Source organism: Taudactylus pleione, unplaced genomic scaffold (assembly GCF_031769625.1).
Source record: "Taudactylus pleione unplaced genomic scaffold, aTauple2 ptg000225l, whole genome shotgun sequence".
Classification (NCBI taxonomy): domain Eukaryota; kingdom Metazoa; phylum Chordata; class Amphibia; order Anura; family Myobatrachidae; genus Taudactylus; species Taudactylus pleione.
In genome coordinates this window covers 20150-92238 of record NW_028284627.1, presented here as the reverse complement: position 1 = coordinate 92238, position 72089 = coordinate 20150, and the positions used below count along the sequence as shown (strand labels likewise).

At 45.8% G+C, this 72089-nt stretch overlaps 1 protein-coding gene across 1 annotated transcript; it reads right to left on the bottom strand.

The window, feature by feature from the left end:
- Window positions 1–28088: 28088 nt before the first annotated feature.
- LOC148517195 (pre-mRNA splicing factor cwf19l1-like) lies at window positions 28089–58687 on the bottom strand. Its single transcript, XM_088478972.1, has 14 exons — window positions 58469–58687; window positions 56962–57046; window positions 52763–52847; window positions 51250–51351; window positions 50191–50405; window positions 40406–40524; window positions 39613–39697; window positions 38108–38254; window positions 34500–34611; window positions 33017–33096; window positions 31498–31707; window positions 30487–30606; window positions 29906–30003; window positions 28089–29289 (listed from the first exon to the last, which is right to left on the bottom strand). Exons 1-14 carry the CDS (start codon window positions 58489–58491, stop codon window positions 29145–29147), a joined length of 1626 nt encoding a protein of 541 aa, XP_088335098.1. The 5' UTR covers window positions 58492–58687; the 3' UTR covers window positions 28089–29144.
- Window positions 58688–72089: the final 13402 nt, after the last annotated feature.

The following is a 72089-nucleotide window of genomic DNA, read 5'->3' as shown; positions in this document are numbered from 1 at the left end:
AGTTATTTATTTTATGTCAGCAGACTCCAGCAGTTATGACTTGCGGCTTCTGAGGGTACAACGACTAAACACAGTGGCTCTTAGTGACCCCCAACAGCAAACATGCCTACCCTCCCGGTTTTCGTGGGAGGGTAGGCATGTAAACATGTGTAAAAAAAAAAACAGAGGCCCCCCCCCACCCCATCCCAAAAGAGCAACCAGCACTGGGAATGTTGTGCTTAATACGGGGGACTCCTACGTCGTTTGTCCTCCGTATTTTCACAACCAGGATCGGCGGTGAAAAGCCCAGGGCTGGTTGTGTTTGGGGGGAGGTATGTTCTTTTTTAATATTTTTAAAAAATTTACATTTTAACACAGATGCATAGTTGGATCTCACTCATGCATGCCCAGCGCCAGTGAGCACATCTGTTGCCCGCTGATGCCCCTGGGCACTGGTCCACACCCCACTGCCCCGCACTCCTGCAGCCATCTCTCCCTGTGCATCCCCAAAACACCTCCTGTGTGCTGGCCTTCCTACACCTGTGCTAATGTACCATTTTGTTGCCCTTCTCCCCTGCAGGTGGCCCAATTTGCTCCTCCAAACCCTGACAGTTAAATTTTTTTTAAAAAGCAATGAAATTCCATAGACATAAAACCAGTGGCGTATCTATAATGGGTGCTGTGTGTGCGGGGCCCCGCACCGCACACTCTGCACCCATATTATTTTAGACTTACCAGTCCGTGGTCCCACGTCGGGTGTCTGCCCTGCTCAGAACACCGGAAAATGGGCGTCGCCGCCATTTTTCTGGTTTGTAGACTCCGGGCATTAGAATGCCCGGAGTCTACTGCGCATGTGCAGAACGCCAGAAAAATGGCCGCCGTGGCCATTTTCCCGCGTTCTGCGCATGTGCAGTAGACTCCAGGCACACTCTAGTGCCCGGAGTCTACTAAGGCTCCGGTGACTGACTAGCCACGTCAGTCGGCTGCCGGCCACCGGGTAGAGAGGAGGGGGCCCCGCACGGGGAGTGCACACGGGCCCCCTCCTCCCTTAAGAAGCCCTTGCATCAAACCTTACCTTGAAAATTCACAAAACCAATTGAATTTCTGCCACTCAAACTACAAAAAGCAATGAAATTACGATCATTAAGGATGACGCCTTAATGGACGTGCTCCTTGCGTAATACAGATATGGTATGCCATGACACCATATGGTTAACTGCAGATTCAGCGCTCTCACAGAGTGAGATTGCTGTCACTCACAAAATGGTGGAGCTGCTAGTTCATCAAAATTGTGTGCTCATTGGAATACACACATGCAGTCTATGCAACTGAGGTCTGAGCAGTTGTGTGGCCTCCACTTCAAACTCAGTGTCCACATTCTTCCCATTCACTCACCACAATAATCCCACTGGGTTCCAACATCCTTCTTACTCAATAATTACATCTCATTCATTATACACATTCAGCTCCCTAATTGCTAAAAATATCATACTCTGTCTACACATGTACACTATCTTCACCTCCATGCTGCTATAACTTCACCAATCCCTACAGCTGTGTGTTCTCCCAACTGTGCTAGTCTGCATGTCCTCATCCACACCAATATGTCTTTCCCCATGTGCACCGCCCTGTCTTCCTGCATCCATGCCACTGTGTTTCCTTCTATCTGCACCACTGCCCAGGGGCGCTGAGAGGGGGGGGGGAGCGGGTACAATTTACCCGGGCCCGGGCTTCCAGAGGGGCCGGGTCCAGCGCCGCCCCCCCCCACCCTTCCTCCCTTGCAGCAGCCGAGCACACAGCGTTGGAGACTGCTCGTGGCTGCTAAGCAGCAGCCACAGCAATCTCCTATGCCTGAGGGGGGGTGCGATCACACTGATCGCGCCATGGCCCCTTGAAAAAAAACTACATACTTTTGCAGCGCCGCATACGTGCGCGCCGGGGAGGGGGCGCTGAGAGCCACCCAGCCCGGTGCGCAGCATACGCGGAGCAGAAAAAGTATGTTGTTGTCTTTTTCAAGGGGCCGTGGCCACGCCTCCTGCGATTAGGCCATGCCCCCTCTTTACCGGGGTTTGGCGGTGCTCTCTACGCCCCTGCCACTGCCTTGCCCCCAGCCATGTCACTCTGGGACAACTCCCTTGACACCTTATTGTTGCAGCCTCTCTTACTTAAGGGAGCTATTTCTTCATATTATAGATTCCTCAGAACCTCTTTGGAACACTTCTCCTTACAAAAGTTTTCCTCATTGACTACTGATGATCTTCTTGCTATGTTATTATTCAGACATCAGAGTCCCCGGAGATGTTAGGAAATTACTATTAACAATTTCATCGGCTGCTCGGGAAACTCTTTTGCATCTATGGATTCAGAGCTCTCCACCAACCCTTCTTTATTTTCCGCATGGATTGGTTGGAGGCGTCTCTCCAGAAAGAAGCTCACGTTAAAAAATTTTTTTGCTGCATGGGAGAGTTTCATAGAGGTTCTTCCCCCTTCCACTAAAGAGGCTGTTTCTCATTGTTTTAGTAACACTTTGTGGTACAAAACTATTTATTTGGGCAACTCTCCAGTCTCCCCTCAATCAGGGCCGGATTAAGGGGGCCGGCTGTAATGGGGTAGAGCCAATATGGCAAGCCCTGCCCCCGTATCACCCACAAATCGCTGCATTATGACGCAAGGGTGCTGGGCCTAATGATGTGAGAGGACCGCCCCCATTAGCAATCTGCAGCTGCTGCATACAAATGTAAGTGTGTCTGTGTAATGTTTTATTGTGTATATATGTGTATGTGCTATTGTATAGTGTGTGTATACTGTGTATGTGTTAGTGTGTATATATGTGTTAGTGTGTGTATACTGTGTATGTATGTGTATTGTATATTTGTGTGTTAGTATGTTATATATAATATATACATTTGCTACATATATATTATATATATGTGTGTGTGTGTCTCACACGTGGGGGGCGGGGGTAGGGGTAGGCTCCGTGTGGCTTGGTGGGGTGAGTAGGCTCCGTGTGGCTTGGTGGTGGCACCCACAACTTATTTTCCCCAGGGCCCCCACAAGCCTTAATCCGGCCCTGCCCTCAATGATTATGTATTGCTCGGCTAGGTTCCAAATTTTTCCTAATATATGTATGATTTGAGAATGAGAATTTGCTATTACTATGGTCTCAAATGGATATTGAAATTCCCATTTACATATTGTCTTGTTTATCATTGGATTATACTATTGTATTGTTCTTCAATAAATAAAAAGTATTTAAAATGTCTGTATTATTCATGGTCAGGAAACCGACTTTTTTATCCACCCTTGCAAAAAAACAACAACATATACATATATATATGGCATACTAATCCAGCCTACTTTGGTGTTGGTTCCGCCCACAGTTGATTTGATGCCGCACACATGAGGCCACTTCTGGAAATTTTTCCAGGACCACTATTAGATCCCCGTCCATTCCTGACAAAGGGGCTGATTCAGGGGTGCGTGCAGTTATGTCTGCATCTTTATCCTGGTGCTGCTACAATGCCCTTCCCTGGTGTACATCCGTGTGTCCGAATGTGCTAGGACTGAGATGCCCACTCGCAGCGCCTTAAGATGCTGCATTTCCATCTGGTGCATCTTTAGCACCAGGCCTATGGCTGGTGCAGTTTCTCCGTCTGACTGTGGCCTCCTGTGTGACTGTACGTCTCTGTATGTGGCCGGTTTCAGTGACACTTCCATGAGACATAATGGGCTAAATGTAATAGACTGCCAGCCAGCGCCACTGCAGTAATACATGCAAGTATGCCCGTATTTTTAAAGCAGCAAGCATGTTAAAGGATAAACCAAGCTGGTTTAGCCTTTAACATGCTTGCATGCAGTGGCGCCGGCTCACAGTCTATTACATTTAGCCCAACATATCCAATCGCCTTTTTAACCCCTATGTTACCTCCCCCTCAGCGTCCAGAAACGCATCTTGTATTTCTGCTACCAAATTTGTTCTGCGAATCTGTAACTCCGCCTTTACAGTCCAGGTTTTACGAGTATCCATGCTTGAGTCCAGATGGTTAAACCAAATTGACTGAGGTACTAATTAAGTCAATTGTGCCTAAGCATGGATATCCTTAAAACCTGGACTGTAATGGCGGAGTTTTGAACTTCTGAACTGGAGAATGAGCCTTTTTCACCGTTCTTACCCATGGTGAAAGCATGATGGATTCCTCATGGGCCTGAAATATTTCTACTAAGGCGCTATGGCCACTGCTGGGACATTACAGCACATTTGCTAACATTGCATTTAGGTGCAAAGTTTACGGAAGCCCATAGCCATGGAAACACTCATTTGTGATCATTGTCTAACATGCACTAGACCAGAGGTTCCCAAACTCCGCCATTAGTGTGCAGGTTTTTCTAGAGGTGGTATTAATTATTTCTGAGAGTACCTTGAAAATACACAGTTACGGTCCCATGAGGCTCGGTGGATCCTGAGAGTGAGTTGGGTCCTGGAGCCCACACCCACCATGCCTCACATGTCATCTTTCATCAAACAGCTGCTAAAGTACAACTTTTGTACTTTTCAATGTCATGGAGGGTGTTGTAGAATTTAGTGAATAATTTTATATTTCACCAGAACAACAACATTGTTTAAGTGTCAGTTTACTTTCCTGCCTTCTACGTAGCCTGACATCAATAAACACTCCAAGATAAACACATTTCTATAACTTCCTCCCCTGGTCTCTACAACTTCCTCACACACCATTGTCTCGGCAGTGACCATGAAGCATCGCCAGAAATTCCAAATTCTCTTAAAATGTACGACAACAATATGAGAAGTAAACCGGAGTTTTAGCACTCGTAAACATATCTCGTAAACCAGATAATCATTCTCCGTGCAATCTCTCCTGCTCCAGGATTAACGGTTCATTTCCTTAGTTCACAAGAAAAATCTGAGGCCAGCATTCACAAACTAATCACACATCCCGCACGCAACCACTAAAAACAAGAAGATAAACAGTCAGGAAACGAGGATCTGGCCTGTCTACACTCACAGAATTTCAGACCTGTTATCTCCTCGTTAAACCATGTTGTGTCTTCAGAACACAATACTGACTTCTTTAGATGACCATTAAAAACAAAAATTACTGTCTATGAACATGAGAAGAGCCAAATCTTTGGAGAAAATGTCTATTCATCTGCAGATTTATCATTTTGTGCTAATTATTATGTGGCTCTCAATGGAGAAATCTTAACTACGTAACGTTGTCCCCATTTTACGATATGGGGATAGTTGCTTGATGCAATTACACCAAGCAAGGAATAATGAAATATTTCTTTCTCTGGATAGAAAACCTAAAGCATTGCAGGATGATGTTAGGCAGTGACTGTAGCCTACAGAATAATGCCATTACTGATCCTTCCCTTCGCCTACAGAGTAATGCCATTACTGATCCTTCCCCGGCATACAGAGTAATGCCATCACTGATCCTTCCCCGGCCTACAGATTAATGCCATCACTGATCCTTCCCTGGCCTACAGAGTAATACCATCACTGATCCTTCCCCGGCCTACAGAGTAATATCATCACTGATCCTTTCCCCGGGCCTACAGAGTAATACCATCACTGATCCTTCCCCGCCCTACAGAGTAATACCATCACTGATCCTTCCCCGGCCTACAGAGTAAAGTGGCCATACATATGAGGAGCATTTCACCAATCCAATGATCAGAAATGCTGATCAGCAACCATCGATGATCTGTGATCCTTCGGGGAATCAAGAATTTTCGTCAGAATGGGAAATTGCCCCAATCCATTATATTCTGGGTTATTTTAAATAAACTTGACTTTGAATGGAGGCAGTAACATGTATTTTCCTGTGCAAATTTGATTAAATAGGGGTTATTAAGTATGCAGTATAATGTGGATTTAGTGTGCAGTTTCATGTGACCATGCATGGACCTGTATCTGTACTCAATACAAACTGCAGGAAGGATCCACAGAGAAACATCTCCATGGCACATTTAAGTGGCAGCGAGAGAATAAAATATATCTACAAGCAGGGGCACCAGGAGGGAAGAGGGGGAGTGGGTGCCAATTACCGAGGACCAAACCAGTTTCTGAAAGCATCAAATGTTCCCCAGTGCAGCACAATTTCCTGGCATTATGCATACAAATTTCCTTTTTTTTTCTTTCGAGGGAGTGTAGCCATGCCTCCCAGATTTGGCCACACCCCCTTCAGTACCAGGGCGTCACAGCTGTTTTAATGGCCCAGGCCCTCAAGGATTGGGCATATGGGGCGGTATACAAAGTTTTGCACCTGCGGAAAAGTTTTGCCTGCCCAACTTTTTGCCGACATCGCGTGTTTTGGACTTGGAAACTTATCGTGCGTGTCCCAGCTATTCGTGGCAAGAGGCGAATTCAGAACAGGCGGATATTGCTGTCAGAATTGGGGAAATCATCCTGAACCCCCAAGATGCAGTAACAGTGGGGATCAATGTAGATGTGTCCGAATAGGCATAATAAAACTGTTTGGGGTTTGTTTCAATTGCTTCTAATTAGCATCTTTGCACAAGTGGTGAAGAATGGTATTAAGCAGTATTTTTTGGGGGAAATAAGTAGTCCTGTCAAATTTGGGGTACTTGAAAACGGGTACTAGCATATTTTTATGTCTCTAAAGTGAACTTTAAAATAACGTGAAAAACCATCCTCATACATGCACCTGCAATCCCAAAAACACTTGGCCCCTCCTTACAGCACCCCAAGAAGTTTATTTTGCTAGTTTTTATGCTTGTCCCCCCACTTTGTACTTTTTCAAACAGGGAATATAAAAGATAGAATTGTGTTAATAGAAATGAAATAATGTGAATTAAAAATTAAATTAAATTTTTAATTCACATTATTTCATTTCTATTAACACAATTCTATCTTTTATATTCACTGTTTCAACATTTAATATTGATGTATTTTACATGTATATAATAAAGGTTATGTTTTAATTTTAGTGCATCACCTAACGACATATCTTTCCTTTCTTCCTATTTGAGCATATGAACTATGTCAAACCACAGAGAGAAGTGTGAGCAGTAATCTATGTGGGGATAGTAATAATGTTGGGGAAGCAATTGATGAATATATTGAACCCAACCATTTTACTTCTTTCATTTAAAGAGGTTTGTGATAGTTGTGACAAAACTTAATATGACATTCAAAGCAAGGTTAATAAACCCAGTACTCACTGACATGGAAAGCTAGTGAGATTGAGTAATTCCAGAACTATTTTATGTGACCCAAAGTATTTTGTACAAAACTGTTGAAAAATTGTAATGATGTATATCTGGACTTGGAATGAGTAGCATAGAGGATGTGTTACAAGTCCAGTCCAGGACTTGTCTCCTACCAGTATTCCTCCTGCTCCTGACAATGCTTCTAGGCTACCAGTTGCTAGGAGACCCAGACGTCAGAGGATTTCACGTTTCCTCCTAGTGTTGCCTGATTGGCAGCTGATCCTATTTGAACTTCCTGGACTGTCGCCGCCCTGTCGGCTATAGAGTTTTCATGTGGAACTTTTGGTTATGCAAGCTGCTCTCTGTGCATCCAGACTTCCAGCTATATTTTCTACATGCTGCGTGTATTCTGCTCACCGGCTTTTAAGTGACCCAAGTACCCTGGGTCCAAGCAACGCTGTCTCCAGGGCTCTCCAGGCCATACAGCTATCCTGCTTCTATACCACGTTTCAAGTAACGCTGTCTGCAGGCCCCTCCAGGCCATACGGCTATCCTGGTTCTATACCACGGTTCAAGCATCGCTGTCTACAGAACCTCCAGGCCATACAGCGATCCTGCTTCTATACCATGGTTCAAGCATCGCTGTCTACAGAACCTCCAGACCATACAGCTATCCTGCTTCTATACCACGGTTCAAGCATCGCTGTCTACTGAGCCCTCCAGGCCATACAGCTAGCCTGCTTCTATACCACGGTTCAAGCATCACTGTCTACAGAGCCTCTAGGCCATACAGCTATCCTGCTTCTAAACCACGGTTCAAGCATCGCTGTCTACAGAGCCCTCCAGGCCATACAGCTATCCTGCTTCTATACCACGGTTCAAGCATCGCTGTCTACAGAGCCTCCAGGTCATACAGCTATCCTGCTTCTATACCACGGTTCAAGCATCGCTGTCTACTAGGCACTCCTGGCCATACAGCAATCCTGCTTCTACATCAGGTTTCAAGCATCACTGTCTGCTAGGCCCTCCAGGCCATACAGCGATCCTGCTTCAACACCACGTTTCAAGCATCGCTGTCTACAGAGCCTCCAGGCCATACAGCAATCCTGCTTCAACACCACGTTTCAAGCACCGCTGTCTACTAGGCCCTCCTGGCCATACAGCAATCCTGCTTCTACATCAGGTTTCAAGCATCACTGTCTGCTAGGCCCTCCAGGCCATCCAGCAATCCTGCTTCTTCACCACGTTTCAAGCATTGCTGTCTACTAGGCCTCCTGGCCATTTAACAACTTTAGTTTGGACTGTAAACCTACAGTATATTCTATTGGCTGTTCTATGGTTTCAGCTCCTTATTGCACCATTGACATGTTGTGTTTTCACTGGTCCATCATATCATTTATTTAGTAAACTGCCATGAGGATCGTAACAGGATGTCACATGTAGCGAGTAATGAGTGACACATACACCCTACGCAATTTCCCCATGTAAGATGAAAGGGCAAAATAAAGAGGTTTTGTATGCAGCAAGCTTAGCAACAAGTGTTCGGTAACAAAACAAACTGAACTATGTGAAAAGTTAAATAAAAGGTCAGAAAAACACCGTTTTTTTTTGTTTTTTAGGAAATGACGTGTGTGTGTATATGTGTGTGTATATATGTGTGTGTGTATATATGTATATATGTGTGTGTGTGTGTGTATATATATATATATATATATATATATATATTTAAAAATTTCCCTATATAAACAAATTTACGTTTAAAAATTACAAAAAGACACAAACATAGGGTGACATTATAAGAATGGGAGACATATATGTAGAACATGGTAGGTGAGGTTTATGTTAGGGCAGTGCTTCCCAAACTGGGTGCCATGGGGCACTTGCAGGGGTGCCACGGATTGGTGGTCGAGTACCAAATCAAATTATTTATGCTCAATGTGATTGGCAGCCACTATCGCTGGTTTGGCCTATCATAAAATGTGTGGTGGACAAACAGAAGCACAACCATGTCCCCACCACATAACTGACCCTAAGGATGACAGGTAAGCGCAATTTACTTTGTTTTTTTTTTTTTTCAGAATTTCTCAATGAGAAACGTTTGGCCTAGGGCCGGGGTGCCGTAAAAAGAATACTGATTCAGGAAGGTTTGGGAAGCACTGTTTTAGGATATGCCTGCATAAGACATGAGTCAACAGACAGATGCATACGCGCACACAAGGTGGGGGTTCTCTCTCTCTCTCTCTCATATATATATATAATTTATTTATTTGTGGCTAGATGTTTTTTCATTGGTTTCGTAACCAAAGATTTGGAAACCCCCCTTTCAAAATCCTCCGTTTGACACTGATATGTACAGTTAGTGGGCGGTAACTTGCTGTAGGATGTACAGTATTATTCACAAACAAAAATAGAAAGGTCGCACCTAAGGAAATCTAAATAAAAGTTTATGCAAAATACCCTTTATTTATGCATATATTTTTTCAAAATGTCTTGTTGTTGTTGCTCAGGTGTGCTTATCCAGGACTAATAACAGTAATTATCACAAACAGAGAAAAGTAGTCCTTGAAATGGATTGCACTTACATTTGCATAAACATAAAATTATATAAAACCTAACCTGTAATTGGTATTATTTAAATCAGGGGTGGGGAACCTTTTTTCTGCCGAGGGCCATTTTAAGATATATATATATATATATAATATTATTTGCGGGCTCGGTGTAGGTCACGCCCCCTCTGTGATGTCACACTGGGGTGGGGCCACAATCACCAGTGATTACAGCAATACCCGGAGCACTCTGAGGATGCTTTAGAGAGCTGTAAGGGCAGCAGTGTGACCATCTCAAGCATCCTAAGGTTACTCCAGGCAGCACTGCTGCATAGATTCTGGCTAGCAGGGTGCCATTCTAGGCACCCTGCTAGCCAGATGAGGCTAGCAGAAAAAAGCTCTGAGGGCCAGACCAAATAATTCCGGGGGCCTTATATGGCCCCAGGGCTTGAGGTTCCCCATCCCTGATTTAAATAGACAAACAGTTTATTATTACAAATTACTTTTCAGAGATAAGATACAACTGTTTCAAAGTGTACACATAGTTTGGAATATGAAACAGTGTATCTCAATATAGATCTGCTGCTGTAATACAGGTATAAACCACTGATTAAAAAGTCAGTGAGGATATTTCATAGGCAAACGCAGGGGGGAATATCGACTGCCTGGAAACTCCCCTCCCCAGCACACACATGACCACAATAGAAATAGTAATATAATAGAATGTTACTAGTGCTGCATGTTCTTCTAAGTATCACAAATGAAGTGATTAGCACCAACTGTGGATCTTTTAAATGTGTCAGCTAGTAATAAATATACCTGTGCACCAACTAGGAGATGTGGAAAACATGCACTGTTAAGGGTGCACTGCTATTGACCATCAATAGGGTTAATTATTAATACTGTATAATAATACACTATCCAGTACATAAGACCAATATGTACATATACAGTATGTCCAGGGCAGTGCTAGGTTCCTCTGCTGCTCCTCCAGACTCCTGGACTTGCTCCAATGCTCTGGAATAATGCCCACATCTAAAGAAAACCATTCTGCTCAGACAGGAAGGACCTACTGCCGCATATAATGCATACTTGCCTACTTTTGAAAAAGCATGTCAGGGAGATTGTGAAAGCAGCACCTATGATCGTGGCGGTAAAGTGGGCGTGTACTGCTACATCTGAGAGGCGTGTCATAATACTGACTTACATCCACATGTAAATGAGCCCCAAAGCAGTTAGTAAGATCTATTTGTTGATGAAAACACACTGATACTTCTCAGAAAATACATGTAACCATAGGGATCATTGTGCCTTATACCCAATGCAGGGAAATTATAGTAATGATCCCATTTGAATGTACATATCTCTGGTTTTTCTTTTATATAACAATGTCATAATGGGGGTAAGGTGAAATGAGGGAGATTGGCAGACTTTTCAGGGAGACAGGGAGATTGCTGCTGTTTCAGGGAGCCTCCCTGACAATGAGGGAGAGTTGGCAAATATGATATAATGGCTTATTGTGATCGCTGGTCCTGTATATGCTGGAATTATGCCACACAATATACTTTGTATGTAACATATTATAGCTGCATAAGTGCTAATTATGTCCTCTTCATGGACTGGCCACACTCACTCTAAAATCAAGCATTTGGAAACCCCCCTCTAGAAATCCTGCGTTTGCCACTGTATTTGTTTAATATAACTATTCCTATTTAACCAGAAACATATATATTAGTGCCATTTCTGGCAATTTTACTCTACATACGATCTTTGATAAATTACCTGATAATAACTTGTATACATATACTTGATTGTAATTATTATCTTGCACTCTATAAGTGCAGCATTATAGGAGAACGGGACACTGAGACATATCGCAGTCTTATTTGAATTTTTTCCTACTGTTCTTTAATAGTTTTATTCAGCTGAAAATTGTAATAATAAATTGTTTGTCTATGTAAATAATACCAATTAATGGTTAAGCTCTATATAATTCTATGTTTATGCAAATGTAAGTGCAATCCTATTCAAGGACAAATCAGGAGGTTGGGGACCCCCACCGCCGCAGCTGTGCCGGACCCTCGAAGTGTGAATGAATACGTGCGGCATCCGTTCACTGACATGATCGGGCTGGGGGAAGCCCAGCCAGTGATGGAGGGCTGGGCTTTACCCACAGCCTGACATTATTTGGAGGTGTGCCATGCGGCACGCCTCCAAATAATGTCACTTAGGGGGCGTGGCTTATGGTAACGAGGCCATGCCCCTAATTTCGGTCACACGGCGAGGGTGCAGCTATCCAGGCTGGCACAGGGTGCTCAGACTCCTGGAGCCGGCCCTGGCAGAGGTTACTGAACTATACATGAGAGTCGGTGAGGCCAGTGTTTCAGTGGGCTTTTATGAATAACATTCTACTTTTTATGCATAAAGATAAAATAAGAGGTTTCATTGCTATTATATTGTTGTTCTTTTTTTTACAACAATATAAACTTCATTAACAAATGCAAACAGGGACAGGTTGTCAGCATTTTGTCATAATGGAGTTTGTTACAGAACTGAACTAGATATGTAGTTATGAGACTGGCGGACGCATGGCCGCCGGTCTCAATACCAACAATGTAATCCCGGCAAGGGATCTAACATAGGCGTCTTTCGATGCCTATGTTAATTCCGACACCGGAACTCCGACAGGACGCCGGACCGATCGTCCAACGCCGGGGGTAAGTATCCACGTAGCCAGGGATGTGGGGGGTTAGGTTTAGGGACCCCCAGGGGTACTTAGGGTTAGGCCCCCCCCCCCCGGGAAGGGTTGGTCTAGGGGAAGGGGGGTTAGGTTTAGGCACTAAGTGAGGAGGTTAGGGTTAGGCACCCCTAAAAGTGGGTTAGGGGGGGAAGGGTTAGGAATAGTAAACTTACTTCCGCTGTCAGGATTACCTCCATCGGGCTGCCGGCAGGATTTTAACCGCCGGCTCACGTTCAGCGGTCAAACATACTGATTCCCTGAACTAAAGCACTGCATACTGTAAGCCACCTGTCTTGCTGCAGACTCACTTGACAGTTAGCAGCTGTTTCTTGGTGTTCGGTCTTGAATCACATCAAGTTATAATTCAGTATGGACACATAAAGGCCGCATACCACTGGCTTAGGTGATACCACTGGCTTAGGTGATACCACTGGCTTAGGTGAAGCTGCAGGTGAAATGAACTCGGAATCGGTATGTAATACCACCGTCCGCATGGCCGGCAGTTCGATTCCCAGCAGCGGCAGGCCGACAGTGGAACAGATCCCGGCAGCCCGACAGCGCTGGAAATCCCGATCGTCCCTAGGCAAGTATTAACTAACCTAACCTAGCCCCCTAACCCTCCCTTAGGGATGCCTAACCCTAACCCCCCCTTCCCGCTGCCTAAACCTAAATCCCCCAGGGGGTGCCTAACTCTAACCCTCCCTCCCCCTAGCCTAACCCTAAGTTATGGACACACAAAGGCCGCAAACTGATACCACTGGCTTAGGTGAAGCTGCAGGTGACCTGGGGGAAGACAATAGGAACAATGACAAGGGCAGCCTGGTTGCAGAGGCCAATGATAAGCAAGAGGAAACCATAGAATCTGCTCCCAATGAGGATACAGTAGAAGGGCTAAAAGAGTGTAAAAAATACTTAAAAGCTAAAAGAAAAAAAAAAGCAGAGTTGAAAGAACTGAAGGAGCAGAAAGAAAACATCAATGAGAGACTCTGGGAAGCGACTTCTTGCTTTGGGTGGCGCCACATAATCAGAAGAATCAGGGCATCAACAATAAATGTGTTTTGCAGGTATAACAGGGTCATCATGCCTGTTGCATAGAGTGTTAGGGGTGAGCTCCAAAATCTTACAATCAACAGTCAGCCTACAAAACTCACTGCTGTCACCAGGTCCCAGTGCTGCCACTAACACCCAGTGCTGCCTGCAAAACTCATATCTACAGTATCTCCAGCTCCCTGCGCTGCCACCAACACCCAGCGCTGCCTGCAAAACTCATCTGTGTCACCAGCACCCAGCGCTGCCTGCAGAACACAACTGTTTCCAGCTCACTGCGCTGCCACCAGCACCCAGCGCTGCCTGCAGAACTCATCTGTGTCACCAGCACCCAGCGCTGCCTGCAGAACTCATCTGTGTCACCAGCACCCAGCGCTGCCTGCAGAACTCATGTCTACAGTATCTCCAGCTCCCTGCGCTGCCACCAACACCCAGCACTGCCTGCAGAACACAACTCTGTATCCAGCTCCCTGCGCTGCCACCAGCACCCAGCACTGCCTGCAGAACTCATCTGTGTCACCAGCACCCAGCGCCAGGGCCGTAGGGAGGGTGGTGCGGCCGATGCCTCCGCACAGGGCAGAATCCTCCAGCGGCACCAGCCACACACTTCTCTGCGCCGGAGGTCTGCAGGAAGAGTCCTTCGGCAGTGGTGCGCGCCGCACAGTGAATGTCGGTGCAGGATCCCGCCCTCCCTCCTCCCCTCGGAAGTAAGGGTAAGCGCTCAGGGGGGGAGGAGGGGGGCAGAGAGGGAGTGAGAGAGGCGGCAGTGCTGCACAGGGCACACTGCCGTCTAGCTACGGCGCTGCCCAGCGCTGCCTGATGTTTGCAGTCATCCATTTTAATGTAAATAAATAAAAACATAATAAATCAAACTATACCAGTGAATGTTTTGTTAATAAAAATGTATAATCAAATGGCACGCAAAGGGGATGATAATGCGATTCGCTAAGAATCATGGTACTGAGTATTGGGAGTGTGGAGAGAAGGTATAAAAATATTGGCAAGTATGATGTACAGCTGTCAGTGGAAAATACGTACAGTAACCAGATGGGATTAGCTTTGATTGATTTAGGTTCTCAACATGCACCCGATGGAGCAGCTCAAACAGATCTAAGGAGGTGCCTAAATCATACTTCCCTGCTCTCCTGGAATGTCTGAGAGACTCATGAATTTGCTGTGTCCTCATCAAGTTTTATTATGTTGGTAAAGCAATTTGTTATTAAACATACTATATTCATACTTGCCCACTCACCCAGAATCAGTGGCGTAACTAGGGCAGGGCGAGCGGTGTATGTGCCCTGGCCGCCGTGGGATCAACGGCACGGGGTGGCGCCGCCGGCCACGGTACCGGCCCACCCTAGTTAGCCAGTGTAGCGCCGACCGCAGTGTGTGCGGTCAGCGCTACACAGTTACACAGGACCAGCGCTAGGCTTCCAGCGCTGGTCCTGTGCTGCACAGCTGAGTCCCTCACCCCCCCCTGAGCGCTTGCCCAATAGCGCCAGGAGTAGGGTGGCAGGCGGGCTCAGGCTGTGCATAACACACACATCGCCGCCAGCACTGGCAGCGATGTGTGTGTTAATCAGCAGCCAATGAGAGTCAGACAGACTCTCATTGGCTGCTGCTGCTGCACACACATCACCGCCGAGCGGCAGCGATGTGTGTGTGAATCAACAGCCAATAAGAGTCAGATAGACTCTCATTGACTGCTGCGCGCCCACTGCAAGAGCCGGGCTTCCGTCCGGCTCCTGCAGTGGGTAATAGGAGAGACATCATGACATCATGACGTCTCTCCCATAATGCAGAGCGGCTCGGCCCAGGAGGATGGACGGCGGCGGGAGCAGGAGCGTGGATACAGGTAAGTATTTTTCTTTTGTTTAATTTCAGTGTGTATTTCGGGGGGCGCGCTCTTTTACAAAGGATGGGACTACTACTGGGGGGGATACTACTGGGGCACTGCTTCGGGGGGGGAGACCACTACTGGGGACTACTACTGGGGGGGGGACCACTACTGGGGGGATACTACTGTGGGCACTGCATCGTGGGGGACCACTACTGGGGACTACTACTGGGGGGGATACTACTGTGGGCACTGCATCGTGGGGGACCACTACTGGGGACTACCACTGGGGGGGATACTACTAGGGGCACTGCATTGTGGGGGACCACTACAGGGGCACTGCATCAAGGGGGACTCCTACTGGGGGAACTATATAAAGGGCACTGTATAGGAGGGACTACTACTGGGGGCACTATATAAGGGGCTCACTACTGGGGGCACTGCACAGGGGGGACCACTGCAGGGGGCACTGAAAAGGGAGAACCACTACAGGGGGCACTGCATAAGGGGGACAACTACTGGGGGCACTGTATATGGGGGATCACTACTGAGGGCACTGTATAAGGGGAACTAATGGAGGGCTGCATAAGGGGGACCACTACAGGCGGTACAGTATAAGCGGCACTACTGGGGGCCTGCATAAGGGGGACCACTACTAGGGGCACTGCATAGGGAGGACTGTATAAGGGGCACTGCATTAAGGTGCAAATGGCCCGCATACCCCTGGACCCCCTCCCGCATCACTACACACACACCCCACAGGGGGGGTTCGATGACGTGATTCGCGCTGAATCGCGTCATCGTGGCCCCGTCCTCTGCTTCACAAAGCCAGTAATCTTGGCATTGTGAAGCTGGGATGGGACCACAATGACACAATCGCACGGTCATGTCCCCCCTCTCCACCCCCAATGCCACATCATGTCCCCACCTTGCCCCCCTTATGAAATGCCATGCCCCCGCTGGGCTGACCTGGCTTTGTTATACTATATTTTTTCTTCACAACCAGTGCATAATCACACAAGTTGGCCTATTTATTAAGATGAGAAATTAAGAGTTTTGGTAAATATTTATTTTTTATTTATTAACAGTTTATTTTATAGTGCAGCATATTCCGTTGTGCTTTACAATTGGAGACATTAATAGAACAAAATAGGGTAATAACAGACAGATATATAGGTAGGAAGGCCCTGCTAGCAAGCTTACAATCTAAAGGAATTTGTTAACTCTTTTTCTTCGAAGTCCATAGGGTCCACAGGGATACCATGGGGATTATGTGGTTGGAGTGAGCCATGCACCAAGGAGTTAAGCTTTTAGCTCCCAGGATGCCTCAGGTCCTCCTCCACATATACCCCACCCCTGGCCACAGGCATTCAGTTTTGTAAACAAGCCCAAGGCAGGAGAAGGAAAGAGAAGGAAGAACAATCGTACACCAGAAATACTTACAGGAAAAGAGGGAATCCGTCCCCGAAACAAAAATTACCCAATGCAGCCAGGTGCATCAGAGTGGGTGCCCTGTGGGCCCTATGGACTTGGAAGAAAAAGAGTTAAAGGCAAGTCTACCATAACTCTTATTTTCTTCTTCAGGGTCAATAGGGATCCATGGGGAGAATCCTTAGGGTCATACTTTCTGTGGGAACACCATTGACCAAAAGAGTGCCAAACTCTGTAATATATGCGGGCAGAAGAAAGTTTTCGTGCCCTAAGCATCGTTTGAATCGCAGAGCTGGAGAAACCTTTGGCTCTTAAGATGGGTAAGTGCGGATGCAGACAGGGATCCGGTCGTAAAGGAAAAGGGAACTGAGTGTCTATGGATAGATTCCGTATGTCGGTGAACCAATGGTGTCTGGGCCAAACAGGAGCTACTAGTATCATTGTTCTGCCTTCCTGCTTGAATTTCCTGAGGAACCTTAGGAGGAAGGAAATCGGAGGAAAGAGATACGCTAGCTTGAAGTCCCATCTTACTGCCAGTGCGTCCACGAAGGTGACTGAGGGATCTCTGGTCCTGGACCCGTACCTGGGAACCTTGTGATTGTGACGAGAAGTTATGAGGTCTACGTCTGGTAGGACCCATTTGTTCACCAAGAGTTGAAAAACCCCCGGGTGGAGAGCCCACACTGTATGTCCTGACGACTTAGGAAGTCCGCTTCCCAGTTGAAGACTCCTGGGATGAATATTGTTGAGATAGCTGGAAGATGATGTTCTGCCCAGATCAGAATGTTTGTCACTTCCCTCATGGCTGCGTGACTGCGCGTACTTCCTTGATGATTGAGATAGGCTATTGTGGTCGCGTTGTCGAATTGGATCTAGACCGGCCTGCCCTGGAGCAGGTCCTGTGCCATGACAAGTACTTTGTATACTGCTCGAAGCTCCAGAATGTTTATGGGCAGATGACTTTTCTGATTTGTCCATCTTCCCTGAAAAGTGTGACGACCTGTCATCGCCCCCCCATCCGGGAAAGACTGGTGTCCATGGTAAGGAGCACAGAATTTGGAACCCAGATGATCCTTCTGTAGCCACCATGAGAGAGAGAGAGGAACCTCTGGAGGGAAGAGGATCCTCCGGGACCGTATTTGATGATACTGTCCGTTCCAATGGGAGATAATCAATTGCAGCAGAGGCCTGGAGTGGAACTGAGCCTATTACGCCATGTCAAAGGTGGATACCATTTACCCCAAGAGCTGCATTGCTGATAGAATGAATACCCTTCGGTTGCATAGCAATTTGATAGGGTCGCAATCTTGTCCCCTGGCAGAAACACCCTTTGTGCCTGAGAATCCAGAAATGCCCCCAGATGTAACATCCGCTGTGTTGGAGAAAAAGTTTTGATTTCTTCCAATTGATGATCCATCCGTGCGTCTGTAGGCAGGCAATGGTCAGTTGGAGATGGTGTTGTAAAACAGCTTGAGACTGTGCCAATATCAGAAGGTTGTCCAGGTATGGAAGTATTCTGATTCCATGACACCTGAGGTAGGCCGTAATAACAGCCATTGTTTTGGTGCAGGCCTGAGGGGCCGTTGATAGACCAAAGGGCAGTGCCTGAAATTGGTAGCGTTGCTGCTGGACTGCAAATCATAGAAATTGTTGGTGGGATGGCCTAATAGGCACATGCAGGAATGCATCCTGAACGTCCAGGGAAGCCATACAATCCCCAGTTTCCATTGGCAAAATAATTGATTGGGGAGTCTCCATACGGAACTTGGGTATACGGATAAACTTGTTGAGTGTTTTCAGATTTAGAATATGGCGATTAGACCCATTCGGTTTCTGAACCAAAAATAGGTTGGAATAATAACCCTTTCCTTGTTGAACCACAGGAACCGGGATAATCAACCCTGCCTGAAGCAGGGACTAAAAGGCTTCCTGTAGGGCCAAGGCTTTGATAGGCTTCAATGGGAGAGCTGTACTGAAAAACTTCTGGGGAGGATGCCTCTCGAAAGTGAGAGCATACGCCTGAGAGACCACTTCTCAGACCCAAGCATCTGTTGTTGTTTGATGCCTGTAATCTGTGAATAGAAGAAGTCGGCCTCCTACCGTAGGATCCCCCAGGAGGAGGCCCGCCCCATCAAGCAGAGGGTTTGTCGTCCGGCTTAGAAGCGGGATGTCTGGGCGGCCAGGACCTTTGCTGCTCTATGGTCCTGTGAGAACTAGATGGCCTGAAGGAACACTGTCCTTTTGCTCGTCCCTGAGGATGAAAGGACCGAAAAGAAGACTGCCTAGATTTTTATGTAACTGTTGATGGCAGACCTGCAGATTTTGACGTTGCCAGAGTAGCCACTATCTTATCTAACTCTGCTTCAAAAAGTAGATTACCAAAAAAATAGGTAAGGTTTCCAGAGCCTTCTTAGACCCTGTATCTGCTTTCCATGACCTTAACCAAAGGGCTCTACGAGCCACAACTGAAGCTGCCATTGCTTTAGAAGCTAGGAGCCCCGCATCTATTGGAGCTTCTCCCAGATAGGAAGCTGATTCCCATATGTGGGAGATATGTCAGCTGTTCTCTGGAAGCATTTGGTAGAGTATCTTCCAATGTACCTGTCCATTCTTCAACAGCCTTGGATACCCAAGTCCCAGCCATAGCCGGGCGACTAACAGCTCCAGACAATGAAAATACTGCTTTAAGACAAGTTTACATTTATCGATCTTTAGAATCTTTAAGAGAAGATGCTGACGGAATAGGCAACGTAGCACTCCTGACTAAATGCGTCACATGAGCATCCAGAGTAGGAGGGATTTCCCACTTACACTCATTAGCAGGGAAAGGGTACAAATGTGCTAATCTTTTTGTAACATGGAACAGTTTATCCAGGGTACTCCATGCATCCTCCATAAGTTCAGTAAGCAGCTCAGACTTAGGAAACTCAACTTCTACCACCTTCTGGTGTTTAAACACTGGAGCCTTAGGTCTAGGAGCCGGCTCATCATCCTGTATATCTAAGAATGATTTGAACGCCCTCACCAACGAAGGGACATCCACTGTAAAAGGATGGTCCTCCTCTCCCGAGATAGATCCTGGAGAAGAACCTGGCTGATCCCTCCAACGATGCGTCTGAATCTACATGCTGAGCAGACTGATAAAAAGATAACGCCCATTAAGGCGCCTTCATGACTACCGGTCTGTTTGCCATATTCTGACCTGAGTGGGAATAAATATCCTTCCAAGAAGGATGTATAGGGGGAGCAAACATAGCCTGCTGTGGGTATCCCAATAGAGGAGGCTGCATGGGAGTATGCAAACGATCCCCTAGCTGCTTTATCAGCTGAGACAAGGAGGACACCCAAGATGGCTCCTGTACAGGGGCTGGTATATTGGACTGGTGAGATGGTTCTTTATAACAGACAGCACACAAACCATCCTTTATAAAGTCCTGAGGGGACAAGCCCACCAAACAGGAGTTACATGAAACCAGCACAGGGGCCTCCACCTCCTGTTTCCCTTTATTTTTTTACATATCAATTATATAGGTAACAATGCAATGTAATGTAATGTGACAGCCTTCATAAATAACTAGTAAATATGAAGTACAAAGGAAAACCCCAACCCGCCTGTACAGAGGGATGAGGAGAAAAATACAGTGATAGTTATAACTGACAGTTAGAAATAAAAGGCATTATCAACACACCAGCTAGCAAAAAGTCACATACAATACATATGCAATTTAGTTGCAATGGGCTCTGAATCAACTACTCAAATCATGGTAGGATATAGAGCACTATATACCTGACCCACGGGAAAGGTATACGGGGAGACTGATCCAAAACCTCCTGAGACCAAATTGCTTCAGCAGGGTACCGATAGTGAGCTGTGAGCATCTCATACACATGAGAAGGTTAGGAGGAGCGACCCAGACGTGGGATAACCTTGTATCTGCGTCAAGTTGGGGGAGGAGCTGCCGGGGAGAGCCGTACCTCCCCTAAGCTGCGCAAACCGACAGGGTATGTTGGGCTCATGGCAGCAGAAGCGCCTGCTGATGATCCCCGGCGCCAGACGATAAGGCCCAGGTGGTCTAGCGAGGGAGCGGACAACCCAGGGCCCTCACTGCAGCAGCTTCCGATGTATCTCCAGCGTCGGAAGCAAAGACTGCCGCTCGCAATTCCTCCCAAGCGAGGAATCGCCTTACTTGACATTTCCGTGCACCTGTTGCAGTCGGGCCCCGGCGTCACTGCTAGCAAAACTGCCGTGACCTGCCGAAATCACCAGAGACGTTACTGGTGTTGTGGCCCGGTGGAGGTAGACAGAGTCGCAGTCCATGCGTCTTAATACGCTCAGCAGTCCCCTTGTTAAAAAGGTGAATCCTGCGGCACCAATGAACAACTGAATGCTTGTGGCCAGGGGCGGGGTATATATGGAGGAGGGCCTGAGGCATCCTGGGAGCTGAAAGCTTAACTCCTTGGTGCCTGGATCACTCCAACCACATAATCCCCATGGTATCCCTGTGGACCCTGAAGAAGAAAAGCTCTTTTCCTTACATAGGACTTTTCTCACCATTTATTTTCTTATATTTATCTAAAAGGTTCTCATCTACTTAAAAACACTCACCTCTGTCCCCATACAGGGCTGGTGCAAAGTTTCTTTGCGTCCTAGGCAAAGCTTCACATTGCCGCCCCTTCTTCCCCACTACACTCTTTCAATACACTTACATAATACCACACTTGTGTGTGTTTTCCAAAGTCTATGACAACTGGGTGTGTAATTTTTCTGCCGATGGCTGACAGATGCCCCCAGCACAGGATAAATAAACAGTAACCATATTTCAAAGAGTTGAGGGGCTCAATAAAGACAAATATTTTTGGAACCAACATGCTGTATTGGAAATGATTGTTTTACACAGATCTAAAAACTGCAGAGTAACAATATTAATTTACTGTAGCATGAAAAAAACACAAATGTAAATGACTTATGGATGAAGGCTATGTAAGAAGCAGTTTTTCAATTACGTCACTTATAAATCATGATGGGACTTTGGGGTTATCTACATTGCATGCGTCATTTGTGTGTATAACCCCTATTCTGCAGTAAACACCCCCGACTGCCAAGCTCCTCCTAGCAGATGGAGCATGACTGACACACAGTAATTGCTGAAAAGCACAGGAACAAGCCACAAAGACAAATGTCTATTTAGCATCGGGAGAAGAACACTAATATTATATATAATGGCTTCTCCTATTTAACAAATCCCAAGGCCTGCAAAAGCTATTGTTGTTATTACTGGGTAAAACCCTTGCCAGCTGTCTTTATAGCTGCTCCCAATTTCAATAAAATTTTAGCACGTGATATACAGATTCAGATGCAGTCGCAGACAGGTATACAAGTGTTGCACATGAAAATGATCAGTGCAAGCTAGCAATGTACTGGTGTCATTCCCAGTTGTTTTATTTATGTAACTAAGATGCACATTTTGAGCAAAAAAAAAAAAACGCTTGACACGGCCAAGTTTCTCTGGAGCACAGAGGAGGCTGGTTGCAGCGACGAGAGCCTCAGTGTATAAATAGACATCTGTATGGCAATAGTCTCTATTTATGCATTCTGTAATGTCTACAGTAGATCCAAAGTTCTCTTTCCAGCAAAAAAAATTGTTATATGGCTCAAAAATTAAATAGACTGGCAATTCTCCACAGATAACCGTTTTCTGACGATTAACCAAAAGTTTGTAAATAGGGATCGCTAGGATTTAAATCTCAATGCCAGAAGACCGGCACAGTGAAGATGCCGACTGCGCTAAAGTACTAACCTAACCCCCCCTCCCCCCTGACCGTCCTTTAGGGGTGCCTTAACCTATCTCCCTCCCCCCCTTCCTAAACCTAACCTCCCCCCCTGGGGGTGCCTAACCTTAACCCCCCTTTCCCCTGCCCTGGCTTAACCCTGTCTCCCCCCCAGTGGCACGAGACAAGATCTTTGAACGATATGACCGATCTATAGTTATTGTTCAGTGTGTAAGCAATGAACGACCAACAATGCGCGCTCCCGCTGGACGATAACGATATCTTTGGTCATCCGTACATGCAGGCCAATTTGGACGATATCGTCAAGAATTGCCTGTTCAGAGATGTGGCAGGATGACTTCACTTATCAGTGTGTACAGCCAATATCGTTTGTCCTGCAATACAGAAAGTGCAAGGGAAATCTTTCACCAATATCGTTCAAACAGCCCATTGTCTAGTGCAGGCCTGGCCAACCTGTGGCTCTCCAGCTGTTGTGAAACTACAAGTCCCAGCATGCCCTGCAACAGTTATAGCATTCCCTAATCCCAAAACTGTAGCAGGGCATGCTGGGACTTGTAGTTTCACAACAGCTGGAGAGCCACAGGTTGGCCAGGCCTGGTCTAGTGTGTATACGGCTGAAGTTCAGGTCACTTGGTAGAAATGAAAATGATTTGTAACTCATGCACCTAGTCTAATGATTGTGACATTGCCTCAGCCTAGGAGGGTTGCATAATGTTTTTTTAATTCAGTCTGAAAATAGGTTATGTACCAGTAAAGACAGATGGTCGTTCACAGCCAAAATACTTTACACTGGGCGATGAGTTTAGGTGAGATGACTAAAATAGTTTTATCTACTTGTATGTTATCTCTGTGTGTTAGTTAAGGCTTCAGACTTATTACAGAAGCTATAAGCAATATAAATTTCTAATTGGTGCACATAATCACGTAAAGTTAGTTCTTTGGTCTTTTCGTTATACCAGAACAAGTAGAAATATTGTTCTATTTTGTCTATATATTATTTATTACCAGTTATTTATATAGTGCACACATATTCCGCAGCGCTTTACAGAGAATATCTTACCATTCACATCAGTCCCTGCACCAGTGGAGCTTACAATTTATATTCCCTACCACATGCTCAAAAACACACACACTGGAGTTAATTGTTGGGAGCCAATTAACCTACCAGTATATTTTTGTAGTGTGGGAAGAAACCCAAGCAGAGAGAACATACAAACTCCACATAGTAAGGGCCGTAGTGGGAATGAAACCCGTAACCTCGGTGCTGTGAGGCAGTAATGCTAACCATTACACAGTCTGCAGGGTTCGGCTGTGTACTCTTCTGAGACCATTTTATTCCCACCAATTCTGCCTCTTGTAAAATAAGAGCCATGGTTCTGCAGACTGCTAATAGTTCATCTTCAGAGACCACCACTAAGCGGAATTCACAAATGTGACTTCTAAAAAAAACAAAAAAATAACCATGTTATTTACACTGTTCATATTGTGTGCGTATAACACAGGAACTGTAACGTCAATGCAATGGTTTTTGGTATATACTGCGCTGGACACAGATTTTTATTTTCTTCATTAGAACATTGCTCAGCTCAACTTTTGAGAAGATAAAATGACCCAAGTCAAATCAACTTCTCCAAGTCAGAAAGTTCATTTTTATTTTAATGTCACTGAGCCACGCAGAATGCTGAACCTCACAAAGTTGGATGGAGGACACACACCATATGTATATTAGTCCATGCCATGTTGTGACCAACAAAACAATAAGGCTATTCAGAGGTGCAAAGAAAATTCCCTTGAAGGGAAAAAAAAATTATAATAAATTCCAAGGGCCGGCTCTAGGGGGAGCCGCGACCTGTGCAGAACGGGGCTTAGGCGTCAAAAATAGGGGTGTGGCCTAATTCTCATAGGCCACGGCCCCTAAATGATGTTGTTTGGGGGTGTGCCTGTACTACACGCCTCCCTTTTAATGTCAGGCTGTGGGCGAGGCCAGCAGTCAGTAGCCGGGCTGCCCCAAGCCTCCTTCCTGCACTGTATGGATGCCGCACACTTGCACGCGGCATCCATTCTCTTCTCCGGGGTCCAGCTGTATGGCGGTGGAGGTGCCCAACCTCACGACCGCCCGCGGGACACTTCAGCTTGCGGGTGGAACAGCGGGGTAGTGTCTGAAAACTGGGACGGTCCAGCTGAAATCAGGAATGGTTGGGAGGGGTGCGCCCTCTAAGGGGTGGCACCGCACTGGTCGAACGTGCCTCGAGCCGCCCTGTAAATTTCACTCATGGCAGACATTCCTATGTTTTGCAATATTTGAAACTTCAAGCTGTGATGTGGAAACGAGATGGAGGCACAGTCGGGATCAGCCATAATACAATCTAGTCTCCCTCCGGGGCCAAGTGGGAACTGAGAAATCCAGATTATAGTAACTTGTGCCGCATTAATAGGCAAGATGCATGTATTCTTCATCAGTTAGGGTCAGGGCATAGTCTAATGTCTCCCCTGGTCTTCACTGAGGACCTCCCCATGAAGATGCTATGGGCTTGACTGCCGGGAGCCTGCAGGTCGTGGCCCTCTAACTGCCCCCTTAGCATGACTACAGTGCGAAATACGGAATCCAAGGAATGCTCCAACATAGCAAGAGGAAGGTAAGGTGGAAAATATAATAAGACAAATGCAACACAAGACCAGAAAGTAATGCGCTGCAACCTGATTTCTGGTACGGAGTAATATAGGCAAGAAGAAGCCGCTGCAGCATTCCATCAACTCTAACGTCTACTTTGGCCACAAACGGATGACATTCTCAGCACACAGGAAGATTACCGTGTGCACCAACAGGAGCTCCAGGTAGATGGGATTTAGGAATTCTATTAAATGAAAGCTTACTTTATAAATGATAGACATTTGATATAGTTAGGAGGAAAATATAAGCTTATAATACATACCAGCATACACAAGCTCGCAAAATCCATCAGTGTAAATATAAATGAGAGCCATAGAACAGAGGTTCCCAAACTCAATCCTTATGGCACCCTAATAGTCCAGGTTTTAAGGATATCCATGCTTGACCACAGGTGACTTAATTAGTACCTCAGTCAATTAGCACCTGTGCTCAACCATGGATATCTCTAAAACCTAAACGGTTGGGGAACCTCTGCCACAGAAACATTGTATATATTTGCCAGTCACTCCACTTATCCAGCCTCTCAGGCTTCAAAGGTGCCATTTAAATTAATTTTCATATTCTAGTGTACCACCCCTCCTCCAACCTCTGCCCTCTTCTCTCCATGGTGTCCATCCAGATCACATAGAAAGGTAAATTTAATTAGCTGCCCCCCTTGCGGCCCGATTGTGCATTATTTTGCCCTATGGGGTCTGCAAACTAAAAGCAGCGAGTTCAGATTTACCGTAAGTGCAGGTTATAGCCACATTTACTCGCTGGACAAGACCCCTCGCAATTTATTGAGTTGACCCCATAGATTTTAATTTCGGGTGAGCAGGGCCCGGCTCTCCCCTTTGTCTCCTTTCTATAAATATGCCATCACTTCGCTTATTCAGAGATGTACAGAATGCCGATATTTAGGCAGTTGAGCGATTATCTGCCAACTGCACATGCGCTACGGTGGCAGCAAAAACACAGGTGCGTCGCTACAGTTTTCAGCACGTCTCAGCCTGCAACTGCGATCCCGTAGGCAGAACACATGGCGCCAGAGTCAGTTCCCGGAGCCATTCTGCACAACCATAGCGTCACTCAGCTAATCAACCATCGAAGGATCTGTCACCAACGCTACGTGTTTGTACGAACCTGCTTCAAACCGAGAAAGGTGGGCGTCAGAATATATTTCCAGGCGCCTACATCATTAGCATATTTTCACACAGCAGCTGCAAATACATTAGCGTACATCTCTGAATCAGGCTCGAAATACCAGAATTTGAGGTAAAATAGTTCCTACTGAATTTCAATCTCATGACTATCCGCTCAGAGCACAAAATGGCTGCAGCTTCGAGGTGTAGATGACTGAGGTGCCAGACCATCATCAATGCTTGCCACAGAGAACTGTCATTGGCAAGGGAAGACAAATCCCAGTGCCATGTAGCCAGTGTGCCTAGCAAAATGACAGCTGACATTTCTATTGACTTCAATGGATGTACTCCATTGTTTACTCCTGACACCTGGGCTATGGGCTGAGTGACTGCATGCAAAATGCTACGTTATACAATGTCACAGCCACTGACACTGTAACGTAGCATTTCGCATGCAGGCACAGCCACAGTCGTACACAGACTATAGGCATGCTGCATATCGCTTTAATCAGCATAAGCTACTTGTGTGCATCACTTTGTGAATAATACTAATTTTAAAGGGAAAACTTTGCTCAAAAAGATGCAAGTTCCTGCAGAGTCACACGGCGCTCATGCGTTGTGTAACGCGACTTGTAGCGCACGGAGGATAGATGTATGTGGACACATCTGTACTAAAACTGCACGCTCACTTGCAGGGTGTCTATTATTTTCTCTCTCTTTAAAGTGCACAGTCCGGGCAGACATTTTGTGGGCCAAACCAATATTCCTAAGAAAACAATTACACAGGGGACATCACTAAACCATGAGACACTTTCATAGCAATAGGTGAAGAGTTGAACAGCACAAAAAATGGCTTCCTCTCATACCGCGTTTCCCCGATAATAAGACACTGTCTTATTTTTTTATTTTTTTCGAAAAAACACCATAGGGCTTATTTTTGGGGTAGGTCTTATTTTAATTAACATTGACAGCAGTGCCCCTTATGCAGGCCCCCCTTGTAGAAGTGCCCCTTATGCAGGCCCCCCCCTTGCAGGCCCCCTTGTAGAAGTTCCCCTTATGCAGCCCCCTTGTAGAAGTGCCCCTTATGCAGTCCCCCCCCTGTAGCAGTGTCCCTTATGCAGCCTCCCTTATTGCATTGCAAGCCCCCCTGGTATTGATCCCCCACCCACCAGTACTTACCTGACTCGCCGCCGTCCAGGATGTCCCTCTCACTTGCGCGCTGGCTGGATCTAACATGATCCAGCAGGCGCGGCCGCACAGGATCCTCAGTGCTGACGTCATGACGTCACCCGCACACTGCATGACCGGGAACGCTGGGTTCTGAAGCATTCCCAGCTCAAAATGGGATTTTGGTAGGTCTTATTTTCGGGGTAGGGATTAATTTACACGGGGTTACATAACTAAGGGTAGGGCTTATTTTCGGGGAAACACGGTATGAGGCGGCAACCGGTCAACTTCAAGCAAAATGGTCACCCAAATTCAAATCGTAATTTATCAGTTTCCATTCTGTCTACAGTTCTGTTTTTACTGTACAAATGAATTAAGGCAGCAGGGGGGAAAAAAAGTCAATGTGAGCAGGAATTTTTGCAGCTTGGAGGAAGACCATAAAATCCCTCCTGCAGAACAGATGTAGACAGACTGCCAAAAACCATGACACAGGGCTGAATTTAGGACAGGAGAAATTCCCCTCAGATGACAAAACTGTTCATGTCACACAGATGCACCAACAGAGTGTACAAATGGTATTTATTAAAAACATTTACATACATTTACATTGTTTAAACAAAAAAAAAAAATCTAAAATTTACACAAAAGCAGTGTTTTATTTTTTCCTTCCCCTTTTTAGCCATCAAAAGGTGTGTGAGTAATAATAAATGTGTGTGTTCAGGGAAGTTGGATAAAACAAAACTGGTGCACAGGACGAGAGGTGTTGCAATTAAACATCTACTTTGATTTTACAAAATGCAAACTGAACTGACCGAATCCAATTTAGTTACTCTGAGATGACCACATATTTCCTGTGAACCAGATTACATTTGCTCCAGAGCGGTCTCATAGGTAACGTAAGAAGCATACACTATTTTAAAAAAAAGGTGACAAATGGAGGATCTCTCGCATTGAGAATTGCATCATTTATACAATTCCAGCTGCTATGCGCTATACACACCAAGACCAAAGAACTATATACTAAAAAATTTATTTTATTTTTATTTTTTTAAGTGGGGCATTTAAAACAGGCAAATGAGTTTTTAAAAAAAAAAAAAACACAATAAAATCATTTGTTATTAAATTACTGATAAACAGTTAATCTTAATCCAAGCCATTTGGGAGTAGGAGAAAATATTTCACAGAAATATGGCAGTGTGTATTGAAGAACATCTGCTCTGCACATTCAAGTAAAGGTTGGGAAATAAAGTTCACCCTCCTCTATTGTGATTTTTTTTTTTTGGTGTGCGTTATTCCACTTTAAATGAAATGCAGAACACAACGGTGTTGCTTAATACTAGACAGAGGGGGATTTTGCCTTAACGATCTATTTTATCCTTAATGGAAACTGTCGGCTGTCCAGCTACAAATCCATTTCAGATGATTTGTGAAGACAATACGGCACAGTTATTGGCCTATACATGCATGATTTATTTACTTTTTTAACTTTGCCCTTAAGGGATAAAAAATACAATAGGCATTTAAGGCAAACCCTAAATCTACTTCCAACATATCTACCATGACAGCACTAAAATGTAAGAAGAAATAATAGAGCAAAGCAAATTAAAAAACAAACATCTCAGTCTTGTAACGAGAAGTCAAATGGTTCAAATTCTCTTCGGAAAGCCTTGGCCTGATCCTCCTCTTCGTCTTGGCTCAGCTTACAGGCCTTCCAATCAGCTCTAGTTGGTATGTTCAAAATGGCTTCACTTGCCAACACCTCCCTGTATTTGAAAAACAATATGGAAAAACGTCAGACACCCAAAACAGACCTGACCATTGGGGCCTCAGTGTAAAAGATCTATAATTTGCACATTACCCCTTCTGTGGTTTAATTCTATATTCATAAATTATTTTTTTAAAAATGAAACGTTTTATTCAAAATATCATTGAAGAACCCCTTAGTAATCAGATATACAGTGCAATTAGGGCCACCTTATTAGGTATACCTTCCTACTGGGTAGGGCTCCCCTTTGCCCCCAGAAATGCCCAAATTCTGCATGGCAGGGCTTGTGCAAGGTGCTGGAGATTCTGGCCCGTGATGACATTTCAGCATCACGCAGTTGCAGGAGCTTCATGCTGTGAATTCATTCACATTTGAACAGTGTTTCATAGGTATAAACAATAAATGTATTTGCACTCCCTGCATTGTTCCAAATGCCAATTCACTTATTTTTTATTTTTTTTTGCTTTGCCCCCAATTTAGAATGAGCCCCTTTGGGTCATCACTGCTAAAGCTCTCAGACACGTTACTGCAACAGCAGCTTTCCAGTTAGTCTTATTTATCAGTTACAAAAAAATAAGTTACAAAAATATAAATAATTTAAAATAAAATCCTACCTTCCAAACTGCAACGGGAAGTTTTTCTTAATCCTATGAAAGAGTTTTTCCCCGGTATCTAATTCAACATAAAAATATGGTGTCCCAGGCTGTACAATCTGTAAAAAAAAACGAAATATATATAACAAATTTTCACGTCTTCTGTAAATATTAAATGTCTGCATTAACTGTTTAAGGTGCGAGTTACACAGCCAAGCATCACCACCGGTCTTTGAATACGGATCGAAGAAAGTCAAAATGCATACTAGCAGTTGTGTCTCAGATCAGGGTAATAAAATTAATCCCTACATATCTAGCAATTGAGTCCCTACCATATACACAGCGGAGGCTGATATTTTGTAAGACGAGTCAATATTCGGCCTAATCATTTATTGTGAACCAAGGACATCAGTGAAGCACCAGACAGCGTCTTTCATGCCTCTGTGCGGTCATTTGTTTTTGGTTAAGGGTTAAGCTGTACGACCATAAATACTGGGTCGGAACACAATATGGCTCTGTCTTTTGGTGATGTGTCCGCGTCAAATAAAATTGCAGCAGAGAACACAAAATAGAGACTAGAGTTGGTGAGTGTGGGAACGTACTTGTTTGATGTCTGTGTGCTGTGGGATCTCCAACAGTTCTATGTTCTGTTCCTGCGCTTGGATAATAAAGGACTCCTTAATATCTTCTGTGGTGCAGCAGTCTAATGGCAGAGGAACCACCTGGATGCAGCAACATAAGCCAATGTAATATACATGGTTAATTGATGATAAGAGACATATAAAATATATGTCTGCGGTTAAAGGGAAACTGGAAAGAAAACTAATCACGGCTGGTTACCAAACCAAAAAAACCTGTCTCTTATACACAGTGGAGAAATCATGGTACAAACTTATCTTCATGAGATCTGAAAACGTCACAAAAGGTACATAAATAATAAAGCCATCACTGGGACATGTTCATCCCTCAGAACAGGAAAGTCATCATGGGACAGGGTAACCTGTCTCTACAGACTTAAACTAATGAAATGTAATGACTGTGAGCTGACAACAGCCAGAGAGATCAATAGACTTTAAATGATCTCTTAGGAGGCTGGTTGCTCTTATTCTCTATGTGACATTATCAGGCTGACCCGCAATATAGACAGGAGAACCAACAGAGATAATGCCACAATTTCAGGATTTACACTGTAATGGTGCATACACACGGTCAGATTTTTCTTCAGATCTGAATGATAACGATTTAAAAAATCGTTCATATCTGAAGGAAAATCTGACATGTCTGAACGATGAGCGTTTCCGATGGTCAGATAACGATATCCGACATCTGATGTGTTTGCAGTCAGATTTGGACGATTCCATTCATTTTAATGCAGTCAAAAATCGTTCGTAGTTCAAATCGTTGGTCAAATCGTCCACCTGACACATCTGACCATGTGTATGCACCTTCACAGATCTATGGTGGAAATCGGTTTAAAGAACTATTCCAACCAAAACTGCTTAAAGCAACCCGCTGTGGGTAGAAGTATGCACCTTGCTCACTGTACGTAGGCAACAACTGGCCTGATAAAAATGAAATCTCAAAGGCTGGACAATCCCACTTCCCATCCTTACTTGTAACTGCAGATGCTGACTCCTGTAATTCCTCTCAAACATCACATATCTCTTCCCCCTCGCCTTGTAGAACCTCTTCAGGGATGCTTTGTATTTGTCACATTCTTCGACTACCTCAGACGAGAGGTCCACCATGGCCTGGTAGTGCCCAATGGGTAGAATAAGAATGTGGTCGGGAGTCAGACCGCCTTTCGCAAGAGCTACATAGCACTAAAATAAATAAAAGTGGTAAGAACTTTGCTCCACCTCGCTCACCGTTACCGTACAATGTGACACGTACAGAGATCGCTGCCCCTAATATCCACGCACTTAGCCCAGAGTTTATCAGCCAATCGTTTAACTGGAAATACCATGGACAAGCAGGAGACTTACATTTAAATTTTTTTTATTATTTTAAAGCAAGAGCTAATGTACAACAAATCAGGTATCAAGAGGCAACATGACAAATGATTGGGAAGGGATAAATTATTGTCTCCCTGGTAGCAGCAGCAGATAGGGGTTAGCCATAGTAATAAAGACTGCCTTTCGGAGGCGTTACTACTGGGGTGCGTTGAGGACAAGCCATCTGCCGGAACCCTGGCATCGGAATCCCAAACGCCGAGACAACACAGGCTCCGAAATCCCGACAACTCAGGATGCAGACATCGGAATCCTGACGGACGACACCCCGATGGTAAGGACACAGCAGAAAGGAGAGTATCAATTGCTGGGGGGGTGTTGACTGGGACACTTAAGTTTAGGCGCCCCAGAGGGGAGTTAGCGTTAGACTCTGGGCAGGGGGGTGTTTAAGGTTAGGCTTCGGGCATGGGTGGTTTAGGTTCAGGCACCACCAGGGGGGGAGGGTTAGGCACTTAACGGGTGGGTTAGGGTGCGGGGTAGGGAGAGTTAGTATTAGGGTACAGGAAAGTTGGGGTTAGGGGGTAAATAGGACAGGGGAACATTACTTACCGTTCCAGTCAGGAATTGAATCATCTGGATGTCGCTGTCAGTGTACTGACAGCCAGCATCCCGTCCATTGGTATTTCATACCGATTTCTTACTACCATATATGGTTTCTACCATAGAAAACCAATTTGTTTTTAGACAAATGTATCAGATGCTGCAGCCAGTACTTTCAGTAATACGTTTTTTGCATATTCCAAGCATTCTGTACGCCTATAAATGTGCTTTACTATATAAACACTTATCAGTGTTTGTAAATTGTCTGATATCAATGTCTAGTCTTGCTTTCGTGTTTAGGAGTAAGACTAGACATTAATAAAACACTCTTTGCAGAGATTTGCACTCTTTCACTGTACAAAATGATGCAAGATATGGAAAAACACAGTACCAGAAGATAAATATTATTACCAACATGACAATAGAACACAAATGACATAGGAGAAAGCAGAACTGTGACATAGGGGGGAGATGTACTACAGCGAACTTATTTTCGGAATAGTTTACAGTGTAAAGTATTAACAGCGCTATACGTAATGCAATGTAGGTGTTTAGTTGCTTCTTAACGTCTAATACTTACATCTTCCCCAATGCTGACCACCAGGTGCTTCTCCACTTCAGGGCTTGCGAGACAGAACCAGCAAGGTCCCGTTGGCTGAGCTATTTGGCAGAAGAAAATGCTGGTTAATAAAACATGATCACCTACGTACTTCTTCCCTACATACGTTCTTGCACATGTGTCAGTGATGTCACCAGTTCCTAATTAAATGACAAATACAGGTTTTGACAAAATGGCTGCTGTCTCTGAAAAGGCGAACTGTATACTAGGAAAATGTTACAAAGCACTTCCGTATACTTATCAGGGAATCGTCAGAACTGAAGACACAACAGGATTAGTCAGTATACAAAGTGCTTGTTCTCATTTTCCTAATCCACCACCCAAGAAAGGACTCTGCTGGTAGCAGGTCAGCATGTTGGCGGGTAGGTTTGGGGATGTTCTATTTCATTAGAACGCAGAAGTCTTCGCTGCAGACCATTACATAAATAAGATAGTGTATCCACCAGTTAAAGTGCATAACAGGTGGCTGCTAACTCTACTCAGTGATAGTGCCAATATTGGGTTCCTTACATCAATAATTTACATAAACATGTCATTAACTAGCACTTAAAAACTTCTTGTAAGAGTGTGAGAGCAAGCTGTAGCTTTCCCGGCACCCCTATCTCTGATCAAAGCTATTCCACCTGGCATGCCTTTCACCCAAATAACCAGGAGCATGCTCCGTAATTGCCTGGTCTGCAAAGTACTCCTACTGGCTGCCAGTTTACATGGGTCCAATTATGCTAACAGGCAAGAGGCCATGTGCAGTCTTCCCCTACATCGCCCCCTGCTGGTAGAAGGGCTTGTGACATGATTTACACATGATTTGTAGCAGCACACAGGAGTAACACTCAGTCTAAGGCACCCTCTCCGGAATCACAACTAAGTGGCGAGCAAGGCTGGCAGTGACTGTGCTCTCAATAGGACGAGGCCACTATTTTCTACCTAGAAACTAAAGGGTCAACGCTTAAGCGCTTTACGTAATTGTTCAGCAATTGCTTGGCACATATAAGACAAAGCAACAGCGCCCCTAATGACCAAGTTATAGTAGCGCAGTTTTTTGCCAGCTAGAAACCTACATATTATTATTTATTTTATTTACAGTTTCTTATATAGCGCAGCATATTCCGTTGCGCTTTACAATTGTCAACATTGATAGAACAAAACCGGGTAATAACAGACAGATATATAGGTAGGAAGGCCCTGCTCGCAAGCTTACAATCTATAGGATATATTCTATTCAAACTAAGCCTCGTGTCAGTATAAATAAATCTATAATAATGTAATTCTAATCTGTGCTAGAAAACTGGCCGCTCAGATGTAACTAGTGGCAGCACCTTCCTGCACCAGATATTCGTTTCCACCATTTGCTTTGCAGGCAGCCTGCTATAAAAACTCATAGGAGACTCTTGGATACAAGCTCTTTAATTTGACAAACACTGCAGGGAAAAGCTCAGTCACTCACGGTGTTTCCTTGGCTGTTTTCCTTGGGCCCGCGCGCCGCCCCTCCCATCCGACTGACGTTTCTTTCCATGTTGTCTATTCAAGTCAAAGAAAAACTGCTGGGCAGGCTCTTCCTGGTGGGAGATTACAGAGAAAAGACTGTACTTTGCCATCATTTCAAAAATTATCAAGATTTAGAAGTTTGCGTGAAGACTGGTTAGGAGGAGAGTCTCATAAAGACGGATGCTTGCTGTGACATTTTATTGGCTAGCTCAGAATGGAAATCTGAACACAAAACAGACTATGCTGTAATCAAGCGGAGAGAACAGTCTGGGTTTTAGAAAGGGTTAACAAGTTACAGGTTATCAACACTTAGCAAATAATAAAAAGGACCAAGCAGATAAGCTAAATAGGTTATTACATGTGAAGCTCACAGCTGTCTCTCTCCTGGCTCTCCAGCCAACTGACTTTGTCCTAAGAAAACCCACCCTAAACAAAACCGCACGCATTACTGATTTTTGTAATGCTATGTCATTGCGAAACCAAATATATTTAAAAAAAAAAACACACTACGAACAAGGACACACAAGATGCTTAGTAAAAAGTTTCACCTACTCTGTGCCTGCCCTTTAATTAGCATATACTTTAAGTTGCTCTCTCAACGCTGCAATATCCCTCTGAAAGGCTGCCCCCCACTACTCTTGGCAACTATGACTGCTTAGCTGTCCACTGCCACTTCCCTGGGATCTGATTTGATCTATTACTTGGTTATAGTTACTGCATTGTCAATTGTTGGTAATGTTACAGCGCAGACTTTACTCAGCTTGGCTGTTCCAGGTCACTGAAAGGGAGGTTTCATCGCTCCAGATGTCCTGTGTGTATATATAACAGCAAGAGCCACACTAATAATGGAAGCAGAGCAAGTTATGGCTAACTCCTGTCCATAAACACCCCCTATACTCTGCTTCCTCAGCATTATTACAGCATCAACTGTAGGGCAGAGATTGAAGAGATCCCATATAGCAATGTTAGATGCCCATCACGTGCGAAAAGAATGAGGCTGGGGTTCCCTATTAACCATCTCCTGTGACTACAGAAGTCTTCACTATTCCAACACATAAGGAGGGGCATATGGTCTCCATATGCACCACAGCGATGATAGTCTAGACACAACAGACCACCTTGCACCCCCTTCCCCAAATGCCATTTAGCAGCGAAGAAAAAAAACATCAAAATGTTATTATACCAGGATACATTTAAATAATAGGTACCTTCCATCATAAATGATGGTGCATAATTCACATTATTTTATTCTTACTAGAATAACTTCTGCAGGAAATCACCTGATTAAACCACAGAAACACACTGTCGTCATCTGATAAATAACGGACTTCCCTTAGCAACAAGTGTAACCATGAAAACAATACGGACTGCAAACCTTGTTTCCACGATTACAGATTTTAAGGAAGCATCAGTAAACAGCCTATAAATGAGATCTAAAGAAATGGTTAACAATGGCGCTCTCACTGCAGGTCCACGCTTTAGGTCGTATCTGCCGAAAAAAAAAGGATATGTATAATCCTTCAGGACAAAGAAAGAAAACCAATAGGGCTACACAGTCTGAGAAGTACAAATAAAAATTGTATGGAAAAAAAAATATATATATCTATTTGCTGTATATAAATGATAAACTTTCAATAACACATAATCATCACATAAAAACACCCGCACCGCTGCTCCCTTACAGGTGGAGGGCAGCGGCAGTAGCTCTTGAAGCTAGCACACGGTGCAAGCTCTTCATATGCAGCGCTTGAGGTGACAGCGGTTTTCAGTCCCCCCGCACATGACGCTAGAGACGACAGCAGTACCCGGAATCGGTATGAATTACCGCTGTACTCCTGGCCGGCAGTTCAAATCCCAACAGCGGCTGGCCAACAGAGGAGGAAATCCTGATCGTCCCTAGGTAAGTATAAACTAACCTATTTTTCTCCCTAACCCTCCTTTAGGGTGTCTAACCCTAACCCTCCCCCCCCCCTGTGCCTAATCCTAATCCCCCCTCTAAGTGCCTAAACCTAACCCCCCCCTTCCCCGATGCCTAAACCTAAGTCCTCCGGGGGGGGGGTGCCTAACCCTAAGTTCCCCCCGGGAGCCCTAAACCTAACCCCCCGCGGCTGTCCACTGCGGCACCCGCTCGATCGGGATGCCGGGCGCCAGTCTCCCAGCGTCTGTAAAATGACAGGCGTCTAGATTTAGACGCCTGTCATTCGTCCCTCGTCGGGATTAAATTGTCTGGAAGCCGGCGCTCGGCATTCTGTCCGCCGGCTTCCTAAACGTATATCCAGTACCCGTATACTTTGAAGCACAGGTTCTCAAACTCGATCCTCAGGACCCCAAACAGTGCATGTTTTCCAGGTCTCCTCACAGAATCGCAAGTAAAATAATTATCTCCACCTGTGATCTTAAAATGCGTGGGAAATAACGTTCTATTTCTGCTTTCAGACGATTTTACAGAGTGTGGACTATAACTGAGATTCTATATATTGGTTCTCAAGTATGCAGTGCAGACAAGCTTTCTATGAAGTCACTTGTTACTGTTACTGCTTAATGACCAATGTTTTCATGTAACTAGTATCGGTTATTAAACGTTTGTGTCATTTTTATATACCAAATACATCAGTCTTTTTCGTTTTCCATACAAATTTTTATTTTATTGGTTTCCTTATTTATAAATGAGATCTACTGCTATAAAAGCATGTTCTGCTCCAATGAAATTGTCCTAGTCAGCTACTCACAGTGGAAGTAGCCATTTTCTGACAAAGGTGTCGGGAATCGGTTGCGGGCGACACCTACGATACGGTGCATGTGCCGCATTTACGGTATCCCCGTGATCATGCATTTCTCTGCACAGCCCTATGGGGCTGCGTACAATAATATGCAATTTCAGGGCGATTTGGTGCGCCGTTGCGGACGTTCCAATGCCCCAATGTGAGCATCAACAGCAACTGAACCGACCGGAAAGGCTTGAAGGGCGATGTCAGTCTTTGTATAGGGATACACTGCATTCATCTCACAAAATTACTCCCTGCACTTATTGGAGTGGAGAAAAGTCAACTTTATAAACGTAAATAAGAATAATAAGACGGTGTAATGTTAGCGTTACTGCCTAACAGCACTGAAGTCGTGGGTTCGATTCCCACCACAGCCCTACCTGTGTGGAGTTTGTATATTCTCCCTGTGCTTGCGTGGGTTTCCTCCGGGTACTCCAGTTTCCTCCCACACTCCAAAAATATACAGGTAGGGTAATTGTCCCCCAACAAATTACCCCTAGTGTGTATGTGTGTGAGCATGTGATAGGGAATATAGATTGTAAGCTCCACTGGTGCAGGGACGGATGTGAATGGCCAAATATTCACTGTAAAGCGCTGTGTGATATGTGTGCGCTATATAAATAACTGATAATAACAATAATGACGATGGAGGGGGAGAAAGGGTGACGCAGGGATTGTAGCACATAAAACAGCAGAATGTTCCATCACACTTTACCACAGCGCTGCTCAGATACGATCCAGCTAATTGGCATATAGGCGATAACTAGAACCATTTTACATTACTTCATCCGTCATGTTCTACCTCATCCTCTGTGGCTTTAATCACTTGACTCTTCTTTCCATCCTTCCCAGATTTCTTGTATGGGTTCTCAGTGACATCTAGTGGCTGTTTTACAAGCTCTGCCGAATCCATCGAACGCAAGGGAACAATGGTGAATGCATAGATGTACTGCAAGGAGAAACAAAAGGGGTTCTAATGATATCAGGATCTATGCAAAAACACTGCCCTAATGGGGTATAAATAAATGTATACCAAGCAACAACAACACAAAGCGCTTCTGTTCAGCTGCACTGAATGGAGCCGGATGGACAGAGACCTCTAGGGGTGCCAGATGCTGCTGTTGCTTTGAACTATACAGCGAAGAGCGGTTTCCAGCTTCTGTTAATGAGGGGAAAGTACTTTGGGGTTCTGTTGCCCGGGTCACTTTCAGTTCTTCTTGTAGAAGTATTAGAGTGTTGGCTGTGCCATGCTTAGCATGCCATCACCGTATGTCTTACAATGGAAAGCACCCACGAGGGGTCATAACTGCAACTAGTGACTGCAAACATAACCTTCACTGAGGTGGGAGGCACAGGGTCCCTGATCACAGCCTGAATTTCTGGAGATGGTGATCTTAAAGAGAATTAGAAGTGGACATTTCCATCTGTCCTTTATGCACCAATACCCAGTGGGCATCAGGAAATAATGGTGAGATGATCACTGGGGAGGACAGTAGCAGAGTGCATCTCTGGGTTTAGAAACTACAAACAGGCTGTCTGCAGCTGTGCAATATGGACTGCGGACTATGGAGTGCTCTCCATCACTTGGGTGCAGGTGTAATTGCCAACTAGACCATCATGCATTGCGAGAAGCCTCCCGGCTACAGGCCTCACATTGGGAGAAGCCTCCCGGCTACAGGCCTCACATTGGGAGAAGCCTCCCGGCTACAGGCCTCACATTGGGAGAAGCCTCCCGGCTACAGGCCTCACATTGGGAGAAGCCACCAACCCTCACTGGTGCCATTTATTTTCCAAATGATATCTTAGAGATGGAGTTAATGTGATAAAGCTTCTGCCATGAACTAGTAGGAAAACCCTATGAATATATCAGACACTACCTGCCAAATTCATGAGGGGAAGTTTAAAATGGAATATATTACCACAAGAAATCCCTATTACTCCTGAAGAGGACAGAACATAAATAATATATAATTTCACAATGGTACACTAAATAGAGTTTTTCCTGGTATAGCCCATTAATGTGGAATTTGGCATGACTGCTTTACGTTCAAGAACGGCACTAGCAATATAAGGATTAAGCGACCGAGGACTCATGGTTAGTAACCCTGTTCTGCAGGGGTCTTCAGTCCCCTATTCCCATAAATAGGGAGCAGCATACTGTAGGGACCAGATTATATGTAGCTCTTTATAGAAATCTGCTCTTTATTTCATTACATCCAAATAACATTTTCTTCTATTTAATTCAAAATGAAAAGTCTGTAAAGTTAAAAGGACACTCCGACATCTACCATGTTTGGTTTAAATCACCTTTTTCTTATTAGGATTGCCAACACTTGCCAGTGCTATGAACCGACTCACGTGCTGGGCAGCTTCCTGTAAGACCATATGATTTCTGCACAAAAAAAAAAAAAAAATATTATATAATTTATTTATTTATATATATATATATATATATATAATCTATATCTCTATCACATATTAATGGCTAGTACACTAAAAAGGTCATACATATTATATAACTATTACAGCATAATATGGTAATGTACTACGCTGGCATTACTTCCCAGTCCGGGATGTAGTTATAACACGGACAGTCGGGATGCCGGCTCCTAGAATGCCAGCACCGGAATCCCGACACCTATTAGAATCCCGGTGCCGGCATCCTGTCGGTAAGCAGTGGAGTTAGCGGGAGGGTTAGGTTTAGGCAGCGGGGAAGGGTTAGGATACTTACCGACAGTAAGTCAGTATCCTAACCCTGTCTGTATGCCAGCAACGAGATTCTGACCGCTGGGATCCCGAGTGCCGGCATTCCATACCCGTCCCCCTGCCACCCTTCATTCTAGTAGCAGAAACCAAACCTCACAAATAGAACATCTGGAAAAATCCTCCACACATACTATAATGGGCTACAGGTTGATCTAGTCCTCTACACATTGTAATGCTCCAATTGGCTGTAGGTTGATTGAATCCTGTGACTGTTTCAATACACCAACTGCCACAAATGCCCACACCCAATGGAAACCCCTACATAAAAGGCAAATATGTCATTAGCATCCATCAATGAAAGCCAATCTATAGTATCCCAAGGAATCTCACCTACCTGTAAGGAAGCCGTTCATAGTTTTCGCCCTCTAGTGCAGAGAAATGATAGCGGGGCTTTAAGCTGCCAGCAAGATTGGATACGAATGCAGAACCACAACTTTTCAGGTCTACATCAGTCTGTAGGCGAAACACAGTGAGCAAAGCACCTGTTATCTCTGTACAGAAGAGCGTTTCTGCAGACTCCAATATTATAATATAATAGTAATATATTTGTTTGTTTATATGTTATTGCTCTTCTTCAGGAAGTCAAAGAAATATCAAACATTTGACAATAATAACCCCTGATTAATACGGGATCGTGCACATGCATGACACATGAATAATTCTTTGTACTTGTACCAACATTTGGACTGTGCGGATATATAATCTATGACTGGTTTTTCCTTTTTCTTTTTAGCACTGATTAGCTTTTAGTGTAAAAGCTTAAATTAATTATTCAATATAAATATATGTGTCATTAAGATAGCAATTTTTGTCCAAGCATAATATCCTTGATGATAATTATAACAAGAGATATGGTAAGAACTTACCTTTGTTATCTCTGTTTCTACGAAGTCCATAGGGTCCACAGGGTTGACCTTGGGGTATAGCTGGATCTGGATCCACGGGCACCATGCAGTTCAAGCTTTGCTGCTCCCAGGATGCACTTGGGTCCGTCCTCCTCTATACCCCGCCCCCGGCCACAGGCACCTCAGTTGGTAAGCAGCTAAGGCCGGAGGAGGAGACTAAACAGAGAGAAGGAAGACTGGAACACACAAGAAACCATACTCACAGAAATGGGAGACGGAAAACCGGTGACCAGCCACACAGCCCATTTGAAGCCAGGTGCGTCAGGGCGGGCGCCCTGTGGACCCTATGGACTTCGTAGAAACAGAGATAACAAAGGTAAGTTCTTACCATATCTCTTGTTTTCTACTTCAGGGTCCATAGGGGGTCCACAGGGTTGACCTTGGGGATGTCCCAAAGCAGTTCAACTAAGGGCGGGGACGCTCCTTTGCTGAAAGGAGTACCCGGCGCCCAAAGGATGCATCCTGAGAGGCGAAGGTGTCAAACGCATAAAACCTCAAAAACGTCTGAATTGAAGACCAAGTAGCCGCCTTACACAGCTGAACAGCGGAGGCGCCACGTCTAGCAGCCCAAGAGGGACCCACAGAACGAGTGGAATGAGCCTTAACAGAGGCTGGCACAGGTAAACCCCTCCTGTGCATAAGCCTCACAAATAACTGAACGAAGCCAACGGGCTAACGTTTGCTTGTTGGCAGGCCAACCCCTCTTGTGAAAACCGAAGAGGACAAACAAAGAATCCGACTTCCTAACCGAAGCAGTCCGGTCCACGTAGATTCTAAGTGCCCGGACTACATCTAAGGAAGCCTCACCAGCGGAAAGATCATGTGACTGAAAAGCTGGCACAACAAGTTCCTGATTAATGTGGAACTTTGAGACCACTTTGGGCAAAAACTCAGGACGAGTGCAGAGCACCGCCCTGTCCTGGTGAAAAATCAGAAAAGGGGGGCGACAGGAAAGCGCCCCCAATTCTGAAACCCTCCTGGCAGAAGCAATTGCCAGGAGAAAAATGGTCTTAAACGTCAGCCACTTCAGCTCCACCGACTCAAGCGGCTCAAAAGGAGGACCCTGCAAGACCCGCAGTACCACCGCCAAGTCCCACGGAGCCACCGGAGGCACGAAGGGAGGCTGGATCCTGAGAACACCTTGGAAAAAGGTGTGAACATCTGGCAGTGTAGCAATCCGTCGCTGAAACCACACGGACAAAGCAGACACATGAACCTTCAGAGAGGCCAGGCGTAAGCCGAGGTCCAAACTCGATTGAAGGAACTCCAAGATTCTGGAAACCCGGAACACCTGCGGATCATAGTTTCTGGATTCACACCACTGAAAATAAGTGCGCCACACCCTGTGGTAAATCCGCGCGGAAGCAGGCTTGCGTGGCCTAAGCATGGTACCAATGACCGAACTGGAGAAACCCCTAGACCTCAAGACGGCTGTCTCAAGAGCCACGCCGTCAAAGACAGCCGACCCAGATCCGGGTAAAGGCAGCGCCCTTGAGACAACAGGTCCCGACGCTGAGGAAGAAGGTACGGAGCGTCGATGGAGAGGCACCTCAGATCGGAGTACCAAGGACGTCTGGGCCACGCCGGAGCCACCAGCACGAGCGTGCCGCCGTCCTGCTTGAATTTCCACAGAACCCGAGGAAGCAGGGATATCGGAGGAAACAGATACGCCAGGTGAAACGTCCATTTCACCGACAGAGCGTCTACCAGACAGGCGCCTGCGTCTCTTGTCCTTGACCCGTAAACGGGCAACTTGTGATTGTGACAGGAGGCCATCAAGTCCAGCTCCGGCAGCCCCCACCTGTCCACGAGTAGCTGAAACACCTCTGGGTGAAGCGACCATTCCCCGGGATGCACGTCGTGACGGCTGAGGAAGTCCGCCTCCCAATTGAGGACTCCGGGAATGAAGACTGCCGAGATCGCTGGAACGTGACACTCCGCCCAAGCAAGAATGCGAGACACCTCCGACATTGCTGCCCGACTGCGAGTTCCCCCTTGGTGGTTGATGTACGCCACCGTGGTGGCGTTGTCGGACTGCACCTGAACCGCCCTTCCGTGAAGAGCGGGGCCGGACGACTGCAGGGCCCTGTACACAGCCCGCAGTTCCAGGATGTTGATGGGGAGAAGTGCTTCTTCCGCGGACCAACGACCCTGAAGCGATAATGAGCCGGTCACTGCCCCCCAACCCCGGATACTGGCATCCGTCGTGAGCAGGACCTAGTCCGGGATCCAAAAGGGGCGCCCCTCGACCAGATGCGCTGTCTGAAGCCACCAAGCCAAAGACTGCCGAACCTCCGGGGACAACAACAGCATCTGAGAGCGGATCCGGTGAGGTAACCCGTTCCATTCCGATAGAATCAGCCCCTGCAGGGGCCGGGAATGGAACTGGGCAAATTCCACCATGTCGAATGTTGACACCATGGACCCCAGAACTCTCATAGCTGAATGGACCGACAGGCGGCAACTGCTCAGGCAACTATGTATCCGCAGCTGCAGGGAGGAGACCTTCTCCGGAGTCAGGAAAATCCGTTGCCGACGAGAATCCAGCAGGGCTCCCAAATGAACCATCAGCTGTGATGGAATCAGGGAGGACTTCTTCCAATTTATCAACCACCCGTGTGCTTGAAGACAAGCAATGGTCAGGTGGAGATGTCGAAGAAGCACCTCCGGGGAGCTCGCCAGCAGCAGAAGATCGTCCAGGTACGGCAACAGACGTAGACCCTAACCCCGAAGGTGGGCAGCCATAACTGCCATCACCTTGGTGAACACCCTCGGAGCCGTGGAAAGGCCGAAAGGCAACGCCCGAAATTGGTAGTGATGGTTCAGGATAGCAAACCTCAGATACCGCTGATGTGCCGGTGCTATGGGCACATGGAGATAGGCGTCCTGGATATCGAGGGAGACCATATAATCCCCGGGTTCCATCGCCAGAATGATGGAACGTAACGTTTCCATCCTGAACCTGGGAACTCTGAGGTATCTGTTCAGAGACTTCAAATTCAGGATAGGGCGATGAGAACCATTGGGTTTCTGTACCAGAAACAGAGTAGAATAGTACCCCGTCCCGCGCTGAGACTGCGGAACGGGAACAATGACCCCTGCTTGTAGCAAGGATTCTATAGCTACCTGAATCTGACCAGCTTTGGTCTTGTCCAGAGAAGGACTCGTACAGAAAAACTGGTGGGGCGGCCTGAACCGAAAAGACAGGGCGTACCCCTGAGAGACTACTTCTCGAACCCAGGCATCCGTGGTGGTATTGTGCCAACACTGGGCGAATTGGAGAAGTCAGCCTCCCACTCTGGGGTCCCCCAGAGAGAGGCCCGGCCCATCAGGCAGCAGGCTTATCCTCCTGCTTGGAAGAAGGGCGCCGAGCACTCCATGCTTGCTTCTTGGGCTTGGGTGCGGCCTTGGTCGCCGAATGTCTCGGGAAGGACTGGCCCTTGGCCTTACCCTGAACCCAAAAGGACCGAAAGGCAGAGCTCCTCACTTTAGCCGGCGCAGAGGCCGAAGGGAGGAAAGCCGACTTGGACTTAGCCAAAGTATCCACTATTTTGTCCAAATCCGGACCAAATAGTAAATCACCATTAAAAAGCAAGGCCTCCAGACCCTTTTTTGAATCTGCATCAGCCCTCCAGGACCTCAGCCACAGGGAGCGCCGAGCAGACACCGCTGCAGCCGACACCCTAGAAGTGAGCAGGCTGGCATCCAAAGACGCTTCCCCAATATAGGAAGCTGCATCCCGCATCTGTCCCACTAACGCTCTCTGGATATCCGGAGCCTCATCAGGAAAGGTATCCTCCAAGGCATTGGCCCATGCCTCAATGGCTTTAGCCACCCAGGAGATAGCCATGGACGGGCGAGCCACCGCCCCGGAAAGAGAATAAATGGACTTTGAAGGATCCCACGGACAGGAAGGTGGAGACTTGTTTAAAGAGGAGATAGACGGCAATGGCAGCGTCGCGCTTTTGATCAAGCGGGTAACGTGGGAATCCACCGCCGGCGGAGTCTCCCATTTCCTGCAATGAGCTTCAGGAAAAGAATAGTTCGCCGCCAACCTCTTCTGTGGATGGAACCTCTTACTGGGTAATTGCCAGGCCGCCGCCATATGATCCGATAATTGATCAGACAGGGGGAACACAGTTGAAGTCAGTCACCTTGACCTTTTTAAAATTAGGAAACTTCGACCTAGGAGCCGGCGCATCATCCTCAACATGTAGGATAGCCCGCACCGCCCTAACTAAGGCTGGAACATTAATGGAGGACTTAGCTTCCACCTCCTGCCCCATGGCATCAGAGTCAGAGTCCTCATGGATTTCTCCATCATCTGAGGACACTTCCGAGTCCGACAACTGCGCAGCTAGTGAACTCACAACCGGACGTTTAGACGCCCTTGGTGGCACATCACCTTGCAACATGGACTGAAACGCCGAGGATGAAGCCGCCAGACTCTGTACGGAGCTGGAGAGAACATCCACCCAAGGCGGAGGAGCCGTCGGAGCAAAACTCTGCAAAGGCACTACAGACTGACGCGTCACTGGGGAAGACTGCACATACACAGGCAGTCCCGAGTAAGGACCCACAGTCTGGGCCCCGGGGGGAGACCGCAACTTTTGTGGAACACCCGGGGAATGGGGGATGGTGGGCTGCGGCAACGCCCTAGAAGGGACCGCTGATGGGACCGATAACCGGTCCGCAATAGACGCCAGCACCTGTGAAAACATCGCCCAAGGAGGGTCCTGTGATACAGGGGGGTTGGAGGGGCCCGGTACCAGCTGGCACCGCCCGCACAGACCATCCTGAGATAAGTCCTCCCCATCAACTCCAGCAGCACAGCGTCTGCAGGAAAATAGCACAGGAGCCACAGAGCGCTCAGTCTCCTCATCCGACATACCGTAAATTACAAGAAATACGTATCACCAGAGGAATTACGGTATTAACACCCGCGCACTCACCAGTATGCGACACAACAGCCCAGATATGGTACTGTGTAGCACACAACAGTATGTGATTGACCCCACAAATACGTGTTTTATATAAGTGAGGGTCTCAGAAAAAACGCCCTTCCCCCACACACTTGCCGGGCCGTAGGAGAAGGAAAGGGATAGATATAAGCTGACAGCAAGGAGAATAAGTCACAGACAGGCAGCACTAGCAATAGTCACATACAATGCAGAAAAGTTAGTACTCACTGCACCTTCCGCTACAATCAACCGCCCAGATTCAGTGTCTGGGAGGGCTATAGCGCTGTGTACACTGTCCTTTAGCAGGGGAGAGGTACACAGGGGGACCGGTCCACTTGATACCGCCTGGGAGTCTGCGATGCCTGCCAGTAAAGATGGCCGCCGGAGACCTCAGAGGAGGAGTGGCCGTAAGATAAGAGCAGCTCAGCGACGCCAGACTGCTAGTTGAAAGGCGCGCTGAGCTGAGGAGCCGCTAGACAGGGAAGGCTGCCTCCCCTGGCTAGCAATTAACCCCCAGGTTGCCGGTCCCGCTACCAGCCTGTTACCCTGGTGGTCTAGCGGACACGCGGGGTATTCCTCAATAGAGGGGGAGCCCGCCGCCGCTAGCGCCTCCGGTCTGTCCCCAGAGACCGGAGGCTTGTGACTGCATAAAAAGTATCCGCGGGCTGCCACACGCGGCGACCCGCGGCTTACCTGATCCCCGTCGCGTCTGGCAGCAGTCAAGGGAGTCCCCAGAGCCCGGCTAGTACAGGCTCTGGGGTCCCGCCGCGATCCCCAGAGCTGTACTGGCGTCGCGGCGCCAGCGGAGAGAAGGAGCGGCAGCGTGGACGTCCTAAAGGACAGTCTGATGCTGCCGCTCTAAAAGTGTAAAAAGAGTAGAAAAAAAAAAAAAAATTCTCTTTTAAAATAAAGCTACCCACTGCGACAGGGTGACCCGACTCCGGCCGGGCACCAACTAAAACTGAGGTGCCTGTGGCCGGGGGCGGGGTATAGAGGAGGACGGACCCAAGTGCATCCTGGGAGCAGCAAAGCTTTAACTGCGTGGTGCCCGTGGATCCAGATCCAGCTATACCCCAAGGTCAACCCTGTGGACCCCCTATGGACCCTGAAGTAGAAATACTAATACTGTAATGAGCAACTAGTCTGTACCTATAAAATTGGTAAAGGTGTCAGCAGTTTCTTGGTTCTGAGTTAGTGTACCTATACCTGTAAGTGATTAAAATAAACTCTCTCCAAAACATTGATAAATCTCAGTGTAAGTGAAATAGAATTCTATCAGTACCTTCAGCCAGCTTACACTATATTTTTTTTTTTTTAGAAACTCTTAATTGAATACATTATATGTAAGACTTAGGTATAGTTAAAATGAAGTGAGAGCCAGTAACTATTAAAAAAGTAAAATTTTTAACTCATTTTCCAATTTCGCATATAAATCCAACCTTCAAAAACCAAGTGGTTCTCTGTTTTTGTTACAAATGTACCGCTCATTTTTTTAACAAAATTTTTTTTTGAGTATCCATATGTACTGTAGTTAACCCAGGGGAGCACCACCAACCTGAGAGATCTCATAATAATTTTAGAATTTATTGATATAGAAGTTGGTTTTTGCAGTTCATACATTCTGGTTTAACTATTGATTTACATTCTGACTACCATAAGAATCATTCTAAAGTCCTACAACCAATAGGAGACATACAGTACACAGCGCTTCCACAACTTGGAAATTCTTCAATGGTTTTGAATGCCACTGTGTGAGGAGAGGAATACATTGGCACTTCCTCATCACTTGTCTGTAGGTGGCAATGCTGCAATTACCATCTGACCCAATATAGAGAACTCCGCCACATATTATTGTTAGCAATCCCTATCTGACTTCACATCGCATAGACACAGTGCCAAAGTGGGCTAACACCTGGCAAGTGGAGTAGATAGTCAGGATCACAGGCAGCTTTGGCCTGGTCATAGGTGGGAGAGACATAAGTGGGAAAGTCTTTCTCCCTCTGCCCATTATTTACCATGCTGCTCCGGAAAACTTCCAATACACTATCCATGAAAACCTGTATGCACACGCTGACCCGATACAGAAAGATAAAGCCTGCTGAATAGTGCTCTTTAAAACGGGACGTAGTTAGGAAGCCAGCGGTCAAAATGCCAAATGCCAGCTTCCCGACTGTGAACTCCCGGCATGGGACTAATGATAGGCATCTAAATGCCAACGCCTATCAGCCCCACGTCCAGCTTACCGATCGTAGGTAAGCCGGGCGTCGGGGAGTGCTCTTAGCCGCAGGGGGGTGGGGGGGGGGAGGAATTAGGCACCCCCCCTTAAGGTTAGGTTTAGGCTAGGGGAAGGGGGTTAGGTTTTGGCACCCCCCCCCCCCGGGAGAGTTAGGTTTAGGGTGCGGGTGGGGGATTAGCACCCCCCAAGGGAGGGTTAGGGGTGTTACTTACCTTAGTTGGGATCTTCAGCTGCCGGCCTTCCGCCATCAGTATTTCATCCGCCGGGCTTAGGCCCGGCAGTGATTGATATCAATTCCCTTTAAAACCCTTCATACACCATTAAAAGGATTTGGAAAGCTACGCAATAGGAGTGCAAGTTCAACATATAAAAAGCTGTAAGTATGAACTTAGAGGTGCATTTGAATTGATACCCTGCTACTTCTCAGCCTGTGGACTCCCCTGTATCAGGAAACTGCCTATACCATGCAGCACGGGCTCACTCACATATACATGGGCAGGACACTGCCTCAACCAACATCAGCAAACTTCTGAAAATGCTCTGTGCTGCTGGAAGCAGACAGATGGAAATGGCTATTGGTGCTCACCTCAAATATGGGCCCACGGACAAACAGGATGTTAATTGCAAACAAAGTAAATAGCACAGCTCTCAACACAGCAAAATGCTTTATGACTAAGGGCCTGATGTAGCAAGGAACACAGTCGCTTATACGCACGCAGTTGGCCGATTGTTGCGTACTGCACATGCATCGCGCAAACTAGTCACTGCGACCAGGATACAGTGACTACGCAGACCATCGCAGAGTGATTGACAGGTAGTGACGTTTGTGGGTGGTGGTCGGGAAAACGCAGGCGTGCCAGTGCGTTTCAACGCTGTTGCATTGGCGTGTATAAATTATCCACTGCGATGCTGTACGCAGCCTGAGGCCTGATAGTGTGCGTGGAAGTTAGCAATTTCTGAGTAAGGTCAGGGCTTGTGCAAGTGTGTGTGAGGCTGCGATGGTACCAATGGTTTCGCAGTCTTGCTAAACATTACGGATGGGTGTAAGGTAAAGTGGACGTCCATATGTAGTGCAGCAGCAGCATTGCGATCGCAATGGATTAGCATACTATCGCAATTGACCTGCGTGTGTAATCGCTATTGAATTTCGCAGTTGCGTTCCGTAGTGAATCAGGCCCTAAAGGCACAAATTACAAACTTCAACCTCAAATGATGCAACATTCTTTCATGCAGTTATGCCGGCCACACACACTCACTGAGACGTGCTATTGTACATGGCCGCAATGCTATAGTGATGCTCAAAATTCATCCATAGTGATGACCATTGACTGCTCTGCCATCGATGGTCGCTGGTTGTTCAGCATCGGTAACTGATCAATAATGGTTAGACTATGCTCATATGGTGTCTGAACTCGCCATTAGGGATCAGCCACAGAGTTTGACCAATGGGGGCCTCCCACTGATTGTGAAACCACTCCCCGTCGCCAGATCATCAATGGTCAATCCCTAGAACAGCGTTACCATGCACGTTATAAAGAGGTGGTCACTAGGTTACCGTCTGTATCAGCATTGTTTACAGGTCACCTTCCAATCACAATAGCTGGCCCCAGGCACTCAGACCAAGGGGCCCGATTCAGAGATGTACACAATGCACACAGCAGCTTTGTATTTGGACGCAGACACTGCGTGCATTTATACTAATACTGCAGGAGACGTCTGACGGAAGACTGACGCCTGTAGTCAGAATCTCAGATCCGATGCCTGCGTCCTGCATATTGGGAACTAACATTTTCTTAAAGGCCGTCTGACATATATGCCAACCTCCATGTAACATGTTATCAAGCCTGGAGATGATCAGATGGAATGACCTGTGGGTGTGCTGTGTAATGCGGTATGATAAAGCTCATCGTTTACCTCCCCTAGTGACAAATGACAGGAATACGCAGTTTTATTTGTATCGCTTTGCTATTCTGCACATTTGAATGTACAAAGTTATGAGAAATGGAAGAGCACGTACCGGAGCGTTGCCGTAACTCCACACATCTTTGGGCCATGGAGACGTCAGCAATATGTCCACCCCTTTGAACTTTGAGTTTGTGGTTAAGGAGCTTTTCAGTGACAGGACATCCTTCGCACTGAAGCAATAAGCAGGAGCCGGCTCGCTGGAGGACTCTATGCCACTTAAATAAGCAATCTGGAGGCCAGAGGCACCGGTGAATACTCCTTTACGCCCTAGAGATAAACATATAAATGACTATTAAGAAGTGCAATTTCTGCACATACACACACACACACACACACACACACACACACAGGTTGGGTATGGAAGGCCGGCAGTCGGGATGCCAACCGTCAAAACACCAACAGCGGCCTCCCGATGAGAATCCAGACAGGGGCTCCGTAAGTATTGTGACCCACCGCCCTTCACCTTCTAACCCTCCCTTCCCCAGCACCCTAACCCTTCCCTACTGCATCCTAGCCCCCCCCTCCACATCCTAACCCCCCCACCTCCACACCGTAACCCTCCCCATTAGTGCCTAAACCTAACCATCCCTCCTTAGTGCCTATCCCTAACAAAAAAAAAACCACTCCCCAGCTTCCGCAGCCTAAGCCTATCTCCTCCCTCCCTCTGCACAGTATGTCGTTATGCTTTCGCCTAAATCGGGAAAATTGTAACAACATCATCCCTGAGTGTACCTACTCTGTCGCAGTGTGATGCGACTACTACGCACCAGGAAACTGCTGATTACTATGATATACACCTTTTGTATATCTGTGTGTTTCTGAATCTGCAAAGAGCTACCATGCAGCGGCGGCAGCTTTTTTCCACGCCAAGATGCGTTTGCAGACTCCGTTGCACACAGATATAAGGGTCACATGTCAAATTAATCAGCACTATCTCCTGGTACGTTCTAGTCACATCGCATTTTCAGCAAAAGAGACACATGACGTTAGCAGAGTTGCACAGGTCATGGCGGCTCACTCACACCAGGCCTGGGGCGCAGCGTGGTGCATTGAGGATAGATGTAGGAAGACACGTCTGTATGGATTCCTCTCCTGTAAAAAGACCACGTACCAAGGTAAGTAATATTTGTTGCCAATTCACAGCCATCAACATCTTGAAAGTGTTTCACAGTTTGTTGGCTGTTTGACCCTAGGACGTACGTCTGAATTGGAGCTGTAAGGGAACGGAGAGTGTTATTAATGGTGACATGAAGCAGATGTACTTCATGGTCAATTTAAGTTTATCAAATAAAAAAAACTTAGCGAACTCATTACCCCCATCCATTACATAAACATATTTTCACATTCGTGTAATTTCACAATATAGAATTTTAAATGCTTACTGAATACAGTAATTAGCTTAGCAATGAGTGTCCTGAGAAAATGGTAACAATGTACATAAACCAAACTCTATTAAAGCCCAATTGCTCAGCTGGCGCATTATTATACAATTATATATTAATGCCCTACTTGCTCATTATAAAAAAAAAATAATAATAATAATATAATATATATATATATAATCATATTTACAGTGGACTTAACTTTCAAAGTAACCCTAAATAAATACGATGGAGCGATTCGATTGTTGCTCCGTTCGGACGCCTAAAGCCACAGGGGGACACATTTCTTCTCACAGCTTCCTGAGGTGCGAGATGAAATGTGTGCAAGGTACGCTGTTTGGGTGCCCTAACCACTTCTTTAGATAGGTTTAGCCACCTTGAGCAACTAAACTGTATGCTTTCAGGCACAGTAAATACTTATGGGCGCCCAACTGGAAAAACAACTGAATTGTTCTGTTGGGCACTTATACATATAGACCAGAGGTTCTCAAACTCGGTCCTCAGGACCCCACACAGGTCACGTTTTCCAGGTCTCCCAGCAGGTGCACAAGTGTATTCATTACTCACTGACACATTTTAAAAGATCTACAGGTGGAGATAATTCTATCACTTTTGATTCTGTGAGGAGACCTGGAAAACATGCACTGTTTGGGGTCCTGAGGATCGAGTTTGAGAACCTGTGATATAGACGCCCAGCAGGGGACATGCAGAACATTTGAGTCGTCCCCTATAAGATTTTAAAATTAGAGTTATGGTAGACTTGCCTAGATAACTTATTTTCTTCAAGGTCCACAGGGATACCATGGTGATATTATGGTTGGAGACCAGGCACCAAACAGTTAAAGCTTCAGCATTAGACCATTACAACCATTGGGAAAACAAACACATCAAGCAATATTTTAAGTTTTGGTTATAGATTTCCTGCAAACTCACCAGCTTTCTTTCTTACTATGTGCAACAATGTGTGTACTTGTTCATTCTCAGGGTCATACTTAAGGAGCTTCTGTTCCAAATACACACTGTACCGTTCATGTAGAATATATATCACGTTGTACCAGATGGAAGCAGGCCAGTGCGTTGCTATTTATAATAGTTTGTCACATATTACCATTTGGCGTAACAAGCAGGTTTGCTTCCAACAAACCTGAGCAATGTAAATGGCTAATTCTTCTATGTAATCGCTGTGCATACAACGCCATGACAAACAGTGGCAGTGACCATACAGAAGGCAATAGGCTATACCTTGTTTTACACCAGATTTATACTCCTCCCAAAGAGCTTCACTTTCTGGGCTTGTGCCAAAGAAACTTCCAACGCATAGCAACAGCTGAAACAAACACGCATTTGGTAAGTATGGTTTTTGAAAAAAAATATTTACGTTAATATAGATATATTATACACAAAATTTCAGATTGCTTGAAAAGTACAAAGTGCAGGCATTCATTTTGTGTACCAAGCCAAAATTCACAAGACTGCAGCCTTTCAGATGGGTTCAGTATATTATGTCGACACTGATGCAATGTCGACACTGATGCAATGTCGACAATCCATTCTTAAGGTCTCACCCCTAAACCCAACGCTAATGTCATCATTTTCACTGTCGACATTTCATGTCAAGATTTCCCAGATGTCAACATAACGGTCGGCATTTTGGTATCATGATTGTCGACATTGTTGACCTAGATATGTCCACTTGCATCTTTGCCGATCGAGCGGCAAATCGTGCCACGTATGGTGAGGGTCGAGCACGGTGTGTCTGAGTACGCGCGCTGCGTTTGCATCTGCGATCCGTAGGTTTGCATTGTGCGAACGCAGCTGCGGCATGGTGTACCATGGCGCACACAGCTGCGGAAAATCACATGGCGCGATGCGTGCACACTTCTGTAGTTACAAAACTTTAGGTGGCAGGAGCAGCACTGATGCCCTTCACATAAATGATGTATAAAGAGATATCTAGGAAATCAGTAAGTGGCATACCTATGGTTATCAAAGCAGCCCACAATATGGCTCCTTTCAGATAGAGACACATCCTTTTTTTATTACCAGCCTCCAATTTTGCCAGGGAGAGGCTTTGCTGGCTCATGCAATTTGTATGATAATGAAGTAATTACTGCCACACCCTGCTCTACTTCAAGGCTCTGGACCAGTGAGTACAACTGTCACGGTTATCGTGGGGTTGTGACAAATGACTGCTCAGTATGAAATATACTGGCCAAAGTTCCTACCCACCCCTCTACCCGGCAAATCGGGAACTTGATTGAGTGGATCAAAGTCACAGCAATGATCGAACCTTATAAAATAGGTGATTAATACATGCATCCCATCATTGAGCACATTTTTAAACCAGGAGAGAATACGTCAGCAGAAATAACCTGTGTTTATTTAGTCCAGTGGTTCTCAATATCAACCCTCAAGTTTCCCGAACAGGTCACGTTTTGAGGATTTCTGTCTGTGGAAGCAGGTGGGATAATCACTGACCCATCAAAAAAGGGGCCTATGTATTAAGAATCAAGGCCTTAGCACTAGTCTGTTTTAGGGGGGTGCTGCATCCTGCACGATTTTTAAGTGCTAAAATGCACCCTGCCCTTAAGGAGGCGCCGTTGATCTCCCGCCAATCTCAGCGGGCCCGCAGCGCACCACCTCACGGCCAATTTGCTCCCACCTCTTTCAGGCTGCCACGCATTGATTGAATAGACCAGTGACAGTGCACAATCTGCAAGTTGCCATGACAGCCAGAGACGGGGTTCAGGTATTAGGAATGGAGCGGCGCGGCCGCTCGGAAACTTCAAGCAAAGTCGGCGGTTCAGGCACAGTGCAATCTGCTCTGGATTGGTCATGGCGGGGGCCGGCGGCAATAGAGAAGCAGCAGTGACTGGAAACACTGCGCCAGAGCTTAGTTTTCAGGTCTGTGTTGCCCAGCCGAATGTGTACGTGTACTACATGGCTTATCTTCAACACGGATAGTGATCCCCCTGCAGCAGCCCATTTTCCTCTGCTGAGAAATCCTGAAAACATGAGCTGCTGAAGGGAGGTAAACACCATATGTGGAAGCCACTGCTACAGGCTAATAGGGGATGGGCTGTCCACGCACGGTGCCTGCCTATACTGACTTCTGCCCACAGTGCGAGTATAGGTGGGTAATGTGTCCTGATGACCCTGCTATGTACCAGCACAGCAGTTGTCTGCACACCCTATACTGTTACCCGCACAGTTTCCTATTATAATGCCCCTACTCCATATTAATCATGAATGCCTTAATTGTGTGATCTGTAGCATTCTCACTACTTGGGCACGCCCCCAGAGTAATGGAAAGGGGGCGTGTCAAGACCACACCCCCTCGAGAGGACACACCCCTTTTCCGGCACATAGATGTGCCTCCTCCTGGATGGTCAACACCATACATTAATTGTCAGTATCGGACCAGATATTTTCATTTTGCATGAAAATGTCCCCACTATATTAAACTTAACTTGCAGGGATAGTGATAACCGCTGTTCCTGCGAGTTACATCCACGGTATATCGGAGGAGTCTTTCACATTGTTGTAAGACTCCTCCAGGGGAATCTGACACTACTCAGTATCAGTTTCCGGAACCAGACAGAGGCTGCGGGAGAGGGATAGTAAAATCCCTCTCCTGCGAATATGCCTCCATAGATAAAGTGGTTTATCTGAGGATTGCGTAAACTAACAGGGTCTAACTCTGGAAAGCTTCGCTTTTGGTACATAGGGGTCAAATGGTAGTAGCCATTGATAATATGGGGACTGCGATCAGCAGTAAAACACAACAGTATGCAAAATTTTATGAACAATCACCTTGCTAAAAAGGCCTACTAGTCACCTGTACATGATTAAAGAAATCCATAAAATCTGACCTGTTGGGGGTACTTGAGGACTGGAGCTGAAAACCCCTAATTTAGACAAACAAATTAAGCAGATGCAAAAAGGAGGATCCTAAAAAATGAACATAATAAATGTAAACACAAAGACAAAATAGGAAACGTAATTATGCTTGCGGAATTCAACCTGGAAGCTGTGGTCAGGTTCTGCAAATGCCCAACATACTGTAACTAGACATAGGTGGCCCCCAAATTAAAGCATCTTGTGTGTCTTTAGATGGCAAAGTATACATCCCTCTAAAATGTGTACAATTTAGATTTCAAGCTTTGCTATGGTTTAAACCAGTGTTCGCCAAACAGTTCTCAAGGACCTATAACAGTGCACGTTGTACGGATGTTCTCAGTATCACAAATTCAATAATTATCACTACCTGTGAGTCTTTTAAAATACACCAGTTAGTAATGACTACACCTGTGCACCAGTATGTAGTCAGGAAGCCGGCTTTCCGACTGTCAAATCCCGGAATGGGACACCTATCATTATCCACCCGCCAAAATCCCGACACCTGGGACACCGAATGAAGGTAAGCCGGGCGTCGGGACCTCTTAGCCGTTGTAGGGGGGGGAGGTTAGGTTTAGGCACCCCCGGGGGGGAGGTTAGGTTTAGGCACCCCCGGGGGGGAGGTTAGGTTTAGGCACCCCCGGGGGGGAGGTTAGGTTTAGGCACCCCCGGGGGGGAGGTTAGGTTTAGGCACCCCCGGGGGGGAGGTTAGGTTTAGGCACCCCCGGGGGGGAGGTTAGGTTTAGGCACCCCCGGGGGGGAGGTTAGGTTTAGGCACCCCCGGGGGGGAGGTTAGGTTTAGGCACCCCCGGGGGGGAGGTTAGGTTTAGGCACCCCCGGGGGGGAGGTTAGGTTTAGGCACCCCCGGGGGGGAGGTTAGGTTTAGGCACCCCCGGGGGGGAGGTTAGGTTTAGGCACCCCCGGGGGGGAGGTTAGGTTTAGGCACCCCCGGGGGGGAGGTTAGGTTTAGGCACCCCCGGGGGGGAGGTTAGGTTTAGGCACCCCCGGGGGGGAGGTTAGGTTTAGGCACCCCCGGGGGGGAGGTTAGGTTTAGGCACCCCCGGGGGGGAGGTTAGGTTTAGGCACCCCCGGGGGGGAGGTTAGGTTTAGGCACCCCCGGGGGGGAGGTTAGGTTTAGGCACCCCCGGGGGGGAGGTTAGGTTTAGGCACCCCCGGGGGGGAGGTTAGGTTTAGGCACCCCCGGGGGGGGAGGTTAGGTTTAGGCACCCCCGGGGGGGAGGTTAGGTTTAGGCACCCCCGGGGGGGAGGTTAGGTTTAGGCACCCCCGGGGGGGAGGTTAGGTTTAGGCACCCCCGGGGGGGAGGTTAGGTGTAGGCACCCCCGGGGGGAGGTTAGGTGTAGGCACCCCCGGGGGGAGGTTAGGTGTAGGCACCCCCGGGGGGAGGGGGGGGTCATACATAGCGACTCCTGTGCACCAGCTAGGAGATATGGGAAGCATTCACTGTTAGGGGCCCCTGAAGACTGCGTTTGAGAAACCCTGGCTAAGCAACGAGGGCAAAACACTGAAGAATGCAGTTCCTTACATCAAACTGGCTGCTCTTCTTCTGAATTGTCCGGACTCTGTTGAATAGTATATCAAACTTTCCATAAACGTCCCCACAGACCAATCTGGTAGTAGAAGAGGTAAGGAAAACACATGACAATACGTTACTATTAATACAAATGACATGACCTTTTAGCACCACCGACGCAGCTCCACCCAACCCCCCCCCCCCCCCCCCCCCCAAGTAGTTGTCATTTGATGCCTAGGTTCTGCTCATTTTCTTCAAATCTAATGCAATATAGCCATATAATAAACATGAGTTTCAATAGCGGCTAACGTTATACAGCGCGTCCATATTTTGCACCTGCTCCCTTCATTATCAAACCTGTGTTTTAGCATGGGTAATGACAGAAAGGAAGTTACACCTATAACCTCTGCAATCTGGCTGTGCAAACCTGCAATACCTACAGTACCATTATCACCTTGTTTCAAATTCCTATGTCCCTTTAGATAGTAAGCGAGCAAGCAGGAGCGCAATGGATATGATATGCCGGTGCATGAGACGCCAGCAGTTCAAATACCGATGCCGGAATCCCGATCGTGCAGAATCCCAACAGGGGCTGGTAAGTACCCCAACCCTCCTTTGGTGCTGCCTAACTCTAACCTCCCCTTCCCACACCTAACCCTCACCTCCCCCCCGGTGGTGCCTAACCCACCCAGGACTTCCCTGATCCTAAACCCCCCCCATCCCCGGGCTAAGACTAGTATACTTACCTTCGGGATGTCAGTGTTCGGGATGCTTTCTGACGGGTGTCGGTATACAGACGTCCGGCATACCGCCCGCCGGCATCTTAACCGCATCCCAGCAGGACCCTCTTACATCTATGTATGCTATTACCCAGTTTCATCTTATTAATGATTTGGTCCCAATTGTAAAGCACAATGGAATATGTTGATGCTGCACAGTATAAGTAAAAGTTGATAAATATTCCAGCCTGTATAGTGCACATACAGCTTTCTCGCTATATCGATTTAGTAATGTGTATATATTATGCACACACTTACATTGCACTACTAGTTCATTGATAAGAAAAGTGTTTCAACAGAGGTGGCTGCAATCATAAATTAGAAGGAAGGAACAGAGTATTTTGTCCCTCCTGTAATGGGTCATGTTGAGAGGTATGTAATAGCATATCTGACATGCTGGATCTGCAGTTGCACAAGTGAGAGGTATGTAATAGCATATCTGACATGCTGGATCTGCAGTTGCACAAGTGAGAGGTATGTAATAGCATATCTGACATGCTGGATCTGCAGTTGCACAAGTGAGAGGTATGTAATAGCATATCTGACATGCTGGATCTGCAGTTGCACAAGTGAGAGGTATGTAATAGCATATCTGACATGCTGGATCTGCAGTTGCACAAGTGAGAGGTATGTAATAGCATATCTGACATGCTGGATCTGCATTTGCACAAGTGAGAGGTATGTAATAGCATATCTGACATGCTGGATCTGCATTTGCCACTGCTGCAGCTCGTACTCACACTCTCAGCGCCTTCTCCGACATGTCACCGGCAGCCCCTGGTCGGCTGCAGTGTACCGGGGCTCCCCAACAACGATAGAGAGATACAGGTACTACTGAGTCTCCTTGTAGTCCAAACTGGCTACACCGAGCCTATCTACCAACACAACTACGGCATGGAAGACACACAGCACAACTTCCGAGTATGCTCGTAGCTGATTGAACAAATCGCATCATGTGATCATTGCCAACCGTAGTACCTGATGGGAGTTGTAGTTTGCTTTATCTCCCTGGGAGTACAAAAGCTTGACGTAGGAAACTACAACTCCCACAATGCATTTGAAGGTCCGTGTGCATTCATTTAAACTATCTCATTTTTGAAAAATTGTATGTAATGATTTTCAGGGACATATTACATGAGTATCAGTGCAGGTTACTCAGTCATTGTGCATTTCAAGTAGACATTGGTTTATTATAAGAGGTGTACTACACAGTTGGTCAGTTAAAAACTATATAATGACTGAATTAATGGGGTGGGATGTGAGTTTCACTGTTTTCTTTTTTTTTTTAGTGCCTCATCCATTATATTTTATATTTAGATTGAGAACAATATTATGGTTAAATTGGTAAATAAAAGTAAATGCTTAGTATTGTTATTATTTATTAGAAATAGGGGCACTTTATTTTTTACTGTGCTTTCCATTCTTCTTATTTGGATGGTCTAGACTAGAGCACAGGTTCTCAAACTCGGTCCTCGGGACCCCAAACAGTGCATGTTCTGCAGGTCTCCTGACAGAATCACAAGTGAAATTAGCTCCTCCTGTGGATCTTTTAAAATGTGTCCGTGAGTAATGAACACATCTGTGCGCCTGCTGGGTGACCTGGAAAACGTGACCTGTGTGGGGTCCTGAGGACCGAGTTTGAGAACCACTGGTCTAGAGCAGTGGTCAGCTAATAGGAGTAAATTACCGCACATGGAGTAAAAATGAAATTCCTGGGGGTAATGGACGGACAGCCGGGCATGCATATGAATCATTCTATAATATAGAATGATTTCATATGCATGCCCGGCTGTGCCGCAGGGAGGCTCTAAGCCGGACACCCGCTGAGATGTTATTACCAGCGAGCGCCCGACTCCTTCCCTGCAGCGCCGCGTTAGCCGGAGGCTGGAGTTCTCTTCTGAACTCCAGCTTCCGCCTCTATCCATGCGTACTATGGGAGAGATGTCATGACGTCTCTCCCATAGTTCCGAGGAGCAGCCGGACGGACAGGACGGCGGCGGATGCAGGAGCGGGGATTAAGGTAAGTGTTTTTTTTGAGGTGGGTTTTGTACAAACGGCACTAAAGGGGCATTATATGGGGGCACTACAGGGGCATTATATGAGGGCACTATATGGGGGCACTACTACAGAGGCATTATATGGGGGCACTACTACAGGGGCTACTATATGATTTCCTTCCTTTGAAATCAAGGGGGTATTGATACCGTTTGAACAGCATCGATATTAGAGAGATTTGATTGCACAGACCAGATTGCCCATACCTCCCATTTCAATATAAAATAACTTTGTCACACAGAAACAGTTTGCGGTTCCAACACACACAAAGGTACTATATTGTAAAAAGGGTATAATCAGCCTTAATCTATACAATGCAGCTATATACAGGATAAAGACAAAGATACAATTACCAACACTTCGCCATGCGGTCTGGATCCTAGACTAACAGCTGTCCATCAGGATTGCTGTGTGTTTCTTTAGGGTCAGGCAGGGAGGAAGGTAGCAAAGGAAAAGGGGGTGGGATCCAGACTGCATGGCAATTTATAGGTGTACAATTACCTTTGAACATAAGCTGAATACTCAGAGGGGTTCCCTATTGGCCCTTTATTACTGAGTCACAATGGTTGTTGCTATTCATTTGTTAGTAAATGGTTGACGTCACTGGAGGTTGAACTGTTAAAAAAATCCCTTTGTACTAACATTTGGCATGCAAATCTACAGGGGAGGTGTACAGTGATTTATACAGTATACAGTATAATTCTTGGCAGGTCTTCATAACTCAATAGTGATCCCTTCCATATTCATTCTGTTGGTTTCATATTCCTGTTGAGACAGAGGGAAATCGGTAGATACTACTCATGACCCATTTATCTTATTCCTAATCCCAGATATCATATAACTGCTATTTAACATGTAACATTCACTGCATACCTTTAAAACACATAGCATTGTGCGTATCTCAGTCAGTTTAGGGTTAAATGGGATATAAGTTTATGTGTAAGGAAAGGCTGCTGTCCGTCGGGGTAAGGTTTCTGACAATAATACTTAAAAGCTGGCTATGCGATTGAAACGCAAAACAGTATTTAAACAGTATTGCTGTACTAACTTTATGTGTTTATGTAATGTAAAAATTGCGCTTAACTGTTGTGAGCACAGAAGCATGGCTCGCCATTCACAATATGGCGAGTTGCGGGGGCATGGGATGTGTGTGCATGTATAGCGAGCATGTGCGCAAGTGCGTGCGCAAATGCGGCGGGAGCCTGTGTTTGCATAAAATGGCCGTGGACGATCAAATCGTCCAATGGATGTCGTGTTGCGATTCGTGCGCAATTAAGCGATCGCAACCAATTTATACGGTTTCGACAGTCCACCCTTTGATAGCAATTATACGCTATCACCATACGCAAGCAACAATTAATAATTGGTTATCTGATTAGCCATACTATAAGACATTAGTTAATGTTATTGTTATGGGATGGCATGAGTTGTTAATTTACCCATCAATGAAGCGCTCTTGGGGGAAGGGACATAAAACTAGCCTTATGTGCACACCACAGGCCAGACTGAAGAGGTCGTGACCATATGTTAGATGTGGGAATGCACCTAACCCATAAGGATAATTTTGAATTGTTTAGAGAATTCATTTTAAGATGTTTTGAAATAGCATTAATAACACTTTTATGCACTGCTAAACAAATCCAAATCACATCATTACAAGGTACGTGTTCTTATGGGACTTCTACTATCATTCGGATCTTATTTCATGTGGACACTGTATTATAAAGTATTGTTCAATGTTCTTAACGATATGACTCCGTGTGGTCATTTGAATCGTTGAATAATGCGCCCCTGGGGACATAAAGTAGCCCCTCGTACGCATACCACGTGGACTCTAAGTCGAGGACCAATGGGGAGCTAGTGTGGGAAAGCACCACTCCATGGAGAGGACAACCTTGGAAGAAAGGGGAGATGAAGACTACATTTAAACTAGGGTGTTCTAAAGAAACATTGACAATACTTTATTATACATGGCAATATGCAAGCAAACATTAGATCATACTCTCTAATTCAGGGTTATAATGTAGGGTATTAGTTACATTAGTATTCACAGCATCATGGGTAACTACCATCATTATTTAATTTTCCTGGTTTCCATTGGAACAACCTTTTGCACACTTCATAGCCGCTGGAACACATCTGATACATATGCCAATTATTAGGATGACCACCAACACTAGGATCAGGAGTTTCCCTATACTCGCAATCAGTCCTTGGACCCACTCTCCTAGACCCGAGAACCATTTCATAGGGTTCAATCAGGAGAACCACTCTTCGACCTGTTCCTCCACTTCAGCAATTGAAGCATTATGGTTCTTCCGAAATTCCCATTTCAACTGCAGAATTTCATCCATTTTCCGGTCTATCACCTCCTTGGGGTCACTAGTGCTATTGGTGATATAAGTACAACATTTAACACCAAACTGGGTGGCTAGGGTTACGCAATATCCTCCAGTGACAGCAGTTAAATAATTCAGCACTAAACGATGTTGGACCAGCTCTTTCTTGTACACTTGCAACTCCTTACCAGTGTACCTAAAGGTGTCATCATATAGCTCGGTGATATTATCTATTAATTTTGCGAGATCTTGAATATACCTAAAATTCAGAGATCCCCGAGCAATCCTGGTGGGATCAAGTGCAACTAAAATCTGGAAGCCAGTCGTCTCACTTATCATTTGAGTGGCTTTATGCACATCACCAGGAATCATGTTTCTCTTATTTCTGTGTTCATAATGCGTATGAAGGTATGGAGAAGGTATGTTCCTATGGACATCAATCATTTCATTATGTGCAAGAGTCATGACCTCAGGGAGTACCTTTCCCAAATAGCATAGTCCACTGGAACTTGGAGAGAGCCATTTATACGCTTTTCTACCACAAATATAATATACATCATCTGGGAGGATGAATGGGATGGAATGTTTCATGATACCGGTACACATCTTTTCTATGAATGATCCCATCCCTATCTCCTCCATTTGGCTAATACAAGTATCAGGTTGTATGATCTTCGCACAGTACCCGGGTGGTACTCTTCCAACCATCACTTTAACATTACTCCGCGTATACCTGTACCTATAGAATTTCCCACTTGTAACAATGTTGTATAAAAGTGCTGAGTCTATAGATACATTATCGGCTCTCAGTGAGAAGGTCATTGTCTGATTAATTCCTGTGACTTCCCAATTCCCAGGTTTGTTGGGATTGGTGAAGTTGAAACATAACAGGGATTTATCTACTTGATATTGGTGGAGCTTCAAATTAGGGGAATCGGATATGTTAAATTTTCTGTCCACCGGTTTGCCTCCCTGTAAGTCAATGACTTCAGAGACCTTTAAGGGGAATGGGACTAACCCTACATTATGCTGTCCTTGAGGAACCTGGGAGCATACCCAACATTCGGTTTGGTTCAAAACCTTGCCTACTAGGGAATGGTAGTCCTCTAACGGATGCTCGCCCATGTATAAATTACTCTGGGTCCGACATCGTAGGATGCATTTATCATTGACTACAGGCCCACAATTTGCGCATATACAATACTCTTCAAAAAATAAACCTTCACACTGCCGCTGAGATTCAAAGAGAGCAGATCTTTTAACCATTACAGTGCTAATATTGGTCAGGTACTGGCCTTGTTTTTGCAGCTCTTTCTCTCCCAGCTCCTCTCCACCGACACCACTACCGATCTCTCTCTCCATCCTCCGACCACCAGCACAGAACCAGGACATCCCGAAACACAACAGTATGATATGAACTCTGGGAGGATACACAAAAGCAGTTACAACCTGAAACCCCATCACCATACCAGGTCTTACCAGCCTTGTTCAAGTGCTACTGATACAATTAGTAGCTTTCACAGAACAGGCTTGCAATCGACAGGTCCAGGTTCTCTGTCTCTCCCCTGGTCTGGTTCTCCTCAGGATTTTTGACCTTCCGACAATGGCTGGAATGGACCCAGGTGTCTCTCTCAGCTACTTTCACGGATGTTGTACTTGTCAGTAGCACTTGGTATGGTCCTTCCCAACGGTCAGTCAAACAACCTGAACGTAAAAAGTTTCGGATCATAACATACTCTCCAGGTTCAACATCATGACAGTTCATTTGAGGCATATCAGGTGATAACAGTTTTAGTTTCTGCTGCTGCTGTTGGAGCTGCTTACTCATCCCTATAAGGTACCTCACAGTAAGCTCGTTGTTACTTTTCAAATCTTCCTGAGGACTTATAATTAAATGAGGTTGCCTCCCGAGCAGTATTTCGAATGGGGAAAGATTAAGAGGGGATCTAGGGGTGGTCCTGATACTATGGAGCACAAGAGGCAGAGCTTCTGGCCATCCCAAACCAGTTTCAGCCATGATTTTACTCAGCTTGTTTTTAATAGTACCATTTACCCTCTCCACCTTGGCACTGGCCTGCGGTCGATATGGGGTGTGAAGCTTACTATTAATACCCATCAACTTACACATACATTGAAAAACATCTCCGGTAAAATGGGTACCCCTATCACTTTCAATTACTCTAGGGATAACATACCTACATACAAACTCCTGAACTATTTTCTTTGCCGTGAATGCAGCAGTGTTGGTAGCAGCTGGGTATGCCTCTACCCAATTAGAGAATACGTCTATGCAAACCAAAACATACTTCAAGTTCCTGCAGGGTGGTAACTGGATGAAGTCAATTTGTATGACCTGGAAAGGGCCGTCTGCTGGAGGGATGTGAGATGGTTCGGTGGGTACAGTTTTTCCTATATTCTTCCTTAAGCAGGTCAAACAGGACATTGCCCTCTTCTCCGCTTGGGAAGAAAAGCCAGGTGCATACCAGTATGCCTTCACTAACTTACACATACCCTGCTTACCCAGATGGGCCAGACCATGTGCTGCTTCTGCTAAGCTTGGGTAGTATGCCTTAGGAGCTACTGGCTTCCCTTGTCCATTTCTCCAGAGCCCAGAGGACTCTTGCTCACATCCCTTGGATCTCCAGCTTGCCTTTTCCTGATGGGTACACACACCTTGCATTTCAACCAGTTTCTGCATGTCAACCGTTTCAAATACCAACACTTTATCCATTTGATTAAGTTTTAAACCTGCTGCCCATTTGGCAGCTTCATCAGCCCTGTTGTTACCCAATGATACTAGATCATCTTCGCAGGTGTGGGCTTTACACTTAATGACAGCTACTGTCTTGGGTAGCTGTATTGCCGTCAACAGTCGTTTTATGTGATGTGCATGTGCGATTGGTGTGCCTGCTGCCGTTAGAAAATTTCTTAGACGCCATAGGGCCCCAAAATCGTGCACCACCCCAAAAGCGTACCTGGAGTCTGTGTAAATATTGGCCGTTTTTCCTTCGGCCAACTCACACGCTCTCCTTAGTGCCACGAGTTCTGCCACCTGCGCTGAATGGGGTGGACCGAGTGGTTCGGCCGCTATAACGTCCTTGTCATCAACCACAGCATAACCTGTACATAACTCACTTGTATCAGTCTGTCTATGGCAACTCCCATCCGTGTAAAACGTTAAGTCTGCATTTTCTAACGGTGTGTCATGAATGTCAGGCCTAGCTGTAAAATTTTGATTTAAATACTCCATACAGTCATGCCTATTAATTCCTGTACCAAACTCACCTTCTACCACTGGTAACGATTCACCTTTACCTTCCACCCTTTGTGCATCATGAGGCACACTTGGTAAATATGTAGCAGGGTTTAAAGCATTACACCTCTTTATAGTAATGTTGGTCGGTGCAATTAACGCTAGTTCCCATTTAGTGAACCTAGCGGAGGAAACGTGTCTGGTCTGGGCTGGATTTAACAAGGCAGAAACAGCATGTGGTGTATGTACAGTCATGTCATGGCCTAAAACTACATCCTCACTCTTTTCCACTAAGAGTGCGGTTGCAGCTACGCTCCTTAAACACGTTGGGAGTGCTCTTGCCACAGCGTCCAACTGGGCACTGTAGTATACATCCCATTTTGCACAATAAATCTCTTCCCAGGAGATTAGTAGGGGCTGTTGCTGCCAGGAGGAAAGAATGCCTGGCATGCAAAGGCCCAATGGTAACCTCCATGGGTTTGGTTAGAGGGTAATGCTGTACGCTACCTGTTACACCCATTGCTGGTACTGTCTGGTTTGTTATCTGTAGATTTTCAAGAGATTTTAAAACAGACCTGGTCGCCCCTGTGTCTACTAGGAAGGAACGTTCAGTACCAGCTACATTAACCTTTATTACCGGCTCTTCCCTAGTACCTCCCGTTATCCTGACTGCCTGCAGACTACAGGTATGACCTAACCCCTATAGTTGGCTATCTTCCCCCAGCAAGGCATTTGCAGCAACTATGTGGGCAGGATTTATCTGGTAGTTCTTATGGTTACGAGATGCATCAATACGTTGCTGCATGTGGGGTTCCTGAATTATGACTTTACAGTCCTTCCTAAAGTGTCCTACTTGGTTACAGTTAAAACATTTCTTAGCTGATCTGTTGGGGAAATTATGTTGAAGTCCGGGAGGAGGGGATTTTGAGTGTGGGTATGATGGTTTTGGGTGTGTGTGAAGAGTGTGTTGTGGTCTGGTGTGGTATGTGTGAGGGAATTGTATGGGTTGGGCCTGCGCAGGATGGTAGGTGTTTAAGACGTGTAGCTGTGCAGGTGGATATGTGTCTGTTGGCTGTAAGTGCATATCTTCTAGAGCTCGAATGCTAACAGCCATCAATTTCTCGCTCTGAGCTTCACGTTTCCTGGTGATATTTTTGTCATGGTCTATTGCAGTTTCCCTGAGCGCGTCAACTGTTATCCCTCTCCAACCAGGGTGTGAGGTCTGAACTCTGTCTTTCAAACTGTCTTTTAGACCGTCCATTAGAACAGTGATGACCATTCCCCGGTAGTGCGTGCTATCCTTAATGTTTTCGATCCCAGTGTACTGAGTGATCGTCTGCAGCCCACGATTAAAGTAATCTTCTGCAGGATCACTTTCTGCATCATAGACATTTTCCATATATTCACTCAGGACCGGGTACAACTTACTTGGTTCAGTTACAACATTTTTATAGTTTTTGTTATGTGGTAATGTATCATCACCGCCCACCACATAAGGTGGCGGGGGTGCGCAAGCACGATTCGTAATACCTTTGGCAACGCTACCATGCCGCAAGTTTGCATTTCCCTGTGATGCGTACGCTACACTGTGTAGCGTTGCGTGCGCATCACCCCTAGGCATGCACGTGGCTCCACACGGTGCCCCATGCACACCATTAACCCATGTGCGACTCTCATTCAGCCAGAGTTTCAAAGAATCATCATACTCCACTCTTTTCTTTAGGGATTTCACTCTACATATGTGATCCCTAAGGTTATTTAAAATCTACATATTAAAGCTTCCAATCTTTGGGGAAGGTTTCTCACTCTTACCCGTCATCTTAACCAACACAGTACAGTGCGTCGTTGCGTACGCACCATATTTAGTGTACATTATATGAAGAGCCGACCCGGTCGGACCTTGCATACACAGCGCATCGTCTACCATCCCTGTTGACTGTTTTGCGCCCATTTTGCGAAAAAAAACAACAACAATGATGAGACCGGTGGAAGAATTAACCGATAGGCTGCCTCCACACACCTATTCTACAGTTAGCTAATATCTAAAAATAGGGAACACAGCAATACCTACTAAGGCAAGCACAGTACCACCTATAATAGGGAACACAGGAGTTATCTAGCTATAGATAAAACCACAGTAACCACCTATTGTCCTTTTGTCCCCGCAACCAGCCTCAGTCAGAGATGCCTCACTCGTATGGTCCGGTCGCAACACTCAAAGGCCCTAACTGACCGATGAATATTACAACTACACTGGAAGCTATATTTTATCGTTAACTCTCTTTAACGATAGGAAACCAGGAGGATCCCCTCTGCCAGTATACCTGTTATGTATACCCTATATTTATTACCTAAAATAGGGACCACGAAGGCACAACCTATTTCACAATCGCAATCATACACCTTACACACTTCTATATTGTGGCCAAATAACAAAAATGAATAAAAAAAATACCTTTCTTTTGATTAATAGCCTTTTGGAGATTACAGCCCTATCAATATGACGTATTTCAGTCTTGATGATTTATTTGAATTCTAACAGAAATGCTAGTCACATGCTTCACTTGCTATTGTGCGTTTGGTTACAAACAATTAGATGTAATCACTACACATGGCAGGAAGTGGCCGTACATCCGGTCGCACGCACTATGCTGCAACTGTTTGCACGTGGTGTACACTAAAACCTTTGTGGCGTTATTGTGCGATCGGTTGCGCATGCAATGCGCGGCCATTCTACAACAACGTGGGCAAGCACAAATCTCTCTCCACTATCCCAGATTCTAATCAGCCCTCTCTGAATTCGCAAACTGCGAGTCTCCGTCTCTGAACAAAAATAGGAACGCAGGAAAAAAATCTGCGGGCGCCTTTCCAGTCTTTTGTTCCAAGACGAGGGGAGCAGTTCAAAAACACAGTGATGGGTGATATCCCGGACGAGCCCCCATTTATTGATACCATTTGAACAGCATCGATATTAGAGAGATTTGATTGCACAGACCAGATTGGCCATAACTCCCATTTCAATATAAAATAACTTTGTCACACAGAAACAGTTTGCGGTTCCAACACACACAAAGGTACTATATTGTAAAAAGGGTATAATCAGCCTTAATCTATACAATGCAGCTATATACAGGATAAAGACAAAGATACAATTACCAACACTTCGCCATGCGGTCTGGATCCTAGACTAACAGCTGTCCATCAGGATTGCTGTGTGTTTCTTTAGGGTCAGGCAGGGAGGAAGGTAGCAAAGGAAAAGGGGGTGGGATCCAGACTGCATGGCAATTTATAGGTGTACAATTACCTTTGAACATAAGCTGAATACTGAATAGAGGGGTTCCCTATTGGCCCTTTATAACTGAGTCACAATGGTTGTTGCTATTCATTTGTTAGTAAATGGTTGACGTCACTGGAGGTTGAACTGTTAAAAAAATCCCTTTGTACTAACATTTGGCATGCAAATCTACAGGGGAGGTGTACAGTGATTTATACAGTATACAGTATAATTCTTGGCAGGTCTTCATAACTCGATAGTGATCCCTTCCATATTCATTCTGTTGGTTTCATATTCCTGTTGAGGCAGAGGGAAATCGGTAGATACTACTCATGACCCATTTATCTTATTCCTAATCCCAGATATCATATAACTGCTATTTAACATGTAACATTCACTGCATACCTTTAAAACACATAGCATTGTGCGTATCTCAGTCAGTTTAGGGTTAAATGGGATATAAGTTTATGTGTAAGGAAAGGCTGCTGTCCGTCAGGGTAAGGTTTCTGACAATAATAATTAAAAGCTGGTTATGCGATTGAAACGCAAAACAGTATTTAAACAGTATTGCTGTACTAACTTAATGTGTTTATGTAATGTAAAAATTGCGCTTAACTGTTGTGAGCACAGAAGCATGGCTCGCCATTCACAATATGGCGAGTTGTGGGGGCATGGGATGCGTGTGCATGTATAGCGAGCATGTGCAATTGCGCGTGCGCAAGTGCGTGCGCAAATGTGGCGGGAGCCTGTGTTCGCATAAAATGGCCGTGGGCGATCAAATCGTCCAATGGATGTCGTGTTGCGATTCATGCGCAATTAAGCGATCGCAACCAATTTATACGGTTTCGACAGGGGTAACATCGGCGTATCTAAATATATTTTTGGGGTAACAGGTGAAAAAGTTCCCTGACCCCTGGTCTAGGGCACAGGCGCTATGCACAGCCATCTGTGGTTCTGCAGTCTATAATAGGACTACATGTAATGACAACAGTAATAACGTCACTTCAAAGTCGCCGCTGCTATGACATTACTTCATACCTACCTACTTTTGAAAAAGCGTTTCAGGGAGATTGTGAAAGCAGTACCTATGGGCCACACGTGGACGTGTACTGCTACATCTGAGGGGCGTGTCATAAAACTAACTTACATCCAAATGTAACTGAGGGCCTGATTCAGAGCTGCTCGTAAGCGGCCGCTCGTTTGCTGTGAGCAATGTTCGCACAACTGCGCATGCGTATGGGTCGTAATGCGCATGCGTAAACCAGTCATTGCGGTCGGAAATCGAGCGCTCGCAAAACAGCAAGGGGCTGCTAATTTGATTGACCATTTGTGGTTGGTAACGGGAAGGTGCTTGAAAACGGGGGAGTGGAGATCCGAACGCAGGCGTGCCTAACGGTAAAAAGGCCATTTCATGGGTGTAGATAATTAGTAAAGGAGCGTCATCGACCACGTCACGGTTGTCTTTTAGCCTGAACTGCTCGCAGTGAAAGCGGTAAGAAAAACCTACCACAAGCACTGCGAACAGTTCAGATGCCTTTCGATGTATCCGATTAATCAAATAAATACCGGAGATGAAGTGTGATGCGAACGGCAAAGGGGCGTCTTTACAAAATAGCAAGCGCATTTTTCGTTCGCTCGCTCGCTCAGACATAGAGGCGTCAACAAACCACAGTGAGCGAGCGCTCAATTTAAATAGCCGGCCCCTTTTTAGGAACGACCGTCCACAAATAGCGTCCGGCTCTGAATCAGGCCCTGAGTCCAAAAGCAGTAAGTAAGATCTACGTATTTATGAAAACACACAAATATGCATATAGCCAAAGGGATCGTTGTGCCTTATTATCAATGCAGGGCAATAACACTAATGATCCCATTTGAAAGTACATATCTGTTTTTGTAATGGGGGTAAGATGCAATCAGGGAGATTGCTAGTCTCTGCAGGGAGACAGGGAGTTGCTGCTATTTCAGAGAGTCTCCCTGACAATGAGGGAGAGTTGGCAAGTATGCATTAAGTACAACTTTATAGCGAAGGGGTAGTCTGTATTAAATCTCCCCCCTCCCCCATCATTTTTAATAACCTTCAATATTTATTTTTTTCCTTGAGCAGCTCTGACTGACTGCAAGATAGATACAGTTGAGGAATGGCATAAGAAAAAAATATTTTCTACATTTGCTTAATATTCATGTAGAGATTTCTTAGATTATGTTGATAACTGATGATTAAAGTTTTAGAAGGCGCACATACTGTATCTATGGTGGATGTATTTAGCATCCCAGCACACACAATGCTGGCACTCAGAATCCCAACAGGAGTAAGAATTCCAGCGGCTGCTATCCCGACGGTGAATATTACGGATAGGGGTTAGGGTTAGACTGCAGTGGGTGGGGGGAGTTAGTCTGCGGAGGGTTAGGATGAAGGTGGGGAGGTTAGGGTTAGGCAAAGAAAAAAGAGAGCCACACTAAGGGCCGTATTCAATTAGAAGCGAAAAGTCTGTTTCGGCGATACTTTTTCGCCGATGACGTCATTTTCGCCGATTTCATATATCCCCATATTCAATTTGGACAACTTTGCCGGTGCGAAAAGTCAGTGCAATAGACCTGTCGAAAAAGTATCCCCATTGAATAGGTGGCGAGAAAAAGTGCAGAATTGGGGTTTTGGGGTGCAGACTTTCAAAAACCACCCTGCACCCCTTGGACAGTCCCCTAAAGGTAATCTGTGTAAAAAAAAAATGTAAAAGTACCTTAGGACACCCCAAAAAAGTACTTTCGTTTTGGGGGTGAAAAAAACAAAGTTGGGGACAAACTTAAAAACTAGCGAAACAGACTCTAGGGGGGTACCCAAGTATGCCCCAGGTGTTTTTTTGATTGCAGGTGGTTGCGGCAGGTGGATTTTTGAAGGTTTTTAAAACTTCACATTCGCAACTTCAAAATATGCTACCCTCCATTTTCATGTATGCCAAATTTGCTGGGACTACTTATTTTATAAAAAAAACACCTCCTAAATGCTATTCTTCACCACCTTCTTAAAAACGCAAAACAACACCTATTGAGACCATTTAAAGACCCCCACATACCTTTAGCACAGCTATTCGGGGGTACCCATAGTGATCAGGTCATCATTTGGGGGATGACAGGCTGATTTCCCCAAAACTGACAGAACTTTTCGCCGATTTCACTTTAGCCAGTCCCGTTTTCGCCGATTTCAAATTGAATACGGGGATAAGCTGGGACGAGTGCAATACTTTTTCGCACCCAAAACCAGTCATGAAGGCAAAAAGTCCGGCAACGGACTTTACGCTCCAAATTGGATACGGGCCTTAGGCCCTCATTCAGAGCCGTTCGCTATTTGCGTTCGTTCGTTCAAAAACAAGGGGTGGCTATGCAAATGATCCGTTCGCACATTGCAGTCTGTTCACACCTCTAAGTCTGAACGAGCGAGCAAA

Bases quoted from the DNA above. Each gene is read 5' to 3' on its own strand.
- LOC148517195 (XM_088478972.1), bottom strand. From the start codon at position 58,491: ATGTCGGAGAAGGCGCTGAGAGT. The intron at 31,708-33,016 runs GTAAGTATTAGA...TATTTATTTTAG, and splicing joins TGGTCAGCATTGGGGAAGAT to TGCTATGTAGCTCTTGCGAA. The intron at 29,290-29,905 runs GTAGGATTTTAT...TTTCAAATACAG, and splicing joins TTCCCGTTGCAGTTTGGAAG to GGAGGTGTTGGCAAGTGAAG.